The sequence below is a fragment of the Nothobranchius furzeri genome, chromosome 2 (genome assembly GCF_043380555.1).
Source record: "Nothobranchius furzeri strain GRZ-AD chromosome 2, NfurGRZ-RIMD1, whole genome shotgun sequence".
Classification (NCBI taxonomy): domain Eukaryota; kingdom Metazoa; phylum Chordata; class Actinopteri; order Cyprinodontiformes; family Nothobranchiidae; genus Nothobranchius; species Nothobranchius furzeri.
In genome coordinates, this window is record NC_091742.1 from 52,757,514 (window position 1) to 52,829,602 (window position 72,089).

The following is a 72,089-nucleotide window of genomic DNA, read 5'->3' on the forward strand; positions in this document are numbered from 1 at the left end:
AGCTTCTCTGCGAAGTCTGATGGCAGGTGTTGGGCAAGGTTGGTTCTGCGTCGCAGCGCAAGGCCACTCCGGCGAATCATCCTTATGCACTAGCTGGCTTTAAACTCTGTGGTCGGTATGTTTAACTCCTTGGCAATGTTCAAGGCTTTGAGCTGGATGATAGCTCTGGTAATGGGCAGACCTTCGTTACGTTTCTCAGTGACAAACACACACCCGCCTGTCAATTTCTTGGAAGCGACCGCGTTGTGGACCACGAAAAGCTTTTCTCTTGCTGTTAGCATTTTTCAGACGGTCTTTCTGGATGCGCCATCTTCGGACGTTACACTCCGTAACGCAGTATTTTCTGGCTGCCTGGCAGTTGTTAGTTGCTTCTGCTGCGTTGACAACCATCATTTTGAAGTTTGCGTCGTAACTCTGCCGCAGCTGTTGGTTAACTTGCCTAGTTTTAGATCCGCTTAACTCCAGATTCCTCCCCGCCATTTTTCTTCTTTAGTTCAATGACCTCACCACGACCTCTGCTTAGTCGGCGATTAAAAGATTACCCCTTTTTGCATAATTTTTAATTAAAAAAAACTCGTCCTATATTCGGGTAATTACGGTATGAGTGCTTTAAAATGATTGTTTATTAAATAAAAGCAACAACAATCTTTACTCTCAACACGCTGCCATCTTATATTAACTGATCAGGGAGTGAGGTGGTGGGGGCTCCAAGCCTATATTTGCCTTGGTCCCCAAATGCCGTGATACGGCCCTGGATGTAGCACTGACTTCTGGGGAGATCTGATTCTATCACATGTATAAATATTAAATGCTTATATATTGTTGCTTTTCACTGGTAAAAATGTGTATTGGGGATAAATCTACCTACTTTTTTCTTTTCAAGCACTTTGTTTTGTTTTCTTGATTTTATGTGAATAATTTCTTGCCCTTTCTCTCTCTAACCTTCCTGCATGCTGCATGTTTTCTCCGTCTTCCAGAAAAAACTGCTTCCTAGACTTCCTACTTTCTAACGATCAGCCAAAGGGATCTTCACATGCGCTGCGCTCCAGCAGTAATGAGTTGAAATTACCAGGGCACAGATTATGAACTCAGCTGAGGCAAAGCACGTCAGAAAAGCACAAAATACCAGAGAATATGCGCTGATATGAACAATCGCAAGTGAATTATTTTGTTTTAGTGGAGCGATTTTGTGAATGTTACAGGGGCTGCGTGGAGGACGCAGCTGGAGTATTTGAGCCGTTACCGCTGCGTCCTCTCTGCCCACAAAGCTGAGTCCATAAATGACGTAATATATGCAGATACTGGCTCTTTCTTCGGGTTTCCCGCTATTTGAATTTTTAAGGAACACATCTTGATTCTGGGTTTAAAAATGCTTTACTGACAATTGTACCGAGTAAATATTACCATTTTCTTTCCCTGTAATGCCTTACATCACCACATTACAGCAAAAAGCAATGCATTACAGTAATTAATTACTTTTGTACCGCGTTTCTCCCAACACTGCTAGATATTGCCTGGGAGTGACCTTTTCTTTTGTCTCTTGATTTATTGTTTTCCTGAGCCTTGTGAAATGGTTGAAGTGTTAAGTTTTACTGTGAAACTGAGTTAAGCTAAACTTTTTCTTTGTCTGTATTAGAGCTGGAGACAGCTCCCAGTCACACTGGGTTTCACCCCACCCCTTCCACACATTGGCTCTCGGTGTGGGGCAGAACACACACACACACACACACACACACACACACACACACACACACACACACACACACGCTGAAATCTGATCTCTGCTTAGACAGTAGTTGCTCAGACATTATTCTTCCATTGTTTAATTACTCATTATTCATTATTCATTTGATAAAATAGGTTGATCTAATAAATGTTGATATATTCAATTAAGTACTGTCTAAGATGATTTTTGTGTTGACTGAAAATCTCTGCTCCTAAAAGGAACTACGAACTTCAGACAGATTGATAAGGTTTTTGGATTCAATTAATTTCCCTTTCTAATTAGATTGGGTGGTGCCCCGCAGATACCTAAGGATATCTTAATCAATTAAAAAATCGATAAATATTTCCATATTTACGAATTTATTGAAGAATCCAAAAAGTAAGCAAAAGCTTACAAATTATTTGTTCACCTAATAACCCCAACAAATGTCACGAGATTTATTTCCAATCCACGTGTGAAAATGATGTCTCCTGCTCACTCAACCACTTGTAATGGTTTAATTTACAAGTTATTTAATAATACATAAGATTCCATAGTAAATATGAAGTTAACCTTATGGATCTGTGGGGAATGTTTAACCAGAAGATTGGAACTTTTTAATGCAGGGATTAGGTAACAACCTCGTATTAATTCAGAGACAACAGAAGAGAGAAAGAGTCAAGTTTTAAAAGTTTAAAGATTTATTACTAAACAAATTTAAACTAGACTAACTTTAACACTAAATGTATGATATAACTAAGGTGAATGAGACGGAGAATGGTGTAATGTGGAATGTTGCTCAGAACCAGCAAATCAGAAGAAACGATTAGTTCTGGTGGGAAGTGAAGGTGATGTCTTCGCACTAAGCTTTGGTTAGGAGATTCATAAACACATTCGACGCCATTCCGTCGGCCTATGTACCCTTAGCGTAAGTCCCCATTAGATCAGGAGGTGTAGAGGTCCAGCTTGACCTTTATGGAGCCGAAGTCTGTAGAAACAGCCGCAGCAGCCGACCACCAGCCTTGAGATACTTCCGGGTCACGACAGTTTGTTGGCATCTAGTGAGACACAAAACTGGGTCGTGATGGTTCAGCTTTTATTCTGAAAGGAACCGTTGCAGCAGGTGGAACAGCAACAGATTTTATCCAGCTTGTCGTTGGTTCTTTTGGCTGAAGAGGAAAGTTACGGATTGGCCACTCCGACAACTTCTCTAGAACGCTTTGAACTGGCGTTAAAGATGACGTGGGCATAGTTTTATACTTCGGATGTTTTGGTTAATGGTTGAATGAAAAGATGACAGATTTACCAAACACCATCAAAACGACGCCTCCGTCAGATCTGGCAGATTCTGACTGGATCAGTGAAAGCCATGTGTCATGTCTTTTAACGCTACGTGAGATCAGTCCTGTTGGAACATTTAAAGTCATATTACTCATCATATTCTATAGGATTATGTAGCGTTATGAATATGCTATTTTCTGCCCTTAACAGCTGCCCTTTGACACAGTGACAGTGTGCATAAATTGCCACGGTCGTGTGCTTGCTTCTGATGTTTACATTCTAGCAAAGAAGACAGAAGAAGGACGAAGAACGCTTTTCATTAGTTAATCAAAGAACTTTATTTTTAATGAAGCTAATCAAAACAAATGTTGGTCAATAATAATCAGGTGACCGATCCGTGAAATCACAATGTATGATTTATGTGTTTAATGAATAACAGGACTAACTGAGCTAGACATCCTGACTCACATAAGGTAAACACATGACACATTGTCCTCATCCAATCAGAACTTCCTTTCTGTTGCTGGCAGAGTTCTGTGGTGTTTAGTTAATCTGTTCACTCTGATTCGCTAAGAATCCAAAACATCTAAGCTTAATAAAACAGAACAACGCCATTTTAATTCAGTTCCACCGCAAGTTTCAACGTAGTTCCAACGTGAGCTCGACCAGCTCTCAAATCCATCATCGCTAAGTAAAGTACAGACTGGCCAGCTGTATTTTCTACTTTAAGCTGAGAACTGTCAAGCTGGAAAAATTCTTTCGTTTTACCAACAAGACAACGGTTCCTTCAGAATAAAAGCTGAACTCTCTACGTGACGCTGACACCTGCCGTTGCTACCACGAGTCCATCTGTAGACTGGTTTGTCATGCTGCAGACGCTGTGCTATCAGTCCCAGCACCATAGGAGGGTCCGAGAACCTGGCATTCCGGATCTAACACGGGAGTTTCTGAAGGTACGTAGTTCGGCATAGATGGCGTTTCATGTCTCCTCCTCCTGAAGTCCCTCGTGGTTAGTTAGTCAAAACAACATCTTACACTCAGACTCGCCTCGCATCAGATGGAGATTCTGAACTGACAAACACACACCAACACTTCAGCATCCAAATCCATGTTCATCCATCATTAGAGAGTTAGTCCTGGTGATTGTTTCGAATATTTATAAAATAAATATTCTTAAACGTCCCATATTTCTCTTTTCTTGTCTCTAAGTCAATACAAAGTGTTTGAATAAAATTCCCTGTGGTTAAAACAACCTCTTCTGATTCTAAGGTAAGCTTAATCTCTTTACCTTAATAAAGTGTAAGAATATATCAACTATATTCCGCTACGATTATAATAAAGTAATTAATATTTTGATTTCACAGATTGGTCACATCTTATTTATTGACTAACACTTTGCGTGATTAGCTTATTAAAATAGAGTTATTTGATTTATTCAAAGGAGAGAGTCCATTCTTCCTTCTTCTGTTGAGGTGAAAAGAAGCAGTTTATAAGCAAATGCATGAGACCCTGAGACCATATCTCATGCAGATTAGTTCTGTGTCAGAGGAGAGGGGGAAATGACTTTCAGGTGGAAAACTGTCATTTCATTCTGTTACACACTCTTTGAGCCAGATGAATCCTGGCATTGCCATCTTGGAGTATAGTGCCTGGTTTTCTCCACACATACCGCTTAGAATTGAGGCCAGAAAGTTCTATCTTGGTCTCATCACACCAGAGAATCTTACTTCTCACCATCTCGAGGTCCTTCAGATGTCTTTTAGCAGACTCCATGTGGGGTTCCATGTGTCTTGCACTGAGGAGAGGCTTCCGACGGACCACTCTGCCATAAAGCCCTGACTGATGGAGGGCTGCAGTGATGGTCGACTTTCCACAACTTACTTCCACCTCCTGACTGCATCTCTGGAGCTCAGCCACAGTAATCTTTGGGTTCTTCTTTACCTCTCTCACCAAGGTTCTTCTCCCCTGGTAGCTCAGTTTGGCCGTACGGCCTGGAAGGGTTCTGGTCATCCCAAACATCTTGTTTTTAAGGATTATGGAGGCCACCGTGCTCTTAGGAACATCAAGCATAGCAGAGATGTTTTAGTTACTATTGCCAGATCCGTCTCTGAGCTCTTCAGGCAGTTCCTTTGACCTCATGATCCTCTTTTGCTCTGACGTGCATTGTGACCTGTAGGTCTTATATAGACAGGTGTGGCTTTCCTAACCAAGTCCAATCAGTATAATCAAACACAGATGGACTCCAATGAAGGTGTAGGACCATCTCAAGGATGACCAGAAGAAATGGAAACCACCTGAGTTAAATATATGAGTGCCACAGCAAAGGGCCTGAATACTTAGGACCATGTGATGTTTCAGTTTGTACTTTTTAAATAAACCTGCAGAAAAATGTGAAATTATGTGTTTCTGTCAGTATGGGTGTTGGGTGTACATTAATGAGGAAAAAACTGAATGTAATGATTTTAGCAAATGGCTGCAATATAGCAAAGAGTGAAAAATTGACGGGGGTCTGAATACTTTCCGTACCCACTGTCCTGTTGCTGAACCTAGACCTGACCAACTGCAGCAACCCCAGATCATAACACTGCCCCCACAGACTTGCACAGTAGGTACTAAGTATGATGGGTGCATCACTTCATCTGCCTCTCTTCTTACCCTGATGCACCATCACTCTGGAGCAGGGTCCATCTGGACTCACCAGTTTTAATAATGCGTTGGACAGTTCTTAACCACACCCTAAAAAGTAATTAATGGGACCTTTAGTCATTGCTTAAATATATATGTTGTTGTGAAATGAAAAATCAAGTTCATAAACACTGTTAGACTTCTTAATTAGAAATTGTATTATATTGAGTTCAGGTAACACACAAATTTAGCCTTTTTACTCAATATATAATTATGATTAGTCTGAATTTAAAATGATCAGTTAATCAAAACACAATATAATTTTAAGTTGTGTCGATGTAAAATAAAACTTGATGACGTGTAAACCTCCCACAGTTCCTCACTTTTTCTCAGGCGGACATTTTCAACAGCACATGTTCAGGATATGAAGCACTGTGTTGGTGGAGAACGGTAAGTACATTTATGCGGAATTACACATATTTTACAGTCACCCTGGATTTTGTTAGTGATATAGCCTAGTTTAAAACAAGGACGTAACATTATCTCTCCCGGTAGCAAGCGAGACGCTCCAGTTAGCTTTCACCCACATCTGTGTGCATAGCAGTTCGGCTGTAACATACACGGAGACGCAAATTCTGCGATAGTAGAAATTGTTGGGCTCTTTTTGAAACATCTAATACTAACGTTACTCTGATATAGACCATTGTAATTGTCTAATGTTTAAAAGATCACAGATATTGTTAGCCACGGCACTAACTGCTATGCTAACGCTGGGTTCTGTAGGATGTGAGCTATAATGTTGATGCTAGCCAAGGTAAGTAGCTATCACTGATGTGTTTGTTGTTAGTTAAGCAGCGATTGAAACGTTTTATTATCTAAATGTGGAATTATTTTTTGTAAAGAGAAGCATTTTATGTTAATAACCATTAAGAAATGCTAAAGCTAGATGCCGCTTTTCGCTTCTACATTTACGTCAACAGCGCCACCATCTTGTTAATGTTAAGGGCGGGAGTTCAACCCAGTACCGAGCCATGAAAGATGCCAGACTTAAGTGGACATTGCCGCACAATGGTAGGGTAATTATTATTATTATGGTAGGGTAAGGGTGATTTTTGGTGACTTTCGGTGTTTTGAAGAGAAATACGGAGAGGCGACACGGATTGTTTGTGCCATTGATATGTCTCAATAAAGTTTGAAGAAAAAAATTGAGCTGCGTGGTAGCGGACCACCATTTTGGATGGGTCTCCATTCGCCCCTAGTGCAGGTTTTTTCTACGAAGGAATGTGTTCCTCCAGTTAAAACACGTTGTCGTTCTTTTTAACAAAATGAGATATAAGGAGTGGCATGACAGGGCTACCAGAGTCAAATTTTGATGGTAAATAATGAAACTGTTAAAACATTTTTCCAAACACAGAAAGGCAAAAAAAAGTCAACAACCCCACTGTTTTTAGCAATATGCCAGTTTTTGCAACAGTTGGCTGCATAAAAAGGACCATGGATTCTGACTCAGCATTGACTCCAATTGGGTTTTGGAGAATGATAAACCCAACCAATATGGCAGTGACGCTGCAACCATAGAGAGCATATATTCATAGAGACAACAGTTGTTGTTGGAGAGCTACATGCTTTGCTATCATATTGGATGGGTCCAGCACTCTTCCAACAACCAGCGTACTGTTGAAAACAGATCATGTGGGAGTATTGACTTTTCTAGCTTGTGTATGAAAAAGTTTTTCCGTATTTACTGTCAGAAAATGGCTGAATCTTACGTTTGATTTTATTTAAAAAAAACATGATAAAGGCTTTTAGTTTAGTGAACACATTCCTGGTAGAAATAAATGCACTGGGGGAAAATGGAGACCCATCCAATATAGCGGTCTGCGGGTACACCAGCTCCAACAGACAGGCCCAGTCCAAGGTCACCTCTACGTGTATTTGATGTCTATGGAAAGCTACATGTTGCATCTATGCATATATGATTTCTATGGCTGTTGGGCTTTCCAGCGCTCAACAAATTCAGGTATTCTGTTTTGAATGACTGGTCCCAGCTCACACTGTCCCCGAAAAGGTCCCCAACTTTATAATTTTATGAATCAGAAATGTTACTAGCATCGCACGCACACACACACACACACACACACACACACACACACACACACACACACACACACACACACACACACACACACACACACACACACACACACACCACCTGGTTGTAAAAGTTCATTCAAATGCTGTAAAAGCAAAATATAGTAAAAGACTAATGTTAAATGTATCTAACAGAGTTATATATTACTATTTAAAAATGGTGCAAAAGATACTAATTGGAAAAGTTGTTTCAAAAGTGTAAACAAATGCCTCATAACAGTAAGTTAAATATCATAAAAACACATATTGGCTACTGATGGGCCACCAGGCTTTTCAAGTTTAAAATCATTTAACTTCATTTATTTTCCTACTCAGGTCTTCAGTGACTTTGAAAGGACAAAACACTGGTATCCTGGTGTCATAGACCAAGAGTTCAAGTTGAGATAGGTCAGCCTCTCAGGACAAGCTAGACATCCCGTCCTCTGTCCCCTGAGGTGAGAAGCTCTCCGAGTCCATCAACAATTATTGACAAAGACGCAGGTGAAACTTATTCACTGTATTGAAGACTCACAAGTGAAATTGACAATACCAACTTGTGTGTTTTTGTGCAGGTGTGACTTTCTGGTGTTCTACAGTGTCCTGGTGTTGTGGATCTAGGGGTTCCAGTTAAGACGTGGTCAGCCTTCTAAAGAACGTGGGAATCTCACCTAAATATTCAGTTACTTTGCTGTGTGCCTCGCAAGGACAAAAACTCAAACCTTCATCTTCTCCTGGTATCCTGGTGTCACGTGCCAAGGGGTTCAAGTTAAAACGTCATCAGCCTTCTGAAGTAAGCGTGAACAAACATGGAGTAAGACAGAAACATCAAGTATGGATTGGCCTTGCAAAATCTGTAAATTTGCGACCTCCACTAAAGACGAGTAGTTGAAACATTATAGGTTACGTCATATCCCTGGTGTGCAGCCTCTGCCATGCCCTTACCTAGATTGTTTTTGTTCATTTAAATCATGGGGTAGCCTAAAATCACACATATCAAGGAAACACTCTACTCACTCAACAACAGTGAAAACAAGCGGCCGAAATGAGTTTCCTCCGTAGGGTGGCCGGGCTCAGCCTTAGAGATAGGGTGAGGAGCTCGGACATTCAGGAGGGACTCGGAGTAGAACCGCTGCTCCTCCGGATGGAAAGGAGTCAGTTGAGGTGGTTTGGGTATCTGGTCAGGATGCCTCCTGGACGCCTTCCCGGGGAGGTGTTTCGGGCATGTCCTGCCGGCAGGAGGCCCCCGGGTCGACCCAGGACACGTTGGAGAGGTTACATCTCCAATCTGGTCCGGGAACGCCTTGGGGTCCTGCTGGAGGAGCTGGTGGAGGTGGCCGGGGAGAGGACGGTCTGGAGCTCCCTAGTTGGGATGCTGCCCCCGCGACCCGGACCCGGATAAGCGGAGGAAGACGGCGACTTAATGCTATATCGTTATGTATATAATTTTTAGCATAGAAAATCAGCCGCATCAGGATATGAAATTGTTGCCATATTGCCCAGCCCTACCTGCATCTGATTTTTTTTAACACGTTATCTATTTTTTTCTATCAATCAGGACAACACAGTTGAAAAGCGCAGAGAGATTACCATTCGCTGCCTCATAGTCTATATTGGAGAGAAGGAGGAGGATCTTTTCAAACAATACAGCGTAAGTACTTGACTACTTTTTCAATTTTTTGTTTTGTTTGAAATATGTGTCTGTAGGTTCTGTGTGTTTTTGTTCATTGGATTTTCTGTTCAAGTTTGAGTAATGAAGGGATGTTCCACCCCTAAGTGAAAATTTGTCTATTGCCATAATCCCCAGAGTTTGATAAGTGAGAAAAACACCTTTTGTTACCAGCACAGTAATTTTCTTGATCTGGCAGTTATATGTCTGCTTTAACTGAGCATAAACAATGGAAGTGAATAGCAGGTAGTAGAATTTTGTGTGTAAAAGTGATTAAAATGACACAATAATGATACCAACTGGAAAAGTTCCTGAAGAAACTTTGAGAGGGCGTGCTACCGGCAGTACTTCCATGTTGGCATAAAGTAGAAAACATTAGCTTAAAGCTAAAAGAGTTAGCATAAAGCTAAAAATATGATCTTAAAGCTATAAACATTAGCTTGAACCTAAAAAGTTAGCATAAAGCTAAAAGACATGTTACCCCCAGGAATAGTTTGTTTCATTATTGAGTAATTTTAATCACTTTTGCACACAATGCTAGTACCTGCTATTCACTTCTAACATTTATGTTATGCTCAAGCAAATGGACTGCTGTCAGATCAGTAGAATTACTGCGCTGGTTACAAAAGAATGTTTTCTCACTTTTCCAACTCTGGGGAATATGGCAATAGAAAAATTTTCAAACGTTATAGAGATTAAAAAAAATTGAAACTGCTTTGATTTTGCTTGTATGGGTTGCAGAATGACAAAGAAAAATCACTGAAAGATAAACACAAAAGACAACCTGTTTTAGCTTATTTTCATACCTGAAGTCGTAGTTCATTACTTGATTCACGTCATCCTGAAGAGCTTGAGCTACGTATTTTATACATCCTAACTTCTTTTAATTTCTCTTACAAGGATGTGGAGGAGCTCAACGCAGACCTTGCAATGCAAGTCATGAAGATTGCTATCATTGGTGATGGGCCTGAAACGATCATCGTTGAGGAATCCAAGATCCTGGAGGGGATTGATGCTGCCAGATCCTGTGTTTTGCTGATGGGAGTTATCTACACTCTGAACCTTACCTACCCAAAGCAGCTGAAATTTACCTTTGAGGTATTTCAAAAGCTATGCCTTGAGCTTGATGGACAAAAAGCCAGCTCTAAAGTAACGAATCTCAAGTTGGGTATTTTCTAGAGCAGACTTAATGAACTGTTCATGAGGGAGTTTCAAAGTAGACACAAAACCTTTTCTTATTTCTGCATTTGCAGCACTACTTCAGTCATTGGCTTTTACTAAATTTTAAAGCACTGTTCTTCATAAGCTTCTGAGTTAATTTTTTGTGTCTTAAATGCTGCTGTTTGCACATTTTTAAGGAATTTGAGCTGTGGTTAATTCCTCCCATTACCTCTTTGTTCTGAGGATAGTGGTGTGTTTTGAAGTTTATATATAATGCCCTCTTTAGCTGGCATTAATCTGGTAGTTGAAAAGTCAAATATAAATGAGAATGAATATGACTTTGCTAAAGTACTGACAAAGTTGAATGAGAGAAACTTTGCTCATTTTATGTTTAAATTAGTGAATTTAAATGTATTGAACTCTTTGATATTTTGTTTTGATTCACTGTCCCTTATTCAAGTCAAAAATTATGATTCATGTATTGGGTTTTATTACACTTTAATACACTGTTCCTCATAAGTTTCAGTGGGCGTTTTGTGTCTTAAGAAAATTAAGCCCTCAAATCTTGCACTTTACATGTTAAAGAATTGTGCTGTTATTGTTATTAAATGGGTCTAACTCATTTGAATAATTCTGTCTGAATTTCTATTATTTCTGAGCACCAGGTCTGAGTTCCTTAGCTGATGTCCAGATGCCAGGTTAGGACATCTCCCTCATGCCTCTACATAAGGGGTGTCAAATTCTGGTCCATGGGGGCCGGTGTCCTGCATCTTTTAGTGTTTTCCCTGTTCCAACACAGATAATTCACCTGTGCAGCAGATCATCAAACTCTGCAGAAACCTGTTAATGAACTGCTGACTGAAATCAGGTGTGTTGAAACCGGGAAACGCTAAAACGTGGGATTACGGCCCTTTGAGGACTGGAGTGACACCCCTACCCTGAATACTCCTAGCAACCATTCAGAAGGTATTTGGCATCTCCTTGCTGAGAGCTGATTTTACTCAGCCACCTTCAAACAAAAATACACACAACATCCTATTATTTTTCTGAAGGTCATGACACAAGAGCAGTCAAAGCACATGTTGAGGCTGAATTTCATTTGGTAAAAAGTCTGATCAACAACTTTCTTATGTCTTAGAACCTTGACTTCTTTGTGGGCAGGCACCACCTTGGATGAACCCTCCCACAAGGTAGTCATGGTTATAAGAGACGACCAAATCATCATGGTTCTATTTTGGAGCAACTTAGCCTCCTGAGAAACAGAAAAATGCCCTTATAGAATCTCCTGCAGGGATCATACATAATTGAGTTAATATTTGAAGTTTATTTTTTGTGACCAAAAAGCTACTACACTACTGTATAACTGAAATATTATATTGGACCAACTTAAATTCTTGCGTTCTTGTTGACAATTATTAAGTTCATGTAACTTAGGAATGTGTTTAAATGTGGCCAAAAAGTTACTTCAACATAAATGAATATTATGTTGGATCAACTTAAATTCTTGCGTAATTGTTGACAATTATTAAGTTCATGTAACTTAGGAATATGTTTTAATGTAGCCAAAAAGTTACGTCAACATACATCAATATTATGTTGTACCAACTTAAATTCTTGAGTTCTTGTTGACAATTATTAAGTTCATGTAATTTAGGAATGTGCTTTGTAGTCACGAAAAGGCTACTTCACCACACTCAAAAATATTGCGCTGATTTAATGTAATTCTGCCAGAAGTTGGTTTAACTTAAAAATTCTAGTGGAAAACGTTAACATATGTTTTTTTGTTGAACCAATGCTTTATTTTTTAGAGTGCAGGTTTTACTCATTTCTACAATCTCCTTAGATGTTTTCTCTGCTTGATGCTAATCATCTGACCCTTCTCAAACAGACTAACATCTTTTCCACGTCCTCCAGATGTCCTTCTGTCACGCGTGCTGGCGAGTGAAGCGGAGGTGAGGATCCACACGCCGGTGAAGAATGTAGGCAGGTAGACACGATTCAAGGCTTTAATAATGAACACACGGACATGGAAACAATGAACCGACACAGCACACAGAACTAAGAGGGTTAAAATACATGGGAGCTTGGGTGATTGGAAAACGAGAGGCAGGTGAGAGCAATTAACAGAGACACATGACTGAACAGAATGGGGAGACAGGACAGGGTGTGACACCTTCCACATGTTTGAATAAGAAATGAGAAGCAACTCATTGCACCAGTTGGGGTTAAATAACTTGTTGCCAGCTGAAAGATAAACGCCCATGCAATAATTATCCAATAGGGTCGTACCTGTTTGCCTAATTAAATCCAGGTGGTGACTTTTCTTTTGGCCAGGACATGTGTTAGCACAAAAAAGAATTCAATAGTTCAGAATAAGAAGACAAACAAGTGCAGGTTTAATCCTGTTCCCATCCTTATCTGTACAGGAAATAAAGAACAAGTCCTGAGAGTTTTACTGAGTTGGCACAGCATGGTTAGTCATAAAATTTAGATTTAGTCATAAAACATATATGAATGCATCCAACGCTTCAAACTAAAGTCAGTCTGCTGTGAGAACCTCCCATGCCCCCCCATGTGTCCTGTCATTATGGAAGCTGGTAAATTCAGTGAAAGATGAAAAGCCTCAGAGTGTTGTGGATATGACACCGCCACACCTGACTGCCTTCAATATTCTGTGAAGCATCAGACCCCAGGAGTGACAGACGGGCAATCACGAAGCTGCTGCAGCACAACCAGCCCCATGAGCCCTCCTCAGCCTCTTCCAAATATGTGCTTTTATTTGAAGGCAAATTTGAGACAGGAATGAACCACAGTAAACACTTCTGCTCTTCTCTACTACCGAACTATCTGAGTCAGGCTGCTGCACACAACACTACAGCCTGATATTAAATCTACATGTGAGGGATTATTATGGGGTTTAGTGATCCAGCATCAGGGCTTTTGAAGCTCCAGGGCTTCAGGTGTAGCATAGCAGAGAGCTCAGTGAGTCTTCGTGTAGTTCTGCCGAAGCCTCAGAGGTTTAAATGATGCAAATAAATGAGTGTGTGTGTGTGTGTGTGTGTGTGTGTGTGTGTGTGTGTGTGTGTGTGTGTGTGTGTGTGTGTGTGTGTGTGTGTGTGTGTGTGTATATATGTATATGTATATATATTAGGGGTGGGCCGTTATCGGCGTTAACGCGCTGTGGCAAAGCCAGACTCTTATCGCGCGATAAAAAAAATGACGCTGTTAATCTATTCTCAAAGTTGGGTTGGGATCTGGGTCTATACTAAGTAAGCTATGATGACTTTCACATTGCGCGGATGGATACCTGGTTGGCGCGGACGTGTACTCGGCGCGGATCATCGTACGTATGGACGGACGCCAGGCTCGCGGAGTTTAATGTTCCCCATGCAGCCGAACAGTCGCACCGTCGCCACCAGCAGCGCTTCTCCCATCTCATCGCGCGGGACAAGTAAATAATTTATGTACTTTCACCAAAGTTTAATCCATAAATCCGACTTTCATTCTTTTTTATTTTGTTTTGTTTACCCCGAACATTTCCAGCCGGGCTTTCCCCAGGCCACACTTCACCGTCCGCGGTCGAAGCAGCGCTCGGATGTGAGAAAACCGAGACAAGACTTTCTCAGACAGGTGCTGTTTCCAACTAAGTTTAGCTATTTTAGCAGCTGTTTATTGTGATAAAGTGATAAATTGTTTCTACAGGTCGTTGTTCATGTGGCTTTGACTCAAATTTACCTGTAATAATAAATGTTTTACTCATAAATTCTTATATTTATTTAGAAAAGTTGAGCTAGGATAACTCCCCTTGCCATTTTCAGAGGCAACAACAGCAACAGTTGGCTTCTGCTCATACAGGTGAGCTGTGGCATCATTTCCAGCTCTCGCTCCCATTCACCAGAGGCGATCCTACATGCAAACTAAAGGGGGGCATTGGAAGGGCACCCCAGAAATTTAACCCCCTCCCCAGGCCAGATAGTTTCTGTGTGTGTGTGTGTATGTATGTATGTGTGTGTGTGTGTGTGTGTGTGTGTGTGTGTGTGTGTGTGTGTGTGTGTGTGTGTGTGTGTGTGTGTGTGTGTGTGTATCTATATACTTTTTTCTTTAGCAGGCCATATTGTGTAGAAGAGAAGAACTAGTTTGTCACCAGACAATGTGAACAAGCTGGTCTGCTTGAGTGACTGGTGGAAGAAGGAGAAATAGAGCTTGGACTGATTGACCAAATGCTACTAACTGTAAATAGTTAATCATGACCTATTCTGTTGACCTACAGTGCAGAATTTGTTGAACTGAATAAACAGCTATTAAACACAAATACTTATTGATCATTATTTATTTTCATCATCAGTTATCGTAGTAAAACTGCTTTATCAGTCTGTGATGCATTACCGAAACAAGAAATACACCTCCATTCTCAAAGACTTGCTTTTATTCATTATCTAGGTAGCACACACATATGCCTTTGGCAGAATTTGAATGTGTCATTTTAATCTAGATTAATCTAGATTAATTCCAAGATTACAGCGAGATTAATCTAGATTAAAAAGAATTAAACTATGCCCACCACTAATATATATATATATATATATATATATATATATATATATATATATATATATATATATATATATATATATATATATATATATATATATATATATATTTATTTATTTATGTATATATATATGTGTGTATGTATATATTCAATTCAATTTTATTTATGTAGCGCCAAATCATGACAAGAGTCATCTCAAGGCACTTCACATAATAAACATTCCAATCCAGGTCAGTTCATTAAGCCAATCCGAAAAAATGTTTCCTATATAAGGAACCCAGCAAATTGCATCGTCACTGACTAGTGTCAGCGACTTTACAGCAATCCTCATACTAAGCAAGCATATAGCGACAGTGGAGAGGAAAACTCCCTTTTAACAGGAAGAGACCTCCAGAGGATCCTGGCTCAGTATAAGCAGCCATCCACCACGACTCACTGGGGATCGAGAAGACAGAGCAGACACACACACACACACACACACATACACCAAGCAATGTGTCCATGGTTACACCATGATTGCTTAGTAAATATTCTATTTGGCTAGACATAAACTTTATTGTATTTATCCTGGTGAATCTATAATTAAACGGATAAACTAGTAGTAGCACATCCAACGTCAAGGAAAGCAAAAAGTTATTATCAGGAGAGGGAGAATGTTTAAGTGGTTAGCAGTAGTGTGCTAGACAATGGCCCCCTGCATGAGGCCACCACAGCTCAGCAGAACATCATTTTAGCTTCTTCTGGGGAGAAAAACAGAGAAAAATAAAGTTAACAGCTGAAATAGCAGGAAATAATACAGTTAAAGGGCAGACTGTAGAAGAAAGTAGTAGAGTGTGAAAAGTGTCAGTGTATCCTCCAGCGGTCTAAGCCTATAGCAGCTTAACTACAGAGATAACTCTGGATGACCTAGCCTTTTTTACATGGAGGCATGTTGGAGGCAGGGCAAGGGAGAGCCATCTTTACCGAATGTACACTCCACCTCCCTCTACTCTCCCACTTGTCCAGATCTAGGCTAACATCAGGTTTTAACCATAGGCCCTATCAAATTAAAATGTTTTGAGCCTATTCTTAAAAGTAGACAAGGTGTCTGCCTCACAGACTAAAGCTGGGAGCTGGTTCCACAGGAGAGGAGCCTGATAACTAAAAGATCTGCCTCCCATCCTATTTTAAGATATTCTGGGAACCACCAGTAAACCTGCAGTCTGGGAGCGAAGTGCTCGGTTAGGAACGTATGGAACAATAAGATTACTGATGTATGATGGAGCTTGATTATTAAGAACTTTATATGTGAGAAAGAGGATCTTAAAATCTATTCTGAATTTAACAGGTAGACAATGTAGGGAATCTAAGACAGGAGAGATATGATTTCTCTTTTTAATTCTCATCAGAACTCTAGCTGCAGCATTTTGGACAAGCTGAAGACTTTTAACTACATTCTGTGGACTTCCTGAGAGTAATGAATTACAGTAATCCAGTCTTGATGTAATAAATACATGAACTAGTTTTTCAGCATCACTTCTGGAAAGGATGCTTCTAATCTTAGCAATATTCTGAAGGTGGAAAAAGGAAATCCTACAAACCTGTTTAACTTAGGATTTGAATAACATGTCCTGGTCAAAGATAACACCAAGGTTCCTTACTTTGTTCTCGGAGATTAATGTAATGCCATTCAGGTCAGGTGATTGACTAAGCAATTTCCTTTTCTGGATTTCTGGTCCAAAGATGAGAACTTCCATCTTGTCTTGATTTAAAAGCAAAAAGCTTAGTTATCCAATGTTTTATGTCCTCAAGACAAGCCTGTAACCTACCTAACCGATTAGGTTCATCAGGGTTAATGGATAAATATAACTGGGTATCGTCAGCATAACAGTTAAAGTTTATCCCATGCTGTCTAATGATTTTACCAATTGGGAGTGTATATATAGTAAAAAGAATTGATCCAAGCACTGAACCCTGTGGTACTCCACAAGTAACCCTGGAGTATGAAGAAGATTTGTCATGTAAATTTACAAAATGAAATCTGTCGGACAGGTAGGATTTAAACCAGCCTAGCGCTGTTCCTTTGATCCCTACATGTTCAAGCCTTTCTACAAGAACATTGTGATCTACTGTGTCAAAGGCAGCACTGAGATCTAACAAGAATAGAACAGACACAAGATTCTTATCTGAGGCCATGAGAATATCATTTGTAACTCTCACTAATGCAGTTTCAGTGCTGTGATATTCTCTATAACCAGACTGAAATTCCTCAAACAGATCATTAGTGTTTAAATGCTCACATACGTGGATGGCCACTATTTTCTCCAGGACTTTGGATAAAAATGGAAGGTTAGATATTGGTCTATAATTCATTGGGTCATCTGGATCCAGAGAAGGCTTCTTAAGAGAAGGTTTGATTACAGCAACCTTAAAATCCTGTGGTACATATCCATTTACTAAGGACAGATTGATTATACCTAGAATGGGGCAGTAACCAAAGGAAATGCATCTTTAAATAATTTGGTTGGGATTGGATCTAAAATGCAAGTGGAAGGTTTAGATGAAGCTAATATTTTTGATAACTCTGAAAGCTCAACTGGATCAAAACGGTTCAAGCACAGATGAGGTTCTACAGTTACCTCTGATGCTTCCTCACTTACTGAGGAAGAAGAAATCGTATTAGGGAGGATGCTAAAGATTTTGTTTCTAATAGAATTAATTTTACTTGTGAAAAATCCCATGAAGTCATTGTTGCTGAGGGCTAAGGGAATAGATGGTTCAGAGCTATGATTCTGTGTAAGTTTGGCAACTGTACTGAAAAGAAATTTAGGATTATTCTTATTCTCCTCAATTAACGCTGAGAAATAAGCAGTTCTAGTTTGTCGAAGCTTATTTTTATAAAGCACAAGACTATTTTTCCAGGATAGGTAGGCCTCCTCATGGTGCGTAGAGCGCCATGTTCTCTCCAATTTTCTAGAGTTTTGTTTTAAAGCTCGTAAATGAGAATTAAACCAGGGAGCAAACTTCCTGTCCCTAATTACCTTCTTTTTTAAAGGGGCAACATCATCTAATGCCACGCGTAAAGAGGAAGTAACATTATGAACTAAGGCATCAATTTGTAAGGGGCTAGAACTGAAAATATTGCCCTCTGCTACATGCCTCTGAGATGCTGACGACAGTAAAGATGGAACAGTTGATTTAAAAGATGAAACTGCATTGTCAGATAGAGACCAACTATAGTGAAATTTACTTTCATGTCTCGAGAACTCAGTTATAAAAAACTCAAAGGTTATCAGAAAGTGGTCCGAGAGGACTGGATTATGTGGAAAGATCATTATTTCCTCACACTTAATGCTCCTAAGTCAGCACAAGGTCTAATGTATGATGGCAGGAGTGGGTGGAGCTATGTATTCTTTGAGTAAAACCAATTCAGTCTAGGAGATTACTAAAGGCTACATTGAGGCAATCATTTTCAATGTCCACATGAATGTTAAAATCTCCCACTATAATGACCTTATCAGTATTTATCACCAAATCAGATAAAAAAATCAGAGATCTGATCCAAAAACTCAGAGTAAGGGCCTGGTGGACGATATAAAACTACAAACAAGAGTGGTTTTACAGTTTTGCAATCTAGATTAGGAAAACTAAAAATAAGATGTTCGAATGAACTGTAGCTATTAATTGGTAAGGGATTGAATAATAAGTCCGAATGAAAAATGGTTGCTACTCCTCCTCCTCGCCCTGTACTTCGAGCAATATGATGATTTAAATAATTAGAAGGAGTCGACTCGTTTAAATTAACATAGTCCTCTTGCTTCAGCCAGGATTCTGTGAGAGAGAGCAAAGAAATCTGGTTATCACAAATCAAGTCATTAACTAACAAAGTCTTAGAAAAAATAGACCTAATCTTCAATAACCCACATTTAATTCTGCTAATTTTCTGCTCAGTTGAATTTGTTCTAATATTTATGAGATTTCCATGATTTGCTTTATTAAGCCTGATATTTATTCTGTGTGATTTTGGCCGTGGGCAGGACCCTGTCTCTATGGGGTAGTGGGTGGGTAACAGTACAGAAGCTACAGAGGGGTGTGTTAAACTACGACTCTGCTTCCTGGTCTGGACCCTGGGTTGTCATGGAGGACTAATAAAACTGGCCATGTTCCTAGAAAGAAGAGCTGCTCCATCCAAAGAGGGATGGATGCCGTCTCTTCGCATCAGACCAGGTTTTCCCCAAAAAGTTTTCCAATTATCAATGTAGCCCACGTTGTTTTCAGGACACCACCTAGACAGCCAGCGGTTGAAGGACAGCATGCGGCTAAACATGTCGTCACTGGTCCGATCAGGCAGGGGGCCAGAGAAAATTACAGAGTCCGACATTGTTTTGGCAAACTTACACACCGAAGCAACATTAATTTTAGTGACCTCCGATTGGCGTAACTGGGTGCCGTTACCGTCAGCGTGAATAACAATCTTACTGTATTTATGCTTATCCTTAGCCAGCAGTTTCAGGTAAGATTTAATGTCGCCCGCTCTGGCCCCAGGTAAACATTTAACTATGGTTGCTGGAGTCTCTAATGCCACGTTTCTGACTATGGAGCTGTCAATGATCAGAGTCGGCTTGTCAGAGGGTGCGTCACTGAGTGGGGAAAATCTATTAGAAACGTGGACAGGTTGGTGGTGGCCCACAGGCTGAGTTCTATGCTTCCTGCGTACCGTCACCCAGCCGGCCTGAGGTCCCGGCTGCTCGGGTTCTGCTGGAGGGTCACTACGGGGTGGTTCTGAGCTAGTTAGCCCCCCGCTAGCTAAGTAGCTACGGCTGTTTTCGGGCTTTTTAACAGCCGGGCCTCCAATTCCGACAGCCTCGCCTCCAAAGCTGCAAAAATTCTACATTTATTACACGTACCATTATCACTAAAGGAGGCAGAGGAGTAACTAAACATCTGACACAGAGAGCAAGAGATAGGAGATGGAGAAGCAGAGACAGAAGTAGCCATAGCCGTGCTGAGGCTAAGCTAACTGGACGAGTTACGCCTTTGATGTTTGGCAGGGTTATCATTGGTTTTGGTTCTTGTCTTTCTGGGTTTCTGGTTCTTTGCTTAGGTTGTTCATTTCTTTCTGTTTTTGTTTGCCGTTTTCCTTTGTTTATTGCCCATGTCGGGTATCCGCAGGTCTTTAAAGCGTGTTGTATGTGTTTGTCCTCTTGTTTACGGTCTCTTTCTTCTGTTATTATGTTTGTTCGGTGATATAGTGTTCTGATTACCACTGTGTATGGTGGGGTGTTCAGATGTTCATAATAGATATTGATCTGTGTGTGTTTGTTTCCTGTATGTGTTCATGTTTAGGGTCCCGTTGGTCTGCCTGGTTATTTTCATATCTATAAATGCTACACTGCCTTCTGTTTCTGACTCATATGTGAACTTTATGTTGCCTGTGTCGTCAATGTTATTCAAGTGTTGTGTTAGAGTTTCTGTTGGTCCTTTTGGTGTGATTTCCAGTATGTCGTCTACGTAGCGTTTCCATAGTTTTATTTTGCAGTTTGGGGGGGCAGTGGCTACGGCTTTTTGTTCTAGGTCTTCCATGAAAAACTCTCACAGGGTGGCTGATAATGGGTTACCCATGGCGAAGCCTTCCAGTTGTTTGTATATTGTGTTGTCATATGTGAAGTAAGGGGAGATAGCTACCAGTCCTATCAGTTGTGCTATGTCATCTGCTGTGAGGTTTGTTCTTTTGTGTAAAGTCTTGTGCTGTCTGATTCTGTTAATTACTATGTCTATGGTTTTTGGGTTGGTGTCTTTGTGAACAGAGATGTGACGTCATGTGACATGAGTATGTCGTTGTCTTCTATTGTAATCTTTTTTAGTTCTTTTGCCAGTTCTATGCTATTTTTGCAGTATTGATCTGTGTTACCTAATAACGAGCTGATGATTCTGATATCTCTTGCCATGTTGTATGTTGGTGTACCTATGCTGTCAAGTATTGGTCTAAGTGGGGTGTTTTGTTTGTGTATTTTTGGCATTCCATATATTCTTGGTGTTATGTTTGCCGTAGGAATCCAGTGTTTATACATTTTCTCTGTTATTTTGCCTTTTTCTTGTAGTGGTTTCAGTGATTTTTTCATGTTTTTCTTAATGTTTTCTGTTGGATCTTTTTTAAGTATTTTGTATGTAATTTTGTCCTCTAGCATCTGTTTCATCTGTTGTTTATATTTTCCTCTGCTGCCCGCAGATAAACGGAGAAGGAAGTGATGCGCCACCATCAGCGTCAGCCTGAGGAAGTCTGCAGCCGCAGGCGAAACATAGCGAAAAAGCAGGTAACAAAACCGCTTCTGTGTTTTAAAAAAGAACGATTGCATGGAATTAGAAACAAGACACAGCAAGAACACACCTAAGATGTTCAAAGAGATGCATAGTAGATCAGGATTTTCTAATCCTAGAGTTTCACCGTCTATTTTCTATCAGAAGCTAATGCAGGAGATAGGTGTAGGAGACTATTTTCACGTTCAGCCTGCATGAAAAATTCAGTGACTGATTATAATCAGAAATAATCACTAAAAATGTTCTACACCTTTAAGAAACTTCTTCATCTGGTTTCCATACTTTCTGTAATTAAAACTTTGAGGAATAATCTCCATAATTACAGGCCGATGCTGGATTTCAAGTCACGTTTTCGCAGCAAACACATTTCACTGAGATCCAGAGGAACACGCTTATCCTTTAAGTCGTTTTTATAGTTTTGTTTGTGTTGTGAAGCTCCAGCTGCCCCAGGGAGGACCTTAAACCAGCAGCTGCTCCTCCTACCCATTAGACAAAGTAGCAAGATGTCTACTTTTCTTTTCATTTGTAGTTAATAAATCTAATTTTAGTCTTTAATTGAACCCTGTGGCGTTTTGAGATTTTGTGACAATTACTAGAGAGGAATAGAGATTCCATTCATTATCTGCACGGTGTGCACTAACCCAAAATATTCATTATACTGTAAAAAGAGAAGAAAAGCAGATTTAATATGTGTGCTGGGAACTACAATAAATCACCAACATAAACACAAATAATAATCATAATAATTAGAATATTAATATTGTGTGTGTGTGTGTGTGTGTGTGTGTGTGTGTGTGTGTGTGTGTGTGTGTGTGTGTGTGTGTGTGTGTGTGTGTGTGTGTGTGTGTGTCCACACTTCTTGTTATCCAGTGGCCACTAGGGGGCAGTGTACACAAGCCCATAATTAAACTCATCCTGAGCCTTATTTTCACACCAACTCCCTCATTCGATTCAATCAAACGATGCTTTACGTTAAAATTGTATAGAGATGTAGAGTTAATTAATTATTTCATTTTTATTTTCTTAAAGTTATTGAATATTTCCCTTACACTAACTGCTCCTATCAGTTTGTAACTACAGTGTCAGCGGTTAGTTATTGTTAGTTTCTCTGGGGATGTTTGCTGCCATTTGAATCTCTAAAAACGATTGACTGTGTGTTTGCTATAGACTGAAGGTGTGAAATAATAACATTATTTCTTCATGTTCCAGTGTTCTCATATATGATAGCAATTAAAATAAAAATATATTGATCAATTACTTCCCACAGGGGTGTAGCTATAATTTCCAGGGTCTTGGGGGGCTATCTTAGGATGTTAAATCAGCTGAAGTTCTCAATATTAAACATTTCCATTCAGGTGGAGCAAGAATGTCTTATAAACCATGAACTGGTTTTAATTCATAATTCATCACTTTTATAACAAATTAACTTTTGGAGTGAACCAAATTTAAGATGGCCGCTGCAGCTAGTCAACACAAGAAAACATAAAACTGGCCACAACTTTGTTGATTCAACAGATATTCAGTCACAATTTTGTGTGGTATTAGCTGAAGGTCATTTACATCACATACTCTGAGTTCCCACGCAGCATGCATGACCCTGCCATTTTGTATGAAATCAAACATAAATAAAAGCTATATTCTGGGGTGTTAGAACACCTGCTTAAAAGATGAATGAGGTTTTTGTTCATTCACTGAAAACATTTGATTTTAAGCAGTTCTGCACATCCTGCAAGGGACACTCAATAGCAGTTGTTCCGAGTGTCCCTTCTGGGTTACCATAGTAACCGAAGGCGAGGAACTTCATTACACAGGGTCTGATTAGATCTGAAAAATCAAGCACATGAAAATCAGGCATGCATATGAGAGCTGAACATGCAGAAAAGTATTGACAAGAACACACACACAGAGAAAAAGTTGTGAACCAAAAGCAAAAGAATGTCTCACATATTTACAAAATAATCCTTTTATTTGTTTGCGTTATTGTTTCCAATGTTTTTATTTTTGCCCATCTGGAGCCTCTCCCTGACAGAGGAAGAGTGCAAACAGATGAAGATGATCACACACATGTTCCTCACGTTTTACATTATGTTATTAATTCAAGATTTAATATCACTATTAAAGCTTTTCATGATACATTTCAGATTGAACCATAAATATTCTAAAAACCTGTTTGGGGTCATCATAAAGATAAATCCAGACTTTTGTTGTTTCCTCTCCCGGGAAACCTTTCTCGTTGTCTCAGCGTGATCATTTAAAGTCTTCCGGGGTCGTTTACAGAGCTCCCGCTGTGCCGTTTTCCAGTTCTGAATCTGAAGCTGACCTCTTGTCTTCTCTCACCTGCGTTTCTTGCTTTTGGAGGGATGAATCACAGAATTAATCTCCATATTTCTCTGTTTGTGACATCTGTGCTCACAGCGGGAGGTCTTTGATGTCTGAGACCCAGTCCTGCTCAGAACCACATGATTAAAACGAGCTGGTCTACCTGTGGGAGCTCAGATTGAATAATAGCCTCTGTTAGAGGGCTCTGTACTCAATAATAATTACATCTTTAATTTCCTTTGTTTCTTTTAGTGAATGAGCCACAAAGAAAACACCAGCTCCCACATGAAGGAAGCTGCAGATCCTCCAGAGGACGCGTGGAAAGAAGTGACCGTGTTGTTAATGGATGCATGAAAGCAGAAGTGAAAATCCCCCGAGGCCGTCCGGTGTTCGGCTCCTTAATGACTTGGTTGGCTGAAACTTTTCAGACAGAGTGACCGAGACAGATGAGTCCTTTAACCATGAGGATGTCGTGGTGGTGTGATGTGAAGCTGGAGGAGGAAACAACAATAAAAACGGGCCTGAAGTCTTTGTGTATGTGGGCACAACGGAGCTGAAAACAGCAGATCAGAAACGAGGAGGCTCTTAAAACCTAAGACAGGTGTCTTGGATTGAGAATTTAAAGAAGTGTCCCTTCAAAACAACAGGCTCCAGTTTTTAGAGAAGGAAGCACTTTTTAATTATGAAAGGCTGGAATGAAAAAAATAACAAACAAACAACAAAACACCACTTTAGGTGCGTTTGATTTACGGCTGAAGAACCAAAAACACTCGACTGACCGGCAGGAAGAAGGAGCAGGTGGGGAAGACAGAGACGGTTCATTAATGAACACAAATCTAAAGCTGCTGCAGAAACAGAGAAGAGATCAACAGGACAGTTCTGAGTTGTATGGTGGAGTTGGTTGGTAGCAAGGTTGTAGGTTCGACTCCCACCTGCACTGCCTTTCTGCGTAGTTAGAGCTGGAATATGTATGCTTTTAACAACATGTTTATCATGGCTGCCTCGTGTAACTTGCTTTTGTTTGAGGCGTCGTTTGCAATATCCGAGTAACCAGTAGGGGGAGTTGATAAAACATGGTGACTCCGCCTCCGCCTAAGAGGTCTTAAATACTTTCTACGATACCACTGCTGTCATCTCAAAATGAACCAGTTGCTGATCTTTTCTATTGACGCCATCTTTGTTTTGGTTGTACCCGCAAACCCAGGATTCTATCTGGTCTGCGTTCTCTACTGTACTGTACTGTGCGTGCGTGCGTGCGTGTGTGTGTGTGTGTGTGTGTGTGTGTGTGTGTGTGTGTGTGTGTGTGTGTGTGTGTGTGTGTGTGTGTGTGTGTGTGTGTGTCCAAAAGCATGCGTGGTAAAGTTAAAGGAGACTCTAAATTGTCCCTGTGATGGAATCTAGACCGTCCTTTTGGACATGTCGGTCTAACAGCGCTCCGCTGGAACCTCCACAGCCCTGGCCAGTATTGTGACAGGCCAATCAGCACGTTTAATTAGAAAAATTTGTCTTATTCCCTGCTTTTTCCATGATGTATGGCAGACTGCCCCGTTGACTGACATCCATAGCGGTCCAATCACAGCGCTCTATTGATAGGCAGGATGTTACTGAAAACAAAAAGACTAGGACGACTCATTTGAAATGGTTTTGGACTATTTAGACTTGGACTGTTCTTTTGCATCAGGAGCAGATAGACAAGGATGAATTTGCTTCTTCTGCGACCGAGTATGGCGAACGTTGGCTGGCATCCGTAGTGGTGAGTATGTCACGTTGTTTGTTGTCCAATAGCATGTGGAGACAGTTTGAAAGACAACGTAGATCCCGCCACATTGAGAGTCGTTGACCCTCCCACTGTCTTTACCCCTTGAGGAAAGTTGACCATAGAGCTCCGGACCCCACGTGACTCTCAGTTAGTGGACGCCATTTTGGCATGCAAAAAAGGTAAACAAACACGGATGTAACCATGAACATGAACGGGATCCGCTTGGATTTTACTTCGTCGGAGTTTACTTCACACTTTAAAACAGAAGAAATCGTTTTATATAGTCAGAAATTAAATAGACTAAACATGTCCGACCCTTACCGTGCCCCTGGGATACTTTTTAAAAACGCCAGAAGCTGTCAGAGCGGACTTCTTACCGGCACAACACCGGACCTGACCGGGGAACCCCTTGGGATTTACCCGGAGGAGCTGGCTCCGGCGGCTGGGGAGAGGGAAGTCACGCTACTGCCCCCGCAACCCGACTCCGGATACGCGGATGAAAATGGATGGATGGACGGACAAGTAACAGATTTACACGTAAGTAGTCTCGGTGAGACAGATAATAGCAATCCAAAGTGCTTTTTATGTGTGATCTGACAATTGATCAACCATTGCTTAAAAATTAAATACAGCTTAGCCGGTTAATTGCTGTGATCATAAAACACGAAAACGGCAGCACGCAGAACTCACGAGGCAACGTTTTACGTGATGTTTACTTGTTGCTATGAGTAATAAGACAGAAAAAGCCACGCCAAAATAAGTTTAGGAAGCCCACTAAGAATCATAATAAAAGCATTTAAAATAAATACCATACACAGTTGAGGAAACGTTGGTTTAAGTACCTGATATGAAGCGGTCGCTGCATAAGCGAAAACCTTTACTCTCGGGATCCCATAGCTTCATTTTAGCCCGGTCACTAGGGCGTTTTATTACAATGATCCAACGTTTGCGGCACTCCGGATCTTGGGGAATCCTGTAGATGTCTCATTCCTTATGTCGTCCGCGTCTGTTCTGCATCCTGGGGCACAACAGGAATCTACCATATTTCCCGTTTGATTGAGTTTTCTGACAATTACAAATAGTCCAGCTGCCGGCTTCTGCATGCCAATATGGCGCCGTTTCGATTTGAACTGTTGCATGCCGGGAGAAGTGACGTCAACTCCCGGAGCTCTATTGAGCAGGATTGATGGTTTATCCCTTGAGGTCCATGTAGCAGGGGTGAGGTGGTGCTCACTCCTCACCCCTGCTACATGGACCAAGGAATAAACCATCAACCCTGCTCAATTGTCAACTTTCCTCGTGGGGTCACTATTATTAGGAGAGATGATGAGGGGAGTAATAAAAGTTGTGTGTGGATTAAATAATAAAGTGCAGTGTCGCAATAAAAAACAAGGACTTTATTACAAAATGAATATTTACAACCTTAAAAGAAATATCTAAATACAAAACACAAAGGAGCTTATCTACAAACCGAAGGGAAGAATGGAAAACACCAACCCAAAAGGGGATGGGAATAAACAACCGAGAATAATAATATATATTCCTAAAGTCTAAGTCCAAATGCCGGTCCGAAGTCAAATTGCCAAACAGTCTTATCCTTAATCCAAATTCACAACGCGTTCTTTACCAAAATGAGCAAGCAAACTGAATGTAACCAAATGAGCCCACGAGGAGAAGAGAATAGAATAAACTGTTTCCAGTCTACTCTACCCTTGGACCTTCTCCTCAAATGAGACCAAGAGGGTAGCTTTTAACAGCTGAGCCATGATTAGGAGCGATTGGAGACACCTGGTTCACCGGGAGACAGGTGAAGCAGAAGGCCACTGAGGCCATCCTGTGGTCAAAAGGGGCGCTGCACGTAACAGTCACACCCATCAGGACAATGGGAGGGTTAAAGGCCAGGGATCTACGTCAATGGTTCAATACTCACACATAGCCAGGTTGTCCCTGTGATGGACTGGGACCTGTCCAGGATGTCCCCTGCCTCTCCCCAGATGATTCTGCCTCTTTTTCACCAGGTACAGAAGGGATGCGGTCCAGACTCCAATCATCAGAACATTCACACCTACTGAATCTGCAGCAGTCTGAACCTCCCGCTGTTACAATTCTGTTGGACTGAACGTCCTCTTATTAGACCGTCACAGCAGCTTCGTCTTCGTAGAAAACCAACGAGAGACAGAAGAGTCCAGATGTTGGTCCCACATGGAGAAACACGCCCAGATGTTCAACAGCTTCCACTTAGACTGATCATTAGGCATTCATTGGGGCTGTTTGGAACATCTTCATGGTATCATCAAACAACCTGAAGGAATGGTCTGAACTTGTGTAAAGAAAGAAAGAATTCTTCCGTCTCCTGCTGGAGTGCTCCTCTCAAATCGGAGTCTGTCTTTGTATTTTTGAAAAGTGCAGCTTCCACTTTAGCAGCTTTCTTGCTGTTCAAAGTAAAAAAAAAAGAAGTCTATTTTCTGAGATTTTAGATTGTTCTTGTGCTCTCAGGAGAGCCGGTGTTACTTCTCCTGTCTCACTTGTTATCACGTAAATCCTCTCTCCTCGCTTTGCTGCAAAGGTCAAACAAGGAGAAGAAAAGTTTTTTTCTACCCAACAAAGAAACAAAAGCAGCCCAGGAGCTGGGGGTTCATCTGCTTTGTACACAGTTTAGTAAACGTGTCCAAAAAGCATGTTTTAGAGTTTTTTCAATAAGTTTGGTGAACTTTATTTTGATCTTCAGTCATCATTTCTAAAGAAACCTGCTGTATTTCATTACCTCATGCATAATAAAAGCCCACACTCGCAGACGGCGACGGTTCAGGAGGGCAGCGTTTAATCATTTATCGGCTCAGATAAAAGCAAGTCAAGGTCTCAGCAGGACGGCTGATAGGGCTGAACCTGGGACTTCATCAAGTCTCTTCACTTTGCATAAAACTAGAATATTTTAGCAGCTTTCACCCAATAACTCAGACAAAGGTATAAAAACAGTTTATTTTTGCTATTTCTTTTGTTTATTTATTTAGAGCTAATATTATAATTAATAAAAATAAGAGTATTGGGGTGTAGGAATATTTTTATAACATCTGCACGTTTCATCAGGTTCATTTATTCTAATATGATTAAATGATAAAACATCCACCCACATGCTAAAGTGTTTCAGGAGCGTTCATCAAATCAGGAGCTGCGTTAGTTTTGGCACGTTGTTTTACTGTTGGGGCTTCAGTCATGTTGCTTTAGGCGCGTTTCCACTATCAGAACTTCTGGGTAATTTTACTGGACGTTGGCAGCAAGTGGGCCGGTGTCGGTACAAGATCTGCTCGGGTGCAAAATCGGCTCGGGGTCCTGCTAGATGATTGGCTGGATGTATGACTTACAGAAGTTACGTAACCATGTTGAAAATCATACAGAAAGTATGTGTGACGGAACAGAATCGAAAAAGAGATGCACTATATTTGGCCGAGCATTATTGCCGTAGTTTGATGCCGTCATCAGCAGGCGCAGGACCCCGAGCAGATCCAGTAACTACAGCGCCAGAAAACTAGTATCAGTATTGCATTTTCTTGACGGAATTACCTGAAGGACCATCAAAGTCTGATGAGTCACGCTGAGATTGCGTGCTTTCTGCCCCACAGGTAACAACGTTTACCATAACGTCTTTTTAAACTAGCGACAGTCACAGTGATATGGTGTACAACTACTCTGAAAAGTATACAGTGTCCCCTAGTGCCTGGAAACTACACACTGCCACTTTAAGGCCGGTGTCGGTACAAGATCTGCTCGGGTGCAAAATCGGCTCGGGGTCCGTCGACTGCCGATGACGTCTAAGTAGTTGATTGGCTGAACATGAACCTTACGGAATTACGTAATCACGTTACGTTGTTATCACGTTACGTTTTTATCACGTTACGTTGGTCCAGGCATATCTTTCTGTTGGAAAGATGGACAACTTTTACAAAGAAATCCATCATTACCTCTATGAAAATACACTTTAAGCATAGAGCTGCATGTATATTAGGGCTGAATGATTAACTGCATGTGCAATTAAATTGCGATGTGACAATAGGACATTTTCTAATCGCAAAGGCTGCAATTTGTCAGCGAGTGGTTAGCGCAAAGCTAATATACATGGAGAAACCCATAGGAATGCTAATGCTAATATCACCGATTACATTATTACAAATTATGAATTAGAAACGTGCCAAATGATTACATTTGGAGTCTAATAGAAAGTAAAAATACCAAATCAAATCAAATAAGTACAGACAGGTATTTTAGTAAAGCCAGAAAACTTTTAACTCCAGAGTTTTGGCTAGCAGCTATGAGCGTAACTGAACTACGCATGGACAAGACGTCAAAAACTCTAAATACAAAATACTTCAATAAACGGGATACACTTCTTTCCTGCAAATACAATTTCACAGGTGTTGCTAATACCTATGATCCTTCAAGGGATGTGCTCAAAGAGGAGTTCAACATTATGAATAAAATATAGTGTTTTATTTTACAAATACCATTATAAACACAAACGTACGTCTTAAGAAACATTATTTTAATAACGAATCTGCTAAATTTTTTCCAACAGTATAGATTTGTAGTGTATTTTGTCCGAGTAGGTTTGCCGTACTTTGACGTCATCGGCAGTCGAAGGACCCCGAGCCGATCTTGCACCCGAGCAGATCTTGTACCGACACCGGCCTTAAAGTGGCAGTGTGTAGTTTCCAGGCACTAGGGGGCACTGTATACTTTTCAGAGTAGTTGTACACCATATCACTGTGACTGTCGCTAGTTTAAAAAGACGTTATGGTAAACGTTGTTACCTGTGGGGCAGAAAGCACGCAATCTCAGCGTGACTCATCAGACTTTGATGGTCCTTCAGGTAATTCCGTCAAGAAAATGCAATACTGATACTAGTTTTCTGGCGCTGTAGTTACTGGATCTGCTCGGGGTCCTGCGCCTGCTGATGACGGCATCAAACTACGGCAATAATGCTCGGCCAAATATAGTGCATCTCTTTTTCGATTCTGTTCCGTCACACATACTTTCTGTATGATTTTCAACATGGTTACGTAACTTCTGTAAGTCATACATCCAGCCAATCATCTAGCAGGACCCCGAGCCGGCGTCTAATATGGTGTCCCCCAAAGACGCTAGACCCACAAATTTTATGGTTATATGTTACAAATCAGCCAATATTTTTCAACAACTGGACATAATTTTATTCATTTTTAACAACATTTCAATGGATATTTCCATAGATTATTAGTAAAATCTACACATTGTCACTTTAAAGGGCCGCTTTCTGGGACATTTCAGGGATGCACAGAGAACCTGAACAGGTGTATGTTCTTGGAAACGGCCCAATAGAGTCACTGTATGGGATGTGTAGTTAACTTCTGCTGATTGGTTGTAAACCAAAGAGAAATGACATCATCAGGCGTCACCAAACAGCTGGCATTTTTTTAAATGAGAGGTTTAACTGGAGAAGCAGCATGGAAGGAAAAGAAAGTAAGCAGCTTTGATGCTGCTTTAAAAAAGCATTTTTAAACTTCTACCGCTGAAAACTGGTGGAATCCCCCCCCCCCCCCCCCCATCACTTTGTGGTCTCCTCACATAGCGCCATAAAAAACAACGTTTCTCCTGGTCATTGAATGCAACATCTTATGTTGCACAGCCGCTCTCCTGACCCTCTGCATGGAATTAAATTACGGCACACTTTGACAGAATCAAACTTTTAATGTTAATAATAATGTCCATGGACGCCTTTTGGCGCTGATCAGTGACATCACTCACAGCCGAAACGAGCGATATGCTGACCCGTTTCTTTTATTCGCATCTGGGCTTCGTTTTCATTTAGACACCAAGTATGAACACCTCTTGGATTCTTCTGCTGATGTGTTTGACGTTGCGTTGCACCATCCAGCGGCGGCGGCGTTCTGCAAGTCACATAAACAATAAACTTGTACAGAAAACAGTGAAATCAAAACAAATGTGTTGTTTACCACATTTTGTGCACTAAAGGTCCAGAGAGAACAAATGAACACAAACTAGACTTTATATCAGAGCTCTGAGCAAGAAATGAGCCATCATTATTCATCAAAATAACTTGAACTGAATGCAGGGTCTCAGGTGCGGTGGCGCAGGCGGAGTACAAACATTTCAGATTTCTGAGAGTCGTTAAGTTTTACTCCTGCAGGAGGTGAGCCGTCCAGCTGCAGCCTCCCTGAGGGTTGTCGGGGTCAGGGGTCACCCTTAGATTCACATCAATCACCGGCCTGGTGCACTGCATCCTGCAGGAAACAGATTCTGTGTGAAGTATTAGATTTAAGTGTGTGTTAGCTAGCTGCATAAACATCTGGTCGAAATGAAAGCTGAGTCATTTGCTATATGATGGAAGTGCGTTCTCAGAAGAGATTATTTTCTCCGTGCTCTCCTCGTGCCTGCCGACATTCCCCATCTGATTCCCTCTGAAGAGCCACTTTGGTCTGATAGTCTGTGTGGAGGAAAGGCACGCTGGATGCATGTGAAGGAGCTCTCCATCTCTCAGTAATGAATTAGGCTGTGCATCATCCACAATTGCACAAACCCACGCGTGAACTCTCCTCGTCTCCAGACGGCCACCAGTAATCTCCACCGGCTCGACTTTGCCTCATTTTCTACGCAGGACAGCGTTTGAATTCCACAGAGACTCCCTGTCCAAAGTGCTCTGTTTGTCTGTGTCAATGACAGCTCGGGCTGCTGATGCTGTCTGAACACTTGATCCTGCCACTCTGCTGCTGGGAGAACCTGGCTCACGGTCAGCGCTGGACTCAACAGTGACTTGTTCTCTGTGAAGGTGGTAAACTTTGAAAAGAATCTCATTTCTGACATGCTGGATTGAAAAATATCATGCTGCATGGTGACATCTCCCTTCATCTAACAGAGAAGATTCAGACCGTGTTGCAGATTGCTCTTTGAACAACCTCAGCTTGGAGAAAAGGAGTTTAATTTAATGGGATTGACAGGCTAACAGCAAGTCTGGGAGTCAGTCTTCTTTTTGCTATATTTTAACAGCAACTCAACTAAACACTATGCGATCCCCTCACATCACCGTTAGCTTTATAATAAGGGTTATTTAAATAAACAGCCAATGACAGTAGCAGCTAGCTGTAGCACTTCCATGAACACCTGGGGTAGTTTGGGTGGGAATGACATAATTGTTTTGTTTTTTTAATAATTGCCTTATGCACAACTACAAGTGTTGTAAATAATTATAAATCTGTGTTTAAAATAAATATTAATGTTAAAAAGTGTTTGAGGATAGCAGGTATTGATGCTGCTGCTACTAGCTGTTAGCTGATCAATCTTGTTCAAACAGAATCTGTTTCAAAGTGGACTGGGTCCTTCTGAAAGACCGGTGGCCCCTGTGCAGCCTCTGTTAGTGCACCCCGGGGCAGATGTAGCTACAGTGTAACTCTTCGTGTGTGTGTGTGTGTGTGTGTGTGTGTGTGTGTGTGTGTGTGTGTGTGTGTGTGTGTGTGTGTGTGTGTGTGTGTGTGTGTGTGTGTGTGTGTGTGTGTGTGTGTGTGTGTGTGTGTGTGTGTGTGTGTGTGTGTGTGTGTGTATGGATGAATGAAACACTGTAGTGTAAAGCGCTTTGGAGTCCTCTGACTCTGAAAGGCACTTATTAGACGTTTATTTTGATATTCTTGTGGAGGAGTTGCAGGCTGGAGGCCAGAAGGGCCACAGCTTTTACAATTTGGGAAAAAAAAAACAACTTTAACTTAATTTTATAAATACAACTATCGTAACACAGAAGAAGAAATGTTTTTAATAGTCCGACATTAGAGTTGTTGAAACTAGCCTTTAGCTTATCTGCTCAGTGATAGTCAGTTTTTCTGGTCCGAGGTCCTCTCTAAGGGCAGGTGAGAAGTACGTGTTTAAAACTATTTCCCTGAACTCTACTTTAACAGAGAGCACCACCTCACTCCTGCCATGTGGACCTCAAGGAATAAACCATCAATCCTGCTCAATGTTCAACTTTCCTGGCGGGGTCCCCCATGAGGACAGTGGGAGGGTTAAAAGGTCTAAACTGTCCTTGTAAAATACCTTAAAGAGAGTTAAAGCAAAGCTTATTGGGTATTTATAAAAATATAGTCCCTTTATTAGTTTAATGAGGTCAGATGAAGATGTTTCACACAGAGACTTTATAATCTGAAGTGACAAATTGTGATTCGAGTCTGTGGTGACTCTCATGGTCTTTGATGCATTTCTGCTCCTGAATGATCTTCTAATGAGCCGATCTGCTCCTCAATGGTTTTACACCCTCACAATCTGAGCAAAGAAATAAACACGCAGGTGTGAAGAAGGCTCTAAATATAATAGTGTGCACTAAAAGTGAAATGCATGTTGATAAATCGTAACAAAATTACTATGCGACACGTAAAAAAAACACACATTTCTTCTACATGTCATTGTGTTCTGATACTGAACATTTACTGAATAAGTGTCATTCTTTAAAATGGCATTCATTATTATGTCATATATTTTTATTTTTAACATTTTGGCACACATTTTAGAAGAAAGGGAAATAATGATGTTGATGGTTTTGCTGCTCAAACCAAATTTAAACCAGTAATATTACATTTTACTGAGAGAAATGGGCCTTTCTGCATCACAACTATTATAAAAGACTCGTGTTTTTGTTATTGTTGGGATAAAAATACATTTTAAAAAAACTCCTCGAAAATGGAAATAGATCAAAAGATGTGTAACACTGCCCTCCTGTGGCCAACGCATGCTATTACACAAACAACACGGAATCGATCCGCTCCAGTTTTGTTATTTTGTCCAGATTTTCAGCAAACTTAGAATACTTAAACTTCTGTAGATAAGAAAAGGTATTGGTAAAATGAAAGTAGCTCTGTCTCATTTAACAGAACCTGTAATCAAGGATTTTCTAAAACCGTGTACTATTCAAAAGATAAATATTTTTTTATGTTTCGTGAAGAAATAGAGGGAAGAGGCAACTTTTCATGTTTTCTAGATATTTCCCAGTTGCGTGTTGGTCCTCTGACACCCCCTTCTGGCTATTAGCAGTAATACACCCCATGCTGTTAGTGTAACACTAAAAACATCATTATTTACTTATACGAACTAACAGCTACACCTTAATGCCTTATCTGCATTTCATTGACTCGTGCAGTTTTTAGAAAATCCGGTTATTCATGTTTTAATCCCAACAAGCTGCAGGACCATAAATGTTCCCTAATTTTATGGTAAATCAAAAGCTTTATCCAAGAATATTTTATTAATTAAATTAAATTCAAACATTTATGTGTTTTGGAAAGTAGTTTATTTACCTCTTAACGTTTGTTGACGCAGCCATTGCAGACAGGGGAACCAACCGTTACTTGAACGGAGGAACGGACAAACACCATGTAGACAGCATTCAGTGGGATAGCAGAGGATGGTTGCGGCATCACCACCCCCCTTTTTATTTATGCAATCACAATAATGAGTCACAGCTGTAAGAGCACAAACAATCAACAAAACTTTACAACGTTTTTAGGTAAAACAAAAGAGAAGAAACGGAGGCGTTTTTAACTAAGTGAACATTTATAGACCAACTCAGAGAACAGTGGGAATATGACAAACAAATAGACGTTTTATTCATTTCAAACTATTTATCATTTAGATTTTGTTAAAACACGAGTGTGTTTTTCCCCTAAAGTTACTATTTGCTGCATCCACCAGTTTCATATACTGAAGTAAAGGGGAAAAAGGAGATAATCCATTTTTTTCATTTTCTTTCTTTCTTTCTTTCTTTCTATGTATTTGTTTATTTAAAATTCCCCCCTTTTGAAATGCATTTTTTTTCTTTATTTTTAAACAAAACTACTGATGATGATCTTCAGTAATGAAACCGACCAGAGCTGCTCAATAACCTGCAGCGTCAGACGTCAGATCTGCTTCTTCTCACTGAGTTTATTTACTGCGGCTGTATGATTTGTCAGCAAATGTTGGAGCAGTTTTTATATAAATATCAGAGCCTGGTCTTCATTAGATTCAGTAAAATATGTCTCATGTTTCACAGAATTAGAATCTAAACTAGGAAATACCAGGACCTCTAATTATGAAATCTGACTGAGGTCCTTTACCTGAGAAAACACTGAACCAAGTTTTTATTCATAAAATAAAGCATGTTTCAGATGAAATAAAGAAAGGAGTTCAAACTTGAAATGACTGTGTTGTTGCATAGCTGGCCTAAAACAAGGTCAAGAAAAAGGCTTTTAGTGAAAAAATAATATGCACAGTGGTGGTTGTGGGTTCAATACTCAGCAATGACTTGCGTGACATGGAGAGAGAAAACAGAACTGGGTTAGTTGGTGTGTGTGTATGTGTGTGTGCACGCGTGCGTGCGTGTGTGTGTGTGTGTGTGTGTGTGTGTGTGTGTGTGTGTGTGTGTGTGTGTGTGTGTGTGTGCCTACAGGCAACAGAATGAACTATTTCCTGTTGCTTTTTGTTGCCTCTAAATTTATGTTTGAGCAGAAGGCTGCAGGAAGAAAATGTTTCTCAATATTAAGTATGTAGATATTAGTGTTGATTTTTGATCATTTTTATAATACTTCTTACCCATGAAACAAAAACACACACACGTATCAATATTTCAATAATAATAATAATTTAATATTTAAATCTAGTTCCATCTTTAAAACAGATTTTCCTGCACATTTCCGCCCTTTCTTCTATTAGTTTTGGAAGAAAATGTTCACTAAAGTATCATTTTAAAATCTTGATAATCTCATTCACCTATCGTTGAGCTTTTCTGATTTCTAAAAGTATTTTTTCTGTATTTTGACTCAAAAATTTAATGAAACTCTCAGTATGTAAATAAGTAGGTATGTAAGTATAAAGGTAAGTACATAATTAGGTAAGTATGTAAGTACACAAGTAGGTAAGTAAGTACATAAGTATGTAAGCAAGTAAGAACCTGAGTAAGTACATAAGTAAATACATAAGTGTGTAAGTGCATAAGTACATACCTAAGTAGGTGAGAAAGTATGCAAGTAAGTACATAAGTGAGTAATTAAGTAAGTAAAAACGTACAAAAGTAGGTACATAAGTAAGTAAGTATGTGAGTATAAGTAATTAAGTAAGTAATTAAGTAAGTAAGTAAAACAGTAAGTGTAAGTAATTAAGTAAGTAAGTAAGTAAGTAAGTGAGTAAGCATAAGCAATTAGGCAAGTAAGTAAGTATAAGTAAGTAAGTAAGTAAGTATAAGTAAGTAAGTACGTAAGTACGTAAGTACGTAAGTAAGTAAGTAAGTAAGAAAGTAAGTGAGTGAGTAAGTATAGGTAAGTAAGTAAGTAAGTAAGTGAGTGAGTAAGTAGTTAGGTAAGTAAGTAAGTGATTAAGTATAAGTAAGTAGGTAAGCAAGTAAGTAAGTAAGTAAGTGAGTAAGTATAATTAAGTACGTAAGTAAGTAAGTGAGTGAGTAATTATAAGTAAGTAAGTAAGTAAGTAAGTAAGTAAGTAAGTAAGTAAGTAAGTAAGTAAGTGAGTGAGTAAGTAGTTAGGTAAGTAAGTAAGTGATTAAGTATAAGTAAGTAAGTAGGTAAGCAAGTAAGTAAGTAAGTAAGTAAGTGAGTAAGTATAAGTAAGTTCGTAAGTAAGTAAGTGAGTGAGTAAGTATAAGTAAGTAAGTAAGTAAGTAAGTAAGTAAGTAAATACATAAGTAAATAAGTAAGTAAGTATAAGTAATGAATAAGTAAGTGAGTAACTAAGTAAGTAAGTAAGTAAATAAGTAAGTGAGTAAGTATAAGTAAGTAATTAAGTAAGTATAAGTAATTAAGTAAGTATAAGTAATTAATACGTACGTGAGTGAGTAATTAAGTGAGTAAGTAAGTATAAGTACGTATAAGTAAGTATAAGTAATGAATAAGTAATTAAGTAAGTAAGTAAGTGAGTAAGTAAATACATAAGTAAGTAAGTAAGTAAGTATAAGTAATGAATAAGTAAGTGAGTAAGTAAATATATAAGTAAGTAAGTAAGTAAGTGAGTGAGTAAGTAAGTTAGTAAGTGAGTAAGTATAAGTAAGTAATTAAGTATAAGTAATTAAGTAAGTATAAGTAATTAATAAGTATGTGAGTAAGTAATTAAGTGAGTAAGTAAGTATGAGTGCGTATAAGTAAGTATAAGTAATGAGTAAGTAATTAATTAAGTAAGTAAGTAAGTAAGTAAGTGAGTAAGTAAATACATAAGTAAGTAAGTAAGTAAGTAAGTATAAGTAATGAATAAGTAAGTGAGTAAGTAAATACATAAGTAAGTAAGTAAGTGAGTGAGTGAGTGAGTGAGTGAGTGAGTGAGTGAGTGAGTGAGTGAGTGAGTGAGTGAGTGAGTGAGTGAGTGAGTGAGTGAGTGAGTGAGTGAGTGATTAAGTAAGTGAGTAAGTGAGTAAGTACAAGTAATTTAGTAAGTAAGTAAGTATAAGTAATTAAGTAAGTATAAGTAATTAATAAGTACATGAGTAAGTAATTAAGTGAGTAAGTAATTATAAGTAAGTAAGTAAGTATAAGTAATTAAGTAAGTAAGTATAAGTAAGTATAAGTGATGAATAAGTAATTAATTAAGTAAGTAAGTGAGTAAGTAAATACATAAGTAAGTAAGTAAGTATAAGTAATGAATAAGTGAGTGAGTAATTAAGTGAGTAAGTAAGTAAGTAAGTAAGTAAGTAAGTGAGTAAGTAAGTAAGTGAGTAAGTATAAGTAAGTAAGTATAAGTAATTAAGTATAAGTAATTAATAAGTATGTGAGTAAGTAATTAAGTGAGTAAGTAAGTATAAGTAAGTAAGTATAAGTAATTAAGTAAGTAAGTATAAGTAATGAATAAGTAATTAAGTAAGTGAGTAAGTAAATACATAAGTGAGTAAGTAAGTAAGTAGACTTTGATGGGCTGCATGGTGGCGCAGTGGTTAGCACTGTTGCCTCACAGCACGAAGGTTGCAGCTTCTCCCCATGCATGCGTGGGTTTCCTCCGGGTACTCCGGTTTCCCCCACAGATCACAACATGCCCTGTAGGTTATAAATTGTAAGTCGCTTTGGATAAACGCGTCTGCCAAATAGATAAACATAAACATAAGTATACGTAAGTATAAGTAATGAATAAGTAATTAAGTAAGTGAGTAAGTAAATACATAAGAGAGTACGTAAGTAAGTAAAGATTATTTATTAAGCACTTATCACAGAAAGAAAGACCACAAAGAGCTTTGCAAAGAACAACAAAACAAATCATAAAGTCTGTTAAAACTGTTCATAATTTATAAATGATAAATTTATATAATTGATCATTTATAAATGATCGTAAATCAAAGCTGCATAAACCTCACGAAACAACAGAAAGATAATTAAAAATTTTATTTTACAGATGAAATAAATGACTAAACACCTTCATCTAACAGCTGAAACATCTCCCAGCCTTCATTAGTGTCTACAGGAGTGATTCATCACTAAATAAACAAATCAGCTGTGTTCATGATCTAAAACATGCAGGAAACGTGCTGGAAGCAGACTGCAGTGTCAGATAGGTCAGCTCAACAGACCAGTTCAGCAACTTTGATGTTGCAAGTGCCAGATTCTGACCACAGGGGGCGATAGGGGCTGGGTGGCCTTTCATTAACCCTGTCAAGGGTGATTTTAGCACACACTGGATCAAGAAAATGATTTAAAATATGAAATAGTTGCAAAGTATCCCTTTAGAGGTGACCAGACTGTCAGTACTACGTACAGATGAAGGACGTTCATTCGAAAATTGTGGTGCAAAAGCCTGGAAGGAATGCTGTCCTCGACTTTTATGTCTGATCTTTGGAACTTCTACTGTAGAACAGTGGTACTCAATAGGCACCCCCTCCTCTGTGGCCCCTGATCCATCAAGATCTCCTTTTAGTTATGAACCTGTTCCTTTGAATTTCAGCTTGAGATGAGAATCGAAGGAAGCAAAATGTCATAAAGGCAGAGATGAAGCCAGGTCTCCTTCATCTAACATAGAATCACTTCAGATTAGTTTAGCCCACAAGAGCCGCACAAAAAGGCATTCAGCAGCTATTTTCATACTGTTCTGTGTAAATAAGCCAAAAGGTGACCAATTATTGTCAATATGAGTTGAAAGTTTTATCTCCCTTAGCTTCAGCCTGATGGAGGACTCTAAGAGTCTGGACACTCCCAGCTGTCCTCCAGGGACATGATTTATTGAAATATTTGTCATCTGTGTGGAAGCTAATTTGAGAGAAGTGCTTTGACCTCAAAGGGAGGAGGGGAGAGAGAGAGAGAGAAAGTGTGTGTGTGTGTGTGTGTGTGTGTGTGTGTGTGTGTGTGTGTGTGTGTGTGTGTGTGTGTGTGTGTGTGTGTGTGTGTGTGTGTGTGTGTGTGTGTGTGTGTGTGTGTGTGTGTGTGTGTGTGTGTGTGGGTGGGAGGGTGGTGGGGGAAACCTGAAAGGCTCCTTTCTCTTGCAATTGGAGTTTTTGTGTTTGCTTTGCACTGCTGAGGGATCCATCTCCATCTCCATCCACTCCCAGACTGAGTGTAGCAGCTCAGTGTTTAGGCACTTATCCAGAGCTTCTTCTGACTTCATCTCCCACGTCAGGGCTGCTAAATATTCTCCATCGATCCAATGTTCCGTAAACCTCCCAGACGGATGAAACATACTTCCTGTTTATGCACATCTTAAGGTTGGGGTAGAAGATGTTTTCCTTGAGCATTTTTGAACATTTTGCACAAAATGCTCTTCACGTTCCGATGGCAACCAAAAAATATTAATGCTCTGTCGACTCTGGAACTTACAGTCCTGGGAAAACCTCACCCAGTCATTGTGAATGCCCTGTTCATACTGATCGGGCCATAACCCATCCACCAAACGGCTCGCTTAAAAATTTAACTAACAAAACACAAATAGTCTGGCGACGTTTTCTCTGACACCCTTCATCCACATCACCAAAGCAGGACCCCTGGTGGAAGGACAGGAGAGAAGACAGACACTACAGAGAATCTTTCTGTAGAACAATCTGGACAATACTTTTCATTGTTTAGGATTTTTGCAACAACAAACATACATTTTCATGAATAAAGTATATTTGTCTGTTTTCCAAAGCTTATTAAAGGGGCATAGGGCAGTTTGGGCTTACTTTTAGCACCCCCTAGTGTCCGTTTGTAGAACCAAAAGCAAAACTTATCTCCTTGCTGTTCATTCGTCTTTTTAACACATTAATCTAACAGCTGAAATGTCTCCCCAGCTTTCCTTAGTGTCTACAGGAGAGATTCATCACTACATTAAAATCAGCTGTGTTCGTGATGCAGGAAACGTGCCGGAACCAGACTGCAGCACCAGTCAGCTCAATCGGTCCCAATAGATGGGCCCACCAGTCTGAAATTCCAAGTGGGCGGCTGGGTGGCCTTTCATCAACCAAGTAGGATCATTTTAGCACATGTTAAAATATTAAGATATTCAATAAAATGTAATATTTCATAAAATATGGATTATTAATATTATTGAACCTTTAATATTCAATTGATGACATAAATAGGTACTTTGGTTTTGCCAGGGAACCAACACTTTATAATAATCTGACACAGAAGCAAAATGTAGTTTGTAAAAATCAATTTATTATTATATTTCTACTATTAATGATGGTACAGGACAGATGATTATAAATGGTGATTAAGGAAATATCAACTGAGACAATGAATAAACTCTGATGAAACATGATCTTAGATGTTGAGAGCCTGATTAAGTGACTCAGAACAGATGTGATGTCTGGGTTTATAAAATATATCTGGCTGAATGTTTAATGAGGTTAAACAAGTTATCAAATTAATAATAAACCTCCCAACACCATTGTGAAGAGCCAACATTACCAGTGTGGTGGAAGTTCTCTGGAGATCCGGTCGGCAAAGCGAGAGAATGGACTTCTGATGTATCCGAGCGTGGTAGGCCCCCTCAGAATACACACGACTGCTCGAAGAGATGCTTGCCTGGGTGACTTCTGGTGGTACTGATGTAGTTTTGCAGGTTAAACAAATAATAATTGGTTTATCTCGGAAAAGGATGGTTCTTATGACGCTAAAATTATTCCACTGAAAAATCTGGTTTGATTTCCCAAAGGATGGTAATTTAGCACAAGCTCGAGCTTTGGCTGGAACCGCTGAATAGAACAAGTGTTTCCACTTTTAAGGGTTTGTTGTTTACACGTTTTGGACATCACACTTTATTCTCTGAAACTTAGGAAAAGCTTGTTTCACTTAATATGTGATGTGAATATGTTGAAAAGTGTGTTAATGTCCTGGTATTAATGTGTGACATGTGGCGCAGTGGTCAGAGCTGTTGCCTTGCAGCAAGAAGGTCCTGGGTTCGATTCCCGGCCTGGGATATTTCTGCATGGAGTTTGCATGTTCTCCCTGTGCATACGTGGGTTCTCTCCGGGTACTCCGGCTTCCTCCCACAATTTCCTTCTGTGATTAATAAAGTACTTTTGAATTGAACTGAACTGAATTGAGTAAGTATAAGTAAGTAGGTGAGTAAGTATAAGTAATTAAGTAAGTAAGTAAGTGAGTGAGTAAGTATAAGTAAGTAAGAATAAGCTTTAGGTAAGTAACTAAATAATTAGGTGAGTAAGTGTGAGTAATTAAGTAAGTGAGTGAGTAAGTATAAGAAAGTAAGTAAGTAAGTATAAGTAATTAAGTAAGTAAGTACAAAAGTAAATAAGTAGGTGAGTAAGTATAAGTAATTAAGTGAGTGAGTGAGTGAGCGAGTCTAAGTAGGTAAGTAAGTTTAAGTAATTAAGTAAGTAAGTAAATAAGCAGGTGAGTAAGTATGTCAGTAAGTAAGTAAGTAAGTGATTAAGTATAAGTAAGTAAGTAAGTAAGTAAAAGTAATTAAGTAAGTAAGTATCAGTAAGTAAGTAAGTAAGTGATTAAGTATAAGTAAGTAAGTAAGTAAGTAAAAGTAATTAAGTAAGTAAGTGAGTAAGTATAAGTAAGGAAGTAAGTAAAAGTAATTAAGTAAGTAAGTGAGTAAGTATAAGTAAGTAAGTAAAAGTAATTAAGTAAGTAAGTGAGTAATTATAAGTAAGTAAGTAAGTAAGTAAGTGATTAAGTATAAGTAAGTAAGTAAGTAAGTAAAAGTAATTAAGTAAGTAAGTAAGTTATGGACAACCCTGAGCATTCTCTTCACAAGACTGTCCGACAACGGAAGGTTAACTGGTCTGTCTAAATTGTCCTTTAGCGTGTGTGTGAGTGTGTGTGTGTGCATGATAGTTTGTCCTGTGTGTCTCAGTGTTGCCCTGCGATGGACTGGCTCTCTGTCCAGGGTGCCCCCCGCCTGATTGCCCGTTGACCGCTGGAGATAGGCACCACGTGGTGAAACGTCTAAATTTATCCCCCGAAACAACTGACAAAGCCCTTTGTGTTGAGCTGACAGGTCGACTCTAACGGGGGTTAATTTGCTGCTCAAGGGTTAAACCAACAGGCTTCAGGAGTTTATTCTAACCACCGCAGTTTGTGTTCTGACAGATTAAACCCTAAACAGGCCGAATTTAGAACAGCCAAGTCCATTTAGTTCCTAACAAGCTCTTGTGTTAAAAGTATTTGTAAAAAAACAAAGCAGCTCTTGGCTGGGTTTGTTCCAGGGAATCGGACTCGGTGCAGCGAGCTGAAGACTAAAGGGGATTAAGCATGAAAACTATGTGTCAGTTTCAATGGCTGTAATCCAGACTGGGAGTGGTTTTTTTTTTATTTCTGAGAACAGATTGAATAAGGTTAGATGACAGCAGGTGTGTTTTCACACAGAGGCCATTTAAAATCACATAACAGGCTGAAGATTTAGCATCTCTGATAGGATAAAAGCTGCAGGGATCTGTCCATAACTCCATGTAGAGGAACTTCTGGTTGAGTGGTTCTGTTCAGACCTGACCTCACATGTCTGACCTTGTGCACTATTGCATTCTGGGACACAGCTTTGACCCCGGCAGCCCACGTCGCCACAGTTGTTGGTTCTAGAAAAAGGAGGGATGATGTTGAGAATCTCCAGGGACCAGAACCTGCTCGTCCGTATATATATATATATATATATATATATATATATATATATATATATATATATATATATATATATATATATACATACATACATACATGTATATATATATATATATATATATATATATATATATATGTGTGTGTGTGTGTGTGTGTGTGTGTGTGTGTGTGTGTGTGTGTGTGTGTGTGTACATATATATAAGATATATATCCTTTATATTTAAATATATAAAGGATATGTATAAAACAATATATTTTAAATATTTTTAATCAATTCTAAACTATGAAAATATTGTTCATCTGGTGGACTTATTTTATAGAAAAGTCGTGATTCTTTGGTTTAATTAGTGTTTTTAGACTTTTTAAGTGTTAATTGTTGTAAAAGTTCATTAAACATCTTTATTGTGTCATTACAAAATTAGAAATTGTAGTAATGTTAGTGTCAAAAAATGTGAAATGACTTTTTTGTTGTTTTAATTTTTAATTTGTGAAAATTCATTTTCTTAACGTCTTATATTTCAGAAATAAACAAACCTTACATCATGTCTCCACAATTAGATGAAATAAATCAGGACATTCCTGCAGGTTTTCCAAAATGTTTGCTAACATTTTATGCAAATTGCTGCTAACCCCCCCCCCCCCCCACCCCCCCACCCCCAATTTATGTATCTATTTATTTTACTTTTTAGCCCAGGTTTGGGGGTGCAGGATTAAATTTTTCAGAAGAAATCATCATATCATTAATGAATGTTTGATTAGTGATGAGATGTTTGACAAAGCAAAAGCAGAATATTCACATATCCTTTTAGTTCTGCTATAACAGTATTTGAGCATTAATCCTGTTAGTCAATAAACTAAATAAATACATAAATGAGAAAGTTTAACTGTTACATAGCACCATCATATTAAATATTATTTAAATATTATTAGTTTTTAATAACTTGTACTGCCTACCAAAATTTTAAAAGTGCTAAAGTATTTATTTTTATTAAATTTTACTTCCTGGATGCTTAAAGCATGAAATAAACTTTATTGACATGCCTTTAAAAAATTATTAACATTGTTATATTTATAAATTATGGGTAATCTTAGAAAAGGTATTACATAAAGCATAAAATGATCAGTTTTAATTGGGCCATAGTAATAAAAACAATCAAAATGTAACACTTTTTTACATAAAGTAAATCTAAATATCTGAATGTTTCTGTCATTTTACAAAGAAACGTTTTAAACGTGTTCAAAATGAAAATGAAATAAAAACTCACTGAAATTTAGATTTTGGTGAGAAATGTGAGTGTTTGGATGTAATTCAGAGGTTGTGTGTGTGTGTGTGTGTTACTGGTTAAAAGCAGGAATTTTATCTAAGCAGATCTCTTGTCTGGTGCATCAGTCAGAATCAAAACAGCTCCTAAAGCTCCTCTGCTTTTTATTAAACATAAAAATGTGATGCTCTTAGTTTTCTCCTTCTGCTAATAAATAAACAAATAGATGAATACTTCTTCAAAAATATCTTCTGTGTCATTAATTAATGTGTGTGTGTGTGTGTGTGTGTGCGTGCGTGCGTGCGTGCGTGCGTGTGTGTGTGTGTGTGTGTGTGTGTGTGTGTGTGTGTGTGTGTGTGTGTGTGTGTGTGTGTGTGTCGCGTTGCAAGCTTTTCAAAAGTGTGGGGGTCTGTGCCTAAAATAAGTTCATGTTATTCATCTTGTTAGTTTAATTTCCATAACAGCGGAGCAGGTGCGAATTTTAGACACGTCACGCACGTTTTAGTTTTAAACATGTTTAAACTGTTCAGAGTACAAATCCAGGCTCTGTCTCGTTAGATTGGTGTAACTAAAGTTTGTACTGAATGAAACTTTACATTAAACCATGTTGAAAAGAAAAGGATCCGATTAAATCGTTTCCCCCTCATTTACAGTCAGTACAGCGCAGTGCGCATGGCTCTGGGGTTAATCAAGTTTAGTTGTTTCTCTTTGCAGCAATCTTCACAAGGCAAAATTAAATGGCAGGTTACAGATATTTCCATTTGACTGTTTATTTTGACAGATAAACTCAAGGATGTTGGTTGTTATGAAAGAATTACCCCGACGCACACTGATGCGCACACAGATGAGCTGACATTTTAATCGTTATGCACATTGAGGAGGTAAATAAATCCATCAGGAAATGATTCCCATCAGAACATCAGAGCTTTATACTGGACAGTGTTCAGCGCGGCTCGGAGCGAACACGGTGGACAGTGGGCTGAAGATCTAGAGGGGAGCGCAGTGCAGAACCACGGCGCAAGCGGTAAGATTTCCTCCCACTGAAACGGTCTGGAAAGCCAGTCTCTCTGAGGGATGTGTCACTTGGAAAAATGTTCTCTGATTATGAAACTTTGGCTGAATAGCGCTTGTTCCCGTCTCTAATATGGAGATGCATGACGCATCCAGTCTGAGGCAGAATAGCTCTTCAGCTCAGAAAGCACCTGTCGAGACATTTGATCACGCACAAAGTTTATGTGGAGCAGAAGCGGTCGGACCACGGCAGGTGGAATGTTCCTAGCCTACATGAAGTGAAACTGTTGAATTGTAACATTAATATGTTACTGGACATGCTGGTCTGGTTGGTTAGACCAGTGTTTGAAGTGGAAAACACACACACACACACACACACACACAAATTAAAATAATGCTGATAGCGTGGACTAGAAGACAGGTGATGGTTTACGTATTTAAATGATGATCAGGCTGCTGTAAAATGTAATCTCCATCCACATCCAGACACAATTATCCTCTATTCTGTCTCTATTTGCTCTGCTCTTGTCTGGGCTGACGTAGCTGATGGTGCGCGCGGCGCGCCTAACTAGCGGCTGATGCACATTTTACGCATTTGGAGAGGTGGGCTGGATGCTTTGTTTTTACTGGAAGATGGATTTATTTATTTATTTCAAAAATGTCTGAGATTTTGCCCCATGGATAACCGTAAAAACTACGGGTGTGCATGTACCCTTATGAAAGAGTCCTGCGTTGAGAGGTAAATATTAGAAGTGCAGGTTCTGGTGCTATAAATGAAAAATGAATGAAAGTTAAATTGGGAGTTTTTACTTCATATTTTAGAAATAAAAATGACGGGGAACACATTTATGACGTCTTTTTAAATTAAATTTTCTAGCGCGACCTGCCTGCTTCACTAAGTCACTGCTTATTAAGGTCCGTCCAAAATTACCGTGGCCCACCCAAAAATGAAAACCTGGCGCCGTGCCTGTTATAAACCTCTGCAAATTGTTGTTCCTCACGTTATCAAACTCAGACTTTGTACAACTAATGTCAAGATGTAAAATTATGAATTCAGTCGAGCTCTTCCGTCCCTTTCCTGTTCTTCCTTAAACCCGACATCGGCTGTCAGAGAAACAGGAGAGGGAGGGGAAGAAGGAGATGAGGCAAACAGAGTGAGTGCGAGAAACCAGACTGGTGTGGAGGTGAGCAAAACAGCTGGAAAAGTGTGTGTTGAAACCCCCACATCCCCCACGGGTGCGACGTCCATGTGTGTGTGTGTGTGTGTGTGTGTGTGTGTGTGTGTGTGTGTGGACAATTAGGTTCATTTGCTGCAAAGAGGCTTTAACAGTCTCTTAACAGAGACGGATTGTTTTCTGCCTCTTTTCCTAGAATTCCTCTCAGATGGATGATTGTACTCTCTCTCTCTCTCTCTCTCTCTCTCTCTCTCTCTCTCTCTCTCTCTCATCCACCTCAGTGTTGTGCAGCTTTTTCTGCTCGGCGGCCTCTGATGGGAGCAGCCTGGAATGTTCTGAGCTGTTGAGCTTTTGTTTCAGGCTGCTTACAGATGAAAGTGAGCACTTCATGGATATTAAATCCTCTTACACCTCCACACTCGGCCTGCTGGTTATTCAACATTCTTTAAAATTCATCTCTAATCCTGCAGTTTGAGGCTATTTCTGGGCTTCAGGCTGACGCGGATCTTTTGGTTCCACCTTTAAGAGGTGAGAACTTCCACAACGTCTATAGATCACATCTCAAAGGTTTCTCAGTTCTTGAACTTTTTGGAGGAAATTGTGAATCAACATTTAGGCAAGAAAACACACACACACACACACACACACATACACACACTGTACTAATACTATACTTTATATAATTTATGGATTATTATTATTATTATTAATTTTTTAATTCTGTGTGTGTGTGTGTGTGTGTGTGTGTGTGTGTGTGTGTGTGTGTGTGTGTGTGTGTGTGTGTGTGTGTGTGTGTGTGGGTGTGTGTGTGTGTGTGTGTATGATTTTCTTCTTCTTAGGAGTAAGTGATGTTAAAACTAGGTAGGAGATTATTGATAATCACAATATAATCAGATGTTTGATTGAAGAAATACAAGCTAAGGCACGTGCTGGTTTTAACATTGTTTGTTAGTGTTTTCATTTATTTATCTAATGAGGTTCAAACATCAACACCTAAAACACAATAGTGGTTGAAGCCAAAGATAAAAACTGAATTAAATTTAGACTACAATGCATCTGCCACCACAAAAGGAAAGGTAAACAACGGAAAAGCATGAAAACAACGAACTGTTGAAAAAACATTCTCAAAACACTAAATTACCGTAAACATTTATGTATAAATAAATAAACCTATTTATTTAGTTAGTTATTTGTTTGTTTATTTTACAGCTCTTCTTCACTGAATATAAACCAAAAGTAGAGGCTACAGCAAAGCTAAACAGAAAATGTTGTTTTCAAAAGAAAAATGCTGTAAACAAAACTCGTAAATACAAGAAAATTTAGCCACACTCAAGATATCCAATAAATAATAATATTATACATAAAAATAATTTCCTTAGAAATCTCTCTCTCTCTCACACACACACACACACACACACACACACACACACACACACACACACACACACACACACACACACACACACACACACACACACACACACACACAGACTCCATTAAACGCAAACCAGTTCCTTTCTGAACTAAAGACCAACATGCCTTCCTGACTCGTCTGCTCTGTTTTTGCTAAACTGAATGAAGTCGTATCCCACCAGAGGAGAGCAGACTGAAACAGTCCGTGTAAAACTCAACCTGATGTTTAGTTATTAGAGATCAAATTATAAAAGTCGAATTAAAACAACTTCTATCTTGCATGAACAGCAGTAACAGGCGGTAGTGTGTCCTTCATCATAACTCTTCCTCCATCCGGACAGCAGCGTCGGGTTGCTCCTAGCTGACCTACATCCAACATCTCAGCTGTCCCTGAAGGCAGAGCATCACCAGCCAGCAGGAGAAGCTCCTGATTCTGCAGGAAAGCTCTGGATCTCCGGAGTATGTCGGATGATGGTGCAGGAGAGACTCCTGGGGGAAAGCACGATCCTCTCTAAGGAATGATTCGCGAATTAAGCTGATGCGGATTTTAGGAGTGAAACCTATGAAGGAAGGCCCGTGGGGTGAGGATGATGAGGAGGAGGAGGAAGATGCTGGACGATAAAGAGCCGAAACTGCGCGCTTCGCTGAGAGGATCTTCGTTTTTTATAGAGAATTTGCTGCGGGCCTCTGGAGGAGATTCCTCATCAGCTGATGATGAAGGGGAGAATCCAGGAGGTTGTGATGGATCCGAACCGACGGAAACGGGAATTCTCAGGAAAAGCTGGACCGCTCCAAACGCGGAGAACGGCGAATCTACAAGTAAAGTCGCCTTCATTTACCCACTTCATCACATCTGAAGTGAACACGCGTGAGCATAAATAACAGCCGCTTGCAAAGCTGTTAAAGTCCCAGTTTAACTGGTTTAGCAGCCTAAATCTGAATCTGAATCATTTTTGTGCCTATAGTCTCTGGCGCAAGTGAAGTTTTAGTCCCCGTTGGTGATTTCTCACGCAGGTTCTCATGGCAGCTCAGATGAACCTCCCGCGTCTGCATATGCACGGGATTCCCCGGGTCTACCGGGACAGCCCGGGGAAGACGGGGATCGGGAGGAGACTGGTCGGTCTTCATGTGTCTCCGCCGAGGACAGCTGTGAGACAGGTGACCCGTGAATGGGAAAAAGAGTCAAAACTGGCAGATTCTTTTAGTTTTTGTGTATTTTTATATATAGAAGAGAACGCATCAGCAGTACAGCTTTATTACAGGACCAGGGGTGTAGCTAACAGTTTCGAGGTCTGGGGGCAATCTAAGTTGTTTCTTGTTAATAAATATAATGAAAAATAACTGTAAACTTCAGATATTAGACATAAATAACTTTTTGCCCACCCCCTAAAAATTATAGAATACGGACTGTAATGTTGTCATTTGCGAGTGTGTTAATTAGCAAAATACCGGCCACCAAACAGATTTGAATACAAATCACAAGTCAAGGTCAATTTAAATCCCAGCACCAATTCACTCTACAAATACAAGTGATGAATATATAGCTTCTACCCAAATAAAAACGGCTGACACATCTAATTCACATTAGCAAACACAATAAAAGCAACAACTCTGTCAGTTTTGCCAATGAGTTGAAATGTATTGTGGTATAGCCGAGAGACATCCCGATCACATATCATGCTAATTCTTGTAAAATTATGCAACTTCATGACATTACATTAAAGACTTGACCAAAACAAGTATAGTTCTAGCAATTTTCAACACACGGTCTTCATTTCAGCCGTTGAAAACATGGAGCAATGGTTTTATTTGATGGGCCAAAGGAATAAAGTTAGTTTTCTACCTAAATATCTCACTGATGTGTTCTCTGCTAAAATCTTGCTAATATTGGTTTAAAAGTGAAGTGCAGGAATTAGCTTTAGCTACAGAATAGGTCTGTTTCTATGACGTTTTACATTAAACTACACACCGTTGCATGTGTTAATCTCAAACATGTGTCACGCGTTAACCCCTTCTTGTTATAGCACACATTTTAATGGGGTGACGGTGGCACAGGCGCATGCTTACCCCATAATTGGAAGGTTGCAGGTTCAAGCCCCGCTCAGTCTGTTGCTGTCATTGTGTCCTTGGGCAAGACACTTGCCCACTGATGGTGGCGCCAGTGCTCAGCAGCCTCGCCTGTCAGTGCGCCCCAGGGCAGCTGTAGCTACATCATAGCTCATCCCCACCAGCGTGTGAATGGGTGAATGACTGATTGTGTTGTAAAGTGCCTTGGGGGGTTCCAGGACTCTAGAAGGCGCTATATCAAATACAGACCATTTACCATTTTTAATCAGCATTTGAAATGTCAAAAGTTTCATAAATAATTTTTACAGTCTGATTTGTGTTGTCTGGTTATTCTCAATCATATTTTTCATCAGTTTAGGACTCGTGTGAGATTTAGTCCCATAAAGCTTCAACATCTTGTCATGTTGCTATTTTAACTAAATGCAAACATCTCATCCTAGGTGTCTACAGCTAGTTTAGATGTTATGGTCGTTTATTTTTTTCTGATGCATAAATTCTCATTTGTATTAATGTCACATGACATAATACATCACAACGTTCTTCTGCCCTTGAACTCAGGAGAAGCACAAGTGGTGAGGAAGAAGAAGAAGACGCGAACCGTGTTCAGCCGGACTCAGGTGTTCCAGTTGGAGTCTACTTTTGACCTGAAGCACTACCTGAGCAGCTCTGAGCGAGCCAGACTGGCTGCCGCCCTGCAGCTTACAGAGACCCAGGTGAAGATCTGGTTCCAGAACCGAAGGAACAAGTGGAAGCGTCAGATCAGCGCTGACATGGAGGCTGCCAGTGTTCTTGTCCCCTACGTGGTTCGCAGGGCTCCTGTGCAGTATCATGAGGATGCTGGTCCATCTCAGACCCTGAGCAGCCTTCCTCACATGTCCTCACCGGTCCTGACTCTCTCAGATGCTGTCCCACATCCTTTGATCCACCACTTCATCCATCCAGTACCAATCACAACACCTCAGATGAGTGGACTGGTGTGACTGAAAGCAAAGGGTCAGACCTCTTTTACCCATTGTAGATTGCCACTTGAACAACCTCAGGTTGGAGAAATAAAGATCATTCTTATATCTGTGACGGTTTTCAGTCATCCAGGTCATTGTAGTCTAAGGAGCTTTGAAAGAAAAGCGTCTGGACTTCTTTGAGTTGCTTGAAGACGTTTCACCTCTCATCCGAGAGGCTTCTTCAGTTCTAAGCAGTGTTGCCAGATCCAAAATCCCACAATATCGTACAGAGAGGCCTAAATTATCGTTTTTCAGTACAAATTATCGTACATTATAAATTTGATAACAACGTTCTATACACGACTAAATATATATTGGAGTGAGGAATTGGCCACATTATATAACCTTACAGTTTCTCGCGAGAGTAGGCCCTATCGATGTGATTGGGCTATTTATTGTACAGACCCAGAGTCAGTTTTTGTAATGGACACAATAGCATAAACCTGTAAGCACTGAGGTGAAATCTGACTTCAGAACAGTTTAAAATTATGTAATTGACTTGGGAAAGCCACAGCAAAAGACGGTGTTACTAGATGCAATGTGAAATTATCGTACATTTGAGGATTTTTGAAACTATTGATCGTACATCGTACAGAGCCCAAAATTATGGTACAAATACGATAAATATCGTACATCTGGCAACACTGGTTCTAAGGTCAAATGGTGGAGAGTCCCAGATTCAAACCCAGTGGGAGTTTCCCCCCGAAGAGGGAACAAAAGACCCCCTGATGATCTTCTACATAAACACATGAGCCAAGGTGTGAGGGTGGGTGTGGGTCCTATTCAGCCAGAGTTTCAGGTGAGCTCATTGTGAAGCCTGGCCCCACCCTATCATGTGAATTCCTGAGGTCAGATGGCCCAGGATATGCGTGGGCGTTGAGGCATCTGGGAAGGGATCTCAAAACTGGATGGCAGACAGTTGAAGTCGTAAACCACCGCCTCTGTTCAAAGATGGTTGCTCACAGTGGACATAAATGGCTTCCTTTACTCCTCTTTCAAACCATCTGTCCTCTCTGTCCAAAATATGAACGCTGGCATCCTCGAAAGAGTGACCTTTGTCCTTTAGATGCAAATGAACTGCTGAGTCCTGTCCCGTGGAGGTGGCTCTTCTATGTTGTGCCATGCGCTTGTGAAGTGGCTGTTTGGTTTCTCCGATGTAGAGGTCTGGGCATTCCTCGCTTCACTGTACAGCATACATACATACAAAGATCATTCTTATAAAATTTACACGCTAATGGCTATCAATTACCATATTGTTTTGCCTTACACAGTTACTGTAATTGAAGTTTCTCCAGGCTTCACAGGAAATAGCGACTGCTAGCTGCTGCTAATGCTGTCAGTGTTTTAGCATATTCATGTTGTTCAGATTAGACATTATTTTCTCCTAATTTAAGCTGTTCAATGAGCTACATATACCAGGTAACACGGTTTCCATACATTTCACGAAGAAGTCCATTTTAGAAGATCTGAACTGTTCTTTTAAAGGAGGAGAGAAACCTGAAAAGTGTGAGTCACTTAAGCTTTATCAGTCTGATCCTCTGGATCGTATGAATTTTATTTCCAACGTTCTGCGTATACTCAAGAATTTCCACTGACAACATACAAAACCACTTCAAATCGGTTTCTTAAATTCTTTCTGGCATAATTCTCCAGGTTTTTCATCTCACCCCAAATGTTAAGCTTGTCCGTAATTTAAAACATATCAAGCTAATTTAATGGAAGAAATCGAAACACAATCGTTTAAAAAGAAAAGAGCTTTTGATTATTTTATTGTTGTCACTTGCTATTTTGATTGCTAGCAGAAAGACATGTTAACAGTAATGTTTAGCACTCTTCTTTCACTTTACATCTACTTAAAAATTTGTAGGCTATAGTTTTGTACACTTTATGTTCACATAAATAAAATATTTGAACCACATGTTACACTATTTGCCCCTTTGTGTGGTTTTGACATGAGACGTTTCATTGAAGACAACCAGTTAGCTAAATTCAGATCTTAGAAATGGCCATTTTGATGTTTGTTTCTGTGTAAAAGTTAATCCACTATTGGACCATCCAGTTGTGGGTGTCACCGAATCGCTGCATGTCCCCTTGGTCTTCCACTCATTACACACTCACGTATTTATCAACAGAACACCCCTGACGTGAGACGTTCTCTGCTCAGTAATACCTGAGAAGGAGAAACAGCCGGCTGCTACCACTTCAACTTTAGGACAAACTAACAGAGTCCCAAGAAAAACACCATTTGAAGTCACGGCCAACAGACATTTGGACATAGAAAACGGCAACTGGTGTCTAGCCCTATCTCGTTTTGTCCAGCATCATGGGTTTATGGTTCTGGGAGAAGCGTCTCAGAGGGAAGATTGGTATTTGCCTTCAAAACCTAGCTTGTCTGCAGATACACCGTAACAGCTGTAAAAAGACAATGCATATTTTTTACATGTAATCTCTGGAAGTATCAATCGAAACTTTGTTAAAAATGAATAAAATGATGTCCAGTCTTTGAAAATTATTGGTGGCTTTGTACCATATAACCATAAAAATCAGGCCTTAACGTACATAGGGCGCAGGTTTAGCGTCTTTGGGGGATGCTATATTAGACGTCATGTTTCCTTCTGGCCAGCTTGGGGTCCTGGTCCTGTTGATGATGTCACACTCGATGATTGGCTGGATGTACGACTTATGGAAGTTATTCTACCATGTTTGAAAATGCTTAGGTAGTAAGTAACACAAATTTAACAACAAAACTGCTAAACTCTTGCCAAAACCTACGTGAAAGAACAGAATCAAAATGTTGCAATACATTTTGGTTGAGAGGTATTGTCGTAGTACGATTATGTCATCTGCAGGCGTAAAACCCCGAGCAGATTCGGAAACTACAGCGCCAGAAAACTAGCAACCGCATTGCATTCTCTCCATGGAATTACAGTAGGATCCTTAAAATCTGAGGAGTCACTCCGAGGTTGTATGCTTTCTGCTCCACAGGTAACAGTAATTTTTTTTAAACTAGCGACAGTCATGGTGATATAGTACCTTGAAATGTATGTACTGCCCCCTAAAACCAGGAAACATACTGCCACTTTAAAACAACTTCAGTCTCCAAAATGTGTATTATTATTAAAATATCAAATAATAATTTTTACATTACAATTCCACTTAAGGCCCCACTTTGGCTAGGGGCAGCCCTGGAGTATTGCAACTAACTATTATATGGTCACATGTCAGAATGGCTGCAATGTCACTTTAACATAACCCAGTTTGAACATTAAAAGAAAATCAAAATGAACATGACTAAACTTTCTCTTCAAATTGTGCTAACATTAGCTTTGTTTTTGTAAGAGAAACGTTTTAGCTAAAACACGGTTGCCAAATGTACATCCCGCCCTCTTGTTTCGGCTCAGCCAATAGAAAGCTGCTAAACCGCAGACTTCCGGGTTCTTAACGAGCCGCGAGCCAGCCCAGGATAAGTGTCATTAGAGGAGCGATGGTGGTGGGAGCGGAGCGTCGCGGGAGCGCGGTGTTTCTGGATTGCTAGCGCGGAGCGGATGAGATGCCATCATGAGCACGGAGAACGCCCCGAGTCGGAGCGCGTGCCTCACCTTCACTATCGATAGCATCCTGAACCTGAAGAAGCAGCGGGACGGGGAAGACTCAGACGGTTTCAAGGTGCAGCGAGTCGGTGGAGTAAAAAACGAGTTTCACAGTGGATATGAGAAGGCTTGGGACGTCCGGAGGACGCGGGACAGCCTGTCAGAAGACACAGGTATAGGACTCTTTACTTTTAGTGATTATCTTTTAAATACGTTAATGTAGTCTTTAGGCTAAGAATAACGAGTAAAGAACAAAAAGTACCGCAGTGATCGTTTTAATGACTTTTTGTTCATTGTTTGTTGAGTAATCTTTTAAAACCCTGAAAACGTGCACATTCTCACTCACAGCGAAGACACGAATCCACCCGGCGAACCGCGGGGACAACACATCCCAGCTTCTCGGCTCCTCTCCCGGGGCGCAAGGCGCGCACCGCGCCGAGGACGCACTGGAGCATCAGCAGCAGCAGGAGGAATCCACGGCGGACACCAGCGCCATGGTCAAGAAAAAGACACGCACCATCTTCTCCAAAAGACAGATCTTCCAACTGGAGGCGACTTTTGACGTGAAGCGCTACCTGAGCAGCTCGGAGAGAGCGTGCCTCGCCAGCTCCCTGCAGCTCACCGAGACGCAGGTGAAGATCTGGTTCCAGAACCGCCGCAACAAGCTCAAGAGACAGCTGTCCACGGACATGGAGGGCCCGCTGGCCGCAGACCACTTCCCCGAGGCGGGGAAGAACGCGCAGCTCGGGGGCTTTTATAAGGACAGCAGCGGCCTGCTGGGAGGCTGTCTGGTCCCCATGCCTGTCCCCGTCCTCTACCCCACCAACGCTGCGCCTTATATCTACTTCTCCAACACAGCCAAATACTTCGGCCTGTTCGATTCGGACTGAGTGCGCGCGAGATCTCTTATCTTGATTATTATTATTATTGTTTAGGTCCAGAGGACCTAAGATCTTGGACCAAAACTAGTCCGGAACACGCATGTGCCACTTTTTTGGTCTCTCTCTATTATTATTATTATTATTATTATTATTATTATTATTATTATTATTATTATGGGGTGTCTAGTAGAAATTTTATCACAAAACGTCATGTTTTACCTATGCGCATTTCATCAGAATGAATGTATCTGCGTCAATTGAGCGAATTATGTTTCTCCGCAAGTGTGTTATTTTTGTGTATTTATGGCCTTATTGTTGTTGTTTTATGCGTTATTTTCACGTTACCTTTCATAAGACTGTTAAACTGTGAATGCAGTTATACTAATGATGAATTTTGCAATAAAATGTGGATTATTTACAGTTTTTACTAATACTGGTTACATGTTGGTTCTGTTTCTATTTTTTTTACTTGTGTGATTTGATGTCTAATCTTTTCACCACCTTCTACTTTAAGCAGTCTTCTTTATGCCTGAGCACCTTAGAACTTTTTTAATCAATGTACAGTACAAATGCTTTTATATTTTATCCCAGAAACAAGTTTATTTTCATATTTGTAAGTTGATTAACACTAAATATTAACACAAAAAACCTGCAGTGACTAAATAGATCCAAATTCTTTTCATCCTCAAGCCGACTGAGGCCCAATCCACTGAAACCAAGTTTCTTAGGCCTAAATGTTAAAAGCAGGGGAAAAATTTTCATAAAAAATAACAAACTAAAACACTGAAAGGTATTTTTATTATTATTTATTTATTTATTTATTTATTTATTTATTTTTGCTTTTGGGATTTCAGTTATAAGTTAATTATTTATAATTGTTTCACCAATTTTAGACATTTTTATATTATTCTTTGTTTTTTTTAAACCTGGCGTTTAAATAATAATTTAGAAAATCAAACGTGCATTCTCCGAGCCTTTCAACACAATGACCAGACTTTTTTGTTTAGTTTTTTAATGTATAAACTGTTATTTTAAATGAAAAGTCTAAATGTGTTGCTGATTATTCATCAAAAGGAGATGAACATTCAGTGAGTTTGACCAACTTTCCTTGAGTAAAAAACAGCATGTAATGAGTTAAAATGCTATATTTTTAGCATGAAATAAAAGTGAAAATGACATAAAGTTACTTCATCTGTAATTTTAACACAATGCAGTTGAAGCCTTGCAAAAGACCCGCTTCACTTTCACAACCTAATATGAATCAGGGCTTTTGATGCTGCCATCTTTGTCTGAAGCTAAAGAAGAAACTTGTAACCTCTCCCTAAACCAGCCAGCAGAGCCGAGTGAGGTTAGGTGTCCTTTTGCTTCTGGAGATATTTAGATTGTTGTCTTCGTAACGGACCCAGAAAGCTGGACTTACTCACTGTTTCCGGGTCACTTCCCCCTTCAGAGCTGGAGCCTCTCGCTGCGGTCTCCCTGTCACAGCCATTCAGGGCCCTGTCTCCATTAACCTGTTCACTCACCCCCTTCCTGCCTGCAGATCCTTTGTTTTCTCCTCTAACATGCTCTTGATCCACGCTGCAGTGATTAAAGACTAAACTGTAGAAATGATTTATTTATACATTTTTAGTGTATGTTGGATTTACAAAATTCAAATAACATAAAAACATTGAAGAATATCACAGTAGCGTTGAAATAATCATCAGTTCTTAGCATAAAACTGCTGGTTTTAACCCATTGATGCATAATGGTCACTACAGTGGACAGGTACTCAAAATTTATGTTTTTGCTATTAAGCACAGCTGTTGAAGACTTTATTGCATTTGAGCACCTCCATTTGGACTTTGGTAAGCCAAGCCAACATATTTCATGTTCAGATTGCACGCTGTCCACTGAGGTGGACATGTAATAAATTATTTGTAAATTAAAAAATTTTACAAAAAATATTTGTTGAAATTTGTTTCATTCACACCTAAAGACGAATGAAAAAATTTGTTTAAAAAATCATGGTTGAAGATTTCATAATTCATGCATCAGAGGGTTAATGATAATATTCTGAAATATCTAATAAACTTTGTTCCAATTGAACTTTATTAACTTTCAGCTATTAAGTCAACTGTTTGTTTGATGCTTGCTTTACATAAATACCACGTTTACACTCTAATTTAGGAAAATGTCCGCTGTCAAATTATTACTTTTAGTTTAAATCAAACAATAAAAGTTGTGAGAATAATGTATTCTATACATCTTAATTCTGATTCATATCTTGTGAAATTTGCTGAATATAATTTGTGTCACACAAGAAAAAAACATCAACTTTGTAGATTTAAATTTGCACCAAAGAGCTGAGACGTATTTCATTTATATCTTTATCTGACATAAAATAAACAGGAAAAAGCTTTTAAGTTGATGTTTGATCAACTTTTTAAAAAGTTTTATTCTAACTTAATTTGTTAGAATGTCCTGCATTCAAGCGCTAGCCCCAAAATAAGACATCTTTTAAAAACGTAGAGATGAAGATTTAGTATTTTTACATGAAAATAAACTACAAGTAAAACAAAATTCATGTATTGTTTTTATTTAAGCAACAATAATGTTCAGGTAATTTTCAGAAACACAAACACTTAATACATTTGAATATTTTACCAAAAAATTTTAGACAATAAATAATTTTTTAATAATTTTTTTTTTGCCAATTTGCACTGATAAAATCCTAATTGAGCTTTTCACAGATTAAATCCGAGGTGTACTGTTGGTTCAGTGTGTGTGTGTGTGTGTGTGTGTATGTGTGTGTGTGTGTGTGTGTGTGTGTGTGTGTGTTTGTGTGTGTACAGTCGCCAGACTTCCTGACTCTCCCGCTGTCGGACACTTGTGAACGCAGCATTGGCTCTTTGTGTCTCAGCACTCTCATCTGCAACCACAAGGTTCAAATGACCACCGGCTGCTGGCGGTCTGCGCCGAGCTAGCCTGAAACCCCACAGCCTCATCTGTCACAGGCGAAGAAAAATCATTAAGACCTCCACCTGATAAAAAGCCAAGACTCCATGTGTGCTGCTCATTTAGAGCTATCAGTGACCATGCAGCACTCTAGTTTCATATGAACTCTACTACCAACTGCGGGCGGAGGCAGAGGCTGTTTTTGCAAGAGGAAAGAAAGTTGTGGGTTATTTTGGGGATGATGCTCACCTTAAGAGCGACGGTGGCACAGGAGTTAAGAGCTCGCCCCGTAATCGGAAGGTTGCAGGTTCGAGCCCCGCTCAGTCTGTCGCTGTCGTGTCCTTTGGGCAAGACACTTAACCCACGTTGCCTGCTGGTGGTGGTCGGAGGGACCGGTGGCGCCAGTGCTCGGCAGCCTCGCCTCTGTCAGTGCGCCCCAGGGCAGCTGTGGCTACATCGTAGCTCATCCCCACCAGTGTGTGAATGGGTGAATGCCTGATTCTGTTGTAAAGCGCCTTGGGGGGTTCCAGGAACTCTAGAAAGCGCTATATCAAATACAGGCCATTTACCATTTAAGACCGTCTTTAGCTGTCAAAACGTTCCTCCAGTCTGACCATGAATGAGCCGAGAAGCACATGGTCTTCATTTAGTTTGAAATGCTCAAATGCAGAAGTCTGCCTGATCCTAAATTACAAGTGATCATGTGGTGCAGCTGAGGGTCTGTGCTGGGAATTCCTCGCAGGCTCTTTGGAGAAATAGATGTAACCGAACCTTTCTACATCTCAACTGTTATTAATGATGCATTTTTAACATTTAAGCGACTGTTCACATTTATTTAAGTGGGTTTCAATGGAACGTTCATGAGCAGTTAATATCTTACCTGCTGTAGATAACTCTTGAGATGGCCTCAGTTTGTAGAAACTGAGACTAATTGTGACCACACTGATGAGCTAACAGTTAGCCACATCAGGACCAGATTCAGAAAAAAGAATAGGAACAATTATTAGTTGTTTTTAGAATATTGCCCCTTTGCATGTGCCGTCACGTCATTGATGGGACCACCCGTCGGCATGATGGATGGCAGAGAAACTGTTTATGTACATTGTAACTCCTGAGAAGCTGGTCAAAACAAGTCAGCAGCCTTGAATTGCTTTTATTTCATTGATTTCTCAGTAGAATGGTAATGGTTTGCTGCATGATTGGCTGCACTAACAGACAAGGTTGTAAACTCATCTTGTCTTGATATTGAATAACTGAAGTAGAACGAAGACGCCAATGAATGGCAGCTGTCAATCAAACTGACTAGCAACCCTCAAAGTATTCATGGATTTGCAGCAAAAACGTTTAAACGGGTAAGATTAACGTTAATGCATTTCATGAGGAAGACTTTTTTTTAGTCAGATCTGGTGTAAAGTGAAGGCTGTTTATCACATAATGTTATAATTCTAGCTAAGTTGGCAACTTGCTTAAATCGGAGAACAGCAGCAGGGAGAATGTAAGCTAACGTTTGTAAGCTAGCTAACAATTCACTTTATTAAGAAGCATTCTCTATGAGCCCAACCTAGCTAAGGAGTGAACTGGGCTTGAACTAGTAGAAACCAGGTTAAATGAGCAGCAGTAGCCCAAGAGGTAGAGCTGGTTGCCTCATGATTGGAGGGTTGTGGGTGCGATTCCAGCTCCCACCAGGGGTATTCTGCGATTGTATCCTTGGGCAAGACATTTCACCCGACTTGCCTGTGTTGGTGGTGGTTAGAGGGGCTGATTGCACAAAGTGGCTACATAGTACCATCACCGGCAGTGTGTGAATGTGAGCGTATGAATAATGAAAAGTGCTATATAAACCCAACCCATTATTATTATTATTATTATTATTATTATTATTATTATTATTATTACTATTATTATTATTATTATTATTATTATTATTATTATTATTATTATTATTATTATTATTATTATTATTATTATTATTATTAATAATATAATAATAATAAAGAAAAACAACCTCAGTTGCCACTTTTGCTTTCTGTTCAATACAGCAGACGTCCACTAGGGTGGACTCATGCGATTAGGCGACGTAGGTGCACACGGTCAATACAACCTATTTCAGCATGGCAGTACAGCTAGTCAATATATATGTAATAATAAGGTAAACCTCGCAAACCATTGCTTTCAAAATAAGATTGCTTTTGATTGCTTCATATAATTTCCTTTTTAACTGCCTTTTAGTTCTAATGCTGTTGTTGGGACATTGAATTATTATGAGCAATCAACTGAAACTATGATAAAGATAGATTTGGAAAAGAAAATATTCCTGTGTTTTCTGTGGAGAGTCACAAATAGCTTGAATTTGATATGAAGTTAAGAACCAAATCTGTGTTTGAAGCTTGTCTCCTATATGTTGTACAGGCTTGCAGACTACATATATCAAGTACATTGAATTACAGAAACCAATACTTGTAAGTCTCCGTAGAGTATTTTAATGATATCAACCTATTTTTATGTTCAGATTTTTACTGTTATGCCAACGTTGGGCTAATTTCAGGAGTACAGATACAACTATTACTGTTACAACCCGTCTAGGAGGGCCGGGTTGTAACATAAAAATGGTTCCATTTTCCACCAGTTCCAAACCACCACACCAGAATTCCAAGTACAATAATTTATTTACAAGATCAAGGCGATGAACTAAGGACGAGGGAGGATTAATAACTCAGGGTGAACCAACGTCTAAAACAATAAACAAAACGCCTCTAACTTCAGAGACAACTGACAACAAACTTAAAGGAAATCATTGACAACCAAACCTACCTCCCTGACTAACCGAAACAGGAGAAAACAGGATGCAAACATAAAAGGCGGTTCACCCCTACAGAATCCTCGAATAGCGGGTAATAGTTACAGAAGCACAAGAGCATCACACAAACACTGAGCATAAAGTGGTGGCTGATTGGAACGAGTGGAGAACGAAGAACCCAGCTGCATCTCATCAGGTTCCCTTTAACAGCTCGGCTGTAGGCTGTAGGAGGGCACCTGCTCACTCAGAGTAACATTTACTAAAAGAACAGTACAAAAAATAAAAAATTATTATGTTCCTTATGACTGTGGTCGTTACATTACTATAAAAAACTATAACATTATTTTAAAATAAAAATTGGACTTTTAATGGCCTACGATAACTTTTAACGTAAAAAATTTGGCACTTCTGGACAAAACTTGGACACTCCTGATATGGTGCAATAGTGATAGTGAAAGAAACATTGATAAAACAGTCCATGATAATCATAAATCACTTTTCAAACACACCAATCAGGAGCAGGGCTGCGGCATTCCTGAACCAGATTTGTGTAATCCACCTATGGATGTTAACACTCTCTCAAATCCACTTTAATCCCTTGGATGACTTTCCCTGATATTTCCATATAACACGTTAACCTTGTTTTACTGCCTGTGTAGGTGTTGAATAACTCCAATAATGAGCCATTCGCCCACAGCTGGAGGAAAAAGAGCAGACCTGCTTTGCCGTGAGCGTTCCTTGTGCATTCTCAGATGGGATTTATTATGACGACCAATTACTGTTACAGTGCCTCCAGACAAGATGTTTAACACACCCAGTACCTGTGAGAGCTGAGCTGAATTTAACTGCTGTGATAATTTGATGGATAATGAACACTGGACTGTTGACAAAGTACATTATGGCAAATTTATTGTGTGTGTGCAACAGATCACCTTGTACTTGTGCCATCTTGTATATATTATTAACCGATTTGTTCAAAAAGCACCTTAATGCTAAACAGCCATGAAGTCAGAACCCTAAAGGAAAATGGGTACTTTTTGACCTCATGTATGTGGCAACTAGAACAAAAACCATATCTTTTTAAACTGAAGCCAATTGAAAAATGCTTCAACGTGGGTTAGGGTTAGGCAATGCCACTGTTGTGTCATGGTCTGCGTCTGCCCCTTCCTTCATGTGCCTCCTGGTGTTTCTCCATCCTCTCTAGGTGCTCCTTTTGTGTCCTCTAGCGCCCTCATGTGTCATGTCTGCATCTTCCTCATATGTCTTCTGGTTTTCCCCATATGCCCCTAGATCTCCAGCCCTCTAGGGTTCTCAAGTCATTTCCTTTAGTTACAGCCTTTCATGATTTAATATGTTTTTTACCATCAGTGTTTATTATTTTTCTCTCCCCTCCCTTTGAATTGTAGTTATGTTTCCTGCTCTTTTGTATTAGGTTTAATTCTTAGGTGAAGTTTGTTTCTCCCCTGATTAGTCATTGCCTTCACCTGGTCCTCCTCCCACACCCCACACACCTGCAGCTCATCTCCCTCTCATCCTCCCTGTGTATTTAAGCCCTGTCTTGTCTGAGGCCTAGTCCACACGTAGCCGGGTTTTTTTAAACGAATATCCCCCCCTCCAAAAACTTGCATCCACACCACCTCGTTTAAAAGAAACTCTGTCCACACGTACCCGGATAAGTACGTTGTTAAGGACATGCCAGACCTGTAGGCGGCAGTACTTCTCCCGTTCTTAACCTCGTCCTTCGTCTGTGGTCTTCCACAAGGAGCAGTAATTCCGCTTGCAAAAACAAACAAGCAAAAAGCGCTTGGACAATTGATAAAGCGAGCGCAGCTCTGATGGCATCCATGCTGTCGGCTAGTGTAAACACAGGTCGCACACGTGATGTCAGCATTTTCTGGTTGCGGAAAGTGACGTTGCAGACCTTAAAACTCCGGTTTTGTCCGTCCACACGCAGACACCCAAAACGGAGAAAACGCAGATCTTCACTTTGGCCGGAGTTTTTAAAAAGATCCGTTTTCGTGTGAAAAAACTCCGTTGTTGTGTGGATGACAGGCCAAAACGTAGAAAAATATCTACGTTTTGGCAGATCCCCGGCTACGTGTGGACAGGGCCTCAGTGTCTTGTCGGTCCGTTGTTTGTATTCTGTCAGTCTCATCTCTCGTCTTGGATTATTAGGGGTTTTGGTCTTCTCGTGTTCTCTAGAGTTTTTGGTTTTCCAGATCGTTATCTGGATTTTGGATTTTGGCTCCCAGCCTTTGGACTTATTTTTGTTCTCCTTAGAATAAAGGATTTTTTCTTATTCATCATCTCTGCCTCGTGTCATCCTGGGTACTGCATTTTGGGTCCTACCAACACCGCAACGTGACATGTTGGCACAAAATGTACCTAAATTCATTCACATCTCTATGTGTTCTGCAGAGCTGATTTTCTGAGCCATATAACAATGCAGAAGACATCAAGATAGTGTTGTTTCATGAAGCTGATAATACAGAACTTGTCCATCTCCAGCAACACCAGCTTGCCCCAAATCAGAGATGGTTTTTATGGTCATGTTTTCACAGGCAATACAGAAAAGTGAGACTAAAATGTTTTCCTTTGCCTAATTATCTGTAAGGGTGAGACAAGAGAAAAGGATATTGTCTTGTTTTCTTCCACACATCCAGGTCAAAGGGCAAGCGGGCCAAGTAGAGAAGCCCAGACTGTCATCTCCCCAGCCACCTCCGCCAGTTCCTTTGGTGGAATCCTCCCAGGGTTTCCTTTAGGCAGGACAGACCCAAGACATCTGACCGCAGATGCATACAGGGGGCATCCCGACCTCAAGCTGAACCACATCAACTGACTCCTCTTGACTAAACAGACAAGCAACTGTAGCGTAGTAAATGTACATAACTAGGATTTAACGCTGTTTGCTATCAGCTTTGCTAAATCCTGAGAAAGATCAAACAATTTGGCTTATGAACTTATATTATGCATAGATATCCACGGACATTTATGTAATCGATAGAAGTTCATACACCAACTGGCTTGGTCTATATTTAATCCAAAGATTAATATTTAATTTAAGAGATTTAATTAATAGCAAAGTTTATTTATTAAATCAGAAGATTTAAAGAGATTTTTGCTCGTTCAGTGACCAAATGTACACTACTCTGTTTCATTTCAAATAAGAGTCAGGTTTAAAAAGTTAAGAATTTATTACTAACAATTTAAAGATGACAGTTTAAAAGACAATTCATAAATGACCATTTATAAAAGCTTTGGTATTAAAACTTGGTATTAAAAGCAACCTGTGTCTGGATGGAACTAAAATGAAGCGTGTGTTTGGATGTGTGAATGTAAGTCTCAGAAGGTATCTATCAGAGAGAGAAAACACATTCTGGGTGAAAGAGTTTGTTTTGCAGCTAACTAGAGTATTTCTTAAGGGGAACAGCATAAAGACGCAATCTGTGTTCTACCTCACCGTTCAGACGACCCTCTGTGTGGATCCGGAGGTCAAGGGAGGATGTTGTCAGCCTCTGGGTACTCGGTCCGGTAGAGAAGACCCGAGTGGTACAGACTCTCTGGTCCTAGAGTTGCCGCAGGCACACAGGTGTTGATTTTGCATCTTAAATTAACTCTGAAGGAGTTTGCGTCAGCTGGTTGCAGATGGCGTTTCTGTTGAAGCAATTCTATAGGCGTGACAGAACAGCTTAGTAGAGGTTTCGAGCAGCCGTCTCGATCCTCTGGGACTCTCGTGCCACGGAGAGATTTAGGTGAGCTTCGAACTGAACTTGAACTGAGGAGTTTTGGTTTTATTAAACCTCAGGACACGCCCTCTCAGAGATAGAAAGCTATGGTTGTCATGGAGCAAAGACATGTGAGAGCAGTAACCTTTAACCTTAATGTCTGTGTCCTGCTTGGTGTGTATAAGTGTACATGACCTTCTTTACACTGTTAAACATTACTGATTATCATAAATCATAATTATTATTAACCAAAGAATAATAATTCATTTCAGTAATTAAATACATTTATAATGAACCTTGATGATTATTTTTTGATGATTATTTATGAACATTGTAATAAACAGTGAAAAGAGTTTATTAAAAATGATTCTTTTAAATCTTGAAGTGTCCATCTTGCGGATGGAATAGCAGTCAGATTAAAGATGGTTTACAGTAGATTTTGTGTCTCCTGTGATGGATAATCTGTAAATAGAAGTACAGCCAGGACAGCTTGACCCAGCTGAGGAAGTGTGACCTTTGGGTCACAAATGAGGCCATTCATGTCGCTACACAACGAACCCTCTCAGATGTCCGAGATCCTATTTTGACCACATATTTTGGCTATCTTATTCCATCTTTTAGTTCTTCTTAAACTTTTATTTACCTGCAACGTTTCGTTTGCGGTTGCAAACTGACGAAAAATTGCAGGTAAATAAAACTTTTCTGTGTTTTAAAAAGAACTAAAAGATGGAATTAGAAAATCAACACAGCAAGAACACACCAAAGATGTTTTGGCAGTCTTGTTCTTTCAGTCATCACCAAAAACCCATGATCATTGGTGAGGACTGGAATGAAGATCAGCTGGTAAATCGAAAGCTTTGCTTTCTAGCTTAGCCTCGTCTTCACCATCCTACCAAACTGCTAATCTCCCACTCCCATCCATCCTTCCCTCATTTGTGAACTGAGCTCCTCCACTTGAGGAAGGACCTCTCCCCCACCCTGGAGTTGACCTCAGATTAGCCAGCTAATTTACACTTGGTATAAACCTTCCTAGTAAGAACTGAAGGTCGTTGTCGATGACGATCCTCACTTCACCAAACTTGTCACCCTCCACCCATGACTGCATCTACAAATTCTGATGATAAAGGTTATTGCTGTTGGGTTTTATCTCCATTTTTCCAGATACTGAATGAACACTTAACATGGCAGTATCCGAGTCATTTATAACACAAGATGTTGCGATACTGTGTGACACTGTGCACGATGTAACGTCCAAGAATTGACCAAAATAGCTAAAGCACCAGCATTTCTCTACATGAGCTGATTGCCACATTCTCCACCTTCATCATCCACTCACACCTCCGACCGCGAACCCTCAGCCTAGAACTTCATTTCCCATGAATCCCTCCCGCGTCATCACCGTCATCGATAAAGGGAGGAAGTACAAACTGTAATGAAAGTAGCAGTGGGCAGCACGGGCAGAATATCTGGCCCTCCAGTCAGAACCCGAAAACACCACCAGTAGGCAACGACTTATAAAAAGATACGCTTTATTGCACAGTCGATGCTAAAACACAATAATAGAACACAAAAATAAAACACTATAATGAAACACTATAATAAAACACGATGGCCAAAGTCTTCACTCCTAAAATCAGCTGTCCAGCATGAATAAACAAGCAGCGGTACTTAGTTGTCACGGATGGTGTGACCCCCCTCCCCGGGGTCTGAGCTTCCAACGCCGTCCAACACCCCGGGGTGTAGCTTGCGAGGACAGCGGGTACATCCACAACGCAAGTCCACTGCCAGAGTCCGTAGCGGCAGATATCGGCGTGGTCTTGGCATCCACTATGCCCAGCCCTCGCTGTCTAAAGAAGGCGACAAGCCTTCCCTCCTGACGCTGGAACGCTAAACACCTGTTTAGCTGTCTTCGTCGCCGGCAGCCCTAACCGACTGCGAACGACCCCACCCCCCAAAGTCTGATGCCACAATGACAGGTCGACCACGCACCCTTCTCAGTAGACCTGTCACCTTTTTATCCTCCCTGGCCTCGTTATGGATAACGAGGACCAGCTGGTGTCCAATCACCACACCCTCAGAGCCCGGCAGCTTCCGTCTTCTGTCCATCACAAAACCACAAACTCACTCAGTCGTTGACTCAGCAAACTGTCAGAAACTCGAGCTACCCGGCTCTTCAGGCCCCTCGCCTTTGTCCAAGTAAGTCAGTCTCTTACTTTTCAGAACAACACCGCATTCTTGTTCTCACTCGGGTTCGGCGCTGTTGTTAACTGCGTGCTAGCAGCCCCCAACGCTCGTTCTTTCACATCTGGATTCTCTAACCACGCTACACTCTCACACTTCTAATGCTGATTGCGTGAGAGACCCACGGGTTGTGACACTGATAATAACTTTTTGCTTTCCTTGACGTTGGATGTGCTACTACTAGTTTACCCTTTAATTATAGATCCACTAGGATAAATACAATAAAGTTTATCTCTCGCCAAATAGAATATTCACTGAGAAATCACAATGTAACCATAGACACATTATACACATTGCTTGGTGCGTGCGTGCGTGTGTGTGTGTGTCTGCTCTGTCTACTCGATCCCCAGTGAGTCGTGGAGGATGGCTGCTTATACTGAGCCAGGATTCTCTGGAGGTTTCTTCCTGTTAAAAGGGAGTTTTCCTCTCTACTGTCGCTATATGCTTGCTTAGTATGAGGATTGCTGTAAAGTGACTTGATGCAATTTGCTGGGTTCCTTATATAGGAAACATTTTTTCTGATTGGCTTAATGAACTGACCTGAATTGGAATGTGTATTATGTGAAGTGCATTGAGACGACTCTTGTCGTGATTTGGCGCTATATAAATAAACTTGAACTGAATTGAATTGATCATGTTTTAACTCTATGACATATGGGTCTGCTGAAGAAATGCTAGACCATTAAATCTTCTTGTATTTCATATGTACTTTGTGGGGTCGTATACTGGTTTGTGTTGCTGCATCGTTGCAAGAATGTTCTGGGTTCTAATCTTGACAGGAGTCTTTTCTTACAGGGTTTGGCATGAACCAGGGACTGGTCATCTGTGAGTTCTGGAGAATCCCAGAAAGACCGATGCACTCTAGAGCCAGGGGGTGTGCAGCCCCCCCCCCCCCCCCCCCCCCCCCGACGAACAGACTGTTTCTGAATTTATGTAAAATAAAGGCTGTTTTCTCTCATTTGGGGTCGATAAAATTTGTAGAACTCGACATAAATACTTTATATCACTGAAAAATCTTTTGGTTGTGCACTGAGCGCTGGCTGTGTGGTATGTTCAGAGGACTCAATGACGTTGCACTTTACAACATAAACAACACCCCATTCATTATGACTCGTAACTCGATAGCCAACCAGGGGGACTTGGACTCTCCCACCAGGCTTTCAAAGGGCTTATCGATCCATTAATTTTGTCAACTTTAGTGGTCTGAAGTGACAGGGTGCCTCTGCAAATTGAATGGGGGCTGAGGGATTACAATGACCGTATCTGATGAAAAGGTCCTGCATGAGTGGCAACGACATAAATAAAGGCAAAGGTCATCTATCTTCTTTACACGGGAGCTGGTCTGGTGTAATCTAAGCTCTAATCTCCCCCTTGTGGAAAAAATACCCAAGCAGTGGAGAGTGTCTGTGTTGGTACAGCAGTTGCTTTGTATGTAGCGTAAAATAATCTTATTATTGCATTTATGTCGCCGTTTGTTTCCTTCCTAAGGATTATTATTTGGCCAAAATCTAGACTGAGTTCCACTTTTCTGTTCAAATGCACAGCACAAAATGATCAGAACACACTTTATATTGTTAAAGGTGTGGTTTCCTTGTTTATTAAGTACATTAGCAGTGTTCTCTAGTGTCAATACATGCCGTATGAGCCATTTAAAAACACCTACGATGCTCCTGTTCTGAGATGCAGAAGTTTGCTGAAAACAGCAGGATTACTCATTATTATTAATGATATGCACACACCTCGTTTCTGATTGGCTAACAGAACATATTCAGTCTTGTTGCAAAGTCAGTATCACTATCTCCTTGCTGCAAAAAAGCAAAAGCTTCCTGTGGGTGGGCGCGAGCCAAGATCGGTTGCCCATGAATGCATGTGTGACATAGATATGTGAGGATTTTCAGATCCTAGCATTTCACTGTCTATTTTCTATCAGAGGCTAACACAGGACACAGGTGTAGGAGACTATTTTCACATTCAGCCTGCATGACGAACTCAGAGTAACTGATTATAATCAGAAATATTAATTTCAAAATAGTTTTTCAGTCAACCACACCTTTAACTGAAATCCCACAGAAGTTCCTGATCATTCAGAAGTTCCTTATTTTGTTTATCAGTAAATTTGGCTTTTTGAACAGCATAGAGTTGAATACCCATTTATTTCAGGTTGTGGTGTCTAACACCAGCAGACATCATGTGAGAGACGTCGGACACCCTGGACAGGTTTACAGTCCATCAAAGAGACACACAGAGGCAGTCACCAACCAGCCTGACATGCAGGTTTTTGGTCCGAGGTAGGAAGTGAAACACCTGTAGAAAACACTTTTGACAGTTTGCATGGGGAGAACATGCTAACTCCATGCAGAAAGGCTGCTGTGAGGCAACAGTGCTTCCAGCTGTGCCACCAGACAAGAATGATTACACCCTGCTGAAAGCACACAGGAAGCATCATCAGTCCTCGCACCAGCCCTGGAGAATATACAGCAATGGCCGCTTCAGTGCTATTGAAAAAAAAGAAAACACTTTCAATGATGTTCTAACCCATAAAACTGGAGCGGTCCAATGTGTTCTTGGGGGCAGTACAGCTGGACGTTGTGCAAAAGTTCAAGTGTCATTTCACCAGTGTTGGAAACATACAACATCCTTCATTTAAAAAATGCCATTAAATTTAAAAACAGCAGTTTAATCGACAAAGTTCTGCATGGACCAGTCCCGCCTCCACGTTCTGTGTACATTAAATTAAGAACTGATAAAGGCTTTGGAACCAGAGCCTCCACTGAAAAACAGCCTTTAGACTAACGGTTGTGTCAGTCAAGGAAGTCCCCATTGGAACAATGTCCCACCTGCAGTACCTCCAAAAGCCCCTGAAACAGTGTCTTAAAAGTTCCCAGTCATGTTCACATTTTCATTCAGTTTTTTGTTATAAATGTTGTTAGTGTGATTATCTGCTTGATAATTGTTTGTTGTCATTATGTTTTGAGTTTAGTCTTCCTGCCCAGGGACTACAGATGAAAATGAGCAGTTAGGTTATAATCTGGCTCATTTACAGTCTGCACATAAGTAGTTCATTAATGTGCACTGAAATGATCATTACTGCACATAATAACGATAGTAGTAGTAAAATTGCACATGTTGCTGATGATACTTGGAGTGGAATATTACAGATGTATGGGTTCCATATTAGCAGTGACCATTATAGAGTCTAACAGAGGCTGGAAGGTGTCTCTCCTTCACACGAGGATGGGTCTGTCTGTCGCTGAAGCTGCTCTCCAGAGCAGACAGGATTAGGGTTAGTCCTGCAGGAGGTGTGACTCATGGTCCAGCATGGATCTAAGCTTCGCCAGCACCCTCTTGTCCCCCACCTCTGAAGGTGCTTGCTCTTAGAACAGTCACAGAGTCTTCTCGAAGCCCTTCATGAATGCCCCTGCTTTGGAGTCCTCTGACTCTGAAAGGCACTACACAAGCTCGGATCATCTATCACATATCAAGGTAAATTTTCACATTGAGATTTGTGCCCCAAAACTAAACAGGTTAAGCGGGTTGTCCAGTAATCGGAAGGTTGCAGGTTCGATCCCGGTTCCGGACAGAGAATGCTGCTGTTGTGTCCTTGGGCAAGACACTTAACCCCCCTTGCCTGCTGGTGGCGGTCGGAGGGACCGGTGGCGCCTGTGCTCGGCAGCCTCGCCTGTCAGTGTGCCCCAGAGCAGCTGTGGCTACATTGTAGCTCATCACCATCAGTGTATGAATGTGTGTGTGAATGGATGAATGATACACTGTAGTGTAAAGCACTTTGGAGTCCTTACTCTGAGAGGCGCTATACAAGTGCGGGTCATTTATCATTCAAATTTAACTCTCATTATTCATGGAGTGAAACAAAAAGAGATCATTTTGGGAGAAATCTGGGAGACATTTACAAACAAATCACTTTGTGGCTAAAATGCGACTTAAAATTGCACAAATCTCAATGTTAACATTTACCTTGACATGTGATAGATGGTCCGAGCTTGTGTAGCGCCTTTCAGAGTCAGCGGACTCCAAAGCGCTTTACACTACAGTGTATCATTCACCCGTTCACACACACATTCACACGCTGATGGGGATGAGCTACGATGTAGCTACAGCTGCCCTGGGGCACACTGACAGAGGCGAGGCTGCCGAACATCGGCACCTCCCATCCCTCCGACCACCACCAGCAGGCAAGGTGGGTTAAATGTCTTGCCCAAGGACACAACAGCAGCATTCTCCGCCGGGAGGCGGAATCGATCCTTCAACCCTTTGATTACTGGACAACCCGCTGCTACCCAAACACAATATTCAAAGGTGTTGTAAACAGTCAGTCTGAAAATCAGTTTTGCATCTCCTGCTAGTCATCCCAGTGAGATCCCGTTGTTAGTAAAAATTGGAAAGTCAACAGTTAATTATGTTGGAAGAAAAACAAAAGAATCAATGA

The 72,089-nt window shown here is 40.2% G+C and overlaps 3 protein-coding genes and 1 long non-coding RNA gene across 4 annotated transcripts; 3 read left to right on the forward strand and 1 right to left on the reverse strand.

The window, feature by feature from the left end:
* Positions 1–5,400: 5,400 nt before the first annotated feature.
* LOC139062024 (uncharacterized) lies at positions 5,401–12,552 on the forward strand. Its single transcript, XM_070542106.1, has 9 exons — positions 5,401–5,439; positions 5,553–5,591; positions 6,005–6,061; positions 6,395–6,425; positions 7,026–7,171; positions 8,078–8,139; positions 8,384–8,531; positions 9,297–9,389; positions 10,308–12,552. Exons 1-9 carry the CDS (start codon positions 5,401–5,403, stop codon positions 10,584–10,586), a joined length of 894 nt encoding a protein of 297 aa, XP_070398207.1. The 3' UTR covers positions 10,587–12,552.
* Positions 12,553–31,311: 18,759 nt separating this feature from the next.
* On the reverse strand, positions 31,312–34,978 carry LOC129165215 (uncharacterized). The gene is made up of 3 exons (XR_008564611.2): positions 34,822–34,978; positions 31,637–31,770; positions 31,312–31,416 (listed from the first exon to the last, which is right to left on the reverse strand). It is a non-coding gene; the product is annotated as an uncharacterized lncRNA (long non-coding RNA).
* Positions 34,979–48,379: 13,401 nt separating this feature from the next.
* Positions 48,380–54,404, forward strand: LOC107377378 (homeobox protein HMX1). The gene is made up of 3 exons (XM_015946913.3): positions 48,380–49,225; positions 49,421–49,564; positions 51,032–54,404. The coding sequence occupies exons 1-3, from the start codon at positions 48,994–48,996 to the stop codon at positions 51,451–51,453; spliced, it is 798 nt and encodes a 265-aa protein (XP_015802399.3). The 5' UTR covers positions 48,380–48,993; the 3' UTR covers positions 51,454–54,404.
* Positions 54,405–54,929: 525 nt separating this feature from the next.
* On the forward strand, positions 54,930–56,376 carry LOC107377403 (homeobox protein HMX1). The gene is made up of 2 exons (XM_015946948.3): positions 54,930–55,237; positions 55,413–56,376. Exons 1-2 carry the CDS (start codon positions 55,033–55,035, stop codon positions 55,952–55,954), a joined length of 747 nt encoding a protein of 248 aa, XP_015802434.3. The 5' UTR covers positions 54,930–55,032; the 3' UTR covers positions 55,955–56,376.
* The last annotated feature ends 15,713 nt before the right edge of the window (positions 56,377–72,089 follow it).

Coding starts and splice junctions, on each gene's coding strand:
- LOC139062024 (XM_070542106.1), top strand. CDS start 5,401: ATGGGTGTTGGGTGTACATTAATGAGGAAAAAACTGAAT. Junction 8,532..9,296: donor AACGTCATCAGCCTTCTGAA/GTAAGCGTGAAC, acceptor TCTATCAATCAG/GACAACACAGTTGAAAAGCG. Junction 9,390..10,307: donor ATCTTTTCAAACAATACAGC/GTAAGTACTTGA, acceptor TTCTCTTACAAG/GATGTGGAGGAGCTCAACGC.
- LOC107377403 (XM_015946948.3), top strand. CDS start 55,033: ATGAGCACGGAGAACGCCCCGAGTCGGAGCGCGTGCCTCACCTTCACT. Junction 55,238..55,412: donor CAGCCTGTCAGAAGACACAG/GTATAGGACTCT, acceptor TCTCACTCACAG/CGAAGACACGAATCCACCCG.
- LOC107377378 (XM_015946913.3), top strand. CDS start 48,994: ATGATGAGGAGGAGGAGGAAGATGCTGGACGATAAAGAGCCGAAACTG. Junction 49,226..49,420: donor GGAGAACGGCGAATCTACAA/GTAAAGTCGCCT, acceptor TTTCTCACGCAG/GTTCTCATGGCAGCTCAGAT. Junction 49,565..51,031: donor CGAGGACAGCTGTGAGACAG/GTGACCCGTGAA, acceptor CCTTGAACTCAG/GAGAAGCACAAGTGGTGAGG.